The sequence below is a fragment of the Bradysia coprophila genome (assembly GCF_014529535.1).
Source record: "Bradysia coprophila strain Holo2 chromosome X unlocalized genomic scaffold, BU_Bcop_v1 contig_20, whole genome shotgun sequence".
NCBI lineage: Eukaryota > Metazoa > Arthropoda > Insecta > Diptera > Sciaridae > Bradysia > Bradysia coprophila.
In genome coordinates, this window is record NW_023503307.1 from 4,415,074 (window position 1) to 4,487,162 (window position 72,089).

Below are 72,089 nucleotides of genomic sequence, written 5' to 3' on the forward strand. Positions count from 1 at the left end.
CCGCGAAATTACTTAAATACTTAAAATCTATCGTCAAAAACAGGAACGTAAATAACTAATCTGCAACACGGTAAGTCATGCTGTCTGTTCCTAACATTTTACTAAATTAATATATTTTAAATATATTTCTCCGTTATTGTACGCTGTTTACACATCAGACCTAGAAGTACCGTCAAATTGCGAGAGTAGATATTATGCCGACGATACTGCCATTCTCTACTCAGCCAAACAGTCCAACAGGATCATTAAAAACCTGTCGAACGCTCTATCGAAAATTCACAAATACTTCGTAAAATGGAAGATCAAAATCAACTGCGACAAGACGCAAGGGATCCTCTTTAAATTTAATCAATCCAGTAGACGGACGCCTTCGAGGGATTTGTACCTCAATGGATCACCAGTCATCTTTAAAACCGACGTAACCTATCTGGGGATGATAATTGACAACAAGCTAAATTTCACAAGACAAATTGAGTCGTGCAGGACAAAGGCGCTAAACAGCTTTAAAGCACTCTATCCGCTGCGCTAAACAGCTTTAAAGCACTCTATCCGCTCCTCTGGAGGCATTCAATGCTATCAATCGAATCCAAGCTGAAGTCCCAAGATGACGTACGCGTCGCCAGTATGGATATGGATAGGCACATCGCACACGAATCACGGAAAATTGAAGGTGACTAAAAACAAAATTCTGAAATGCATCCAAAATGTACCGAGGACCTTCCCAACGAACGTGCTCTTAAGAATGTCCGGAATTGATCCTGTCGACCGCTTGGTGCAACGCCAACCCGATGAATTTTTTAACAAGTGCGCAGTTTCTGAGTGTGAATTGATCAGGCGTATAACGCGGTGATTATGATTGTTTCCATCCTTTCTTTTTTTTCTATCTTTAATTTGTAGTTTTATTTTTGTTTTTCTCTCATTCTTTGAAAAATTTTAAAGAGGTATTTTAACTGCCAAATTTTTGCCTCGACGATTCTATGATGATGGTGTATATCACTTTTTCGGATATCTAATTTCAATTAAAATGTAGAGACTTGAATAGTCGGTGAAAAATCTAGCGATTAACCACGACGAAGAAATTTAAATTATGTGTAAAATTATATTGAATAAAAGCTGACAATTATTTAAAAAAAAATACAGTGAACGACATCTCAAATGTCTCACTGTCATTTTTTTCAGAGAATGTCATTATGAATTTGCAATGACACAATAAAATTCTCAGAAAAATTTGACAGTGAGACATTTGAGATGTCGTTCACTGTAATAATTTGACTGTTATCAAAGCCCCACGCAACACATTCAAAAATGTGTGTGTAAACTAAGATACTTTTCTTGTCATTAGGGAGATTGTGATTTTCGGTTATAATTAAATAACTTAACGTAGAACGTGGAAATTTATAAGTAATTTCTCAAATACAAACTACAAAGTACATGAGAAACCTATCATTTTCAAGTTTTAGTCAACTTATAACTATAACGGAAAGCTTAAGGCTTGATTTCCACTTACCAAAAAAGTACTTCGTGAGAGGCAATTTTTTTTTTTTAATTTTTGCTTTGTTTACTTGACAACTTGCTCTCTAACGGCTCTCTCACGAAGTACTTTTTGTTGAGAGGAAACCACACATAAAAATCTTGTTCGAGAATTGGATCTAAAATGTGTTATTTTACCCACTCGATTTGTTACACAATTTTGGCTTGCTCCCTTTTGTGTTGCTTACAAAAAAGGGTAATCTTTTGCTTTTCTTTATTTATACTTACTTCCACACTTTCTACATAACAAATAAACGAGCCGGCCACAGGCAATCAAAAACGAACGAAAATATTCATAAATTATTCCAATGACTGTTAGTTTCTTGATATCAAAAAAAAAAATTAATTTATTCTCGATACACTGTGGTGTGTATGTATAAACCACAATTATATTGTTAAATTCATCGATTTTATTCTATTCATCAATTCTGTACTATTCATGCTGCTCTTCCGTCTCTTTCAAACGTTTATTCTTTTATTCTGAAATTTATATTGTTCAAACAATAAAACGAAAATAAAAAAATCATTCAAACAACGTTGTGTTATTTTTCACACACACTTCAGTTTGCGGAATTCATGTAAATCGTACGGTTTAGTTTTCGACGAGTACAATTTTGTTATTTAAAATTATTTCTCGAGACGAGAATTTGTATGGGCGAAAATATAAAAAATAATAATAATTGTCATTGGTTGTGTATATCAGTTGATGTATTCTACGCTTCAGATAATATTGATAAGAAAGCAAATTGACATTCATCAAAAGGCAATTTGAAGAAACAATTATTTTTTTCGGGTAAAACTGTGTTAAAGTGTAACGTGAAAACAAGTTAGAAACTAGTAGCTGCCTAATAATAGTGTGTGTATGTGAATCCCAAAACAACTAACAACTGTTTCAGCTGAAAAATTTGAAATAAAATTAAAAAAAAAAACCGTGACGTCAATACGTTTGCATAAGTTTCGGTTTGCCTGGTTAAATACAACAATTTTTCTTCCGAAAACTTACTCATTTCGGTGGTCAATTTTCTGCGTGTATAAGCAGCTGAATTGAAATTCAAATACCAACTGTATTATTGTATACGTCATCCGTCTACGTAACTCGTGTGGATTACAAATGTGAGTATAAAAACTGAATATCAATACGTTTAATACAAGTCTGTATATTATATTGTTGAGTCACTTTATAAATTCGCCTCAAGCAATTTAAATATCAAATCATGATGATTAGTCACGACTCACGACATAAACTTGAATAGTTGATACTATATACCACTATACGATGTGCTTTAACACATGGTGATGGGTGTGTAGGTGTTTGTGAGAAAGAATATAAAATAATGTGTCCAGTGCCTCTATTTTCATATGGGCCCAATGGGCCATTTATTTGAGGTGCTATTGGCTAGGCTATCTCCTCAAAATAAGTTCCATCGACTCAGTTCAATCAGAAATAGTAACAGAATTAATGGTCTCACTCGTTGAATTTTGCAAAGTTTATATTTATGCACATTTGCTAACTGGATGTGGCACTAAGCCAGTTATTTAGGTAATTTCATCACATCGAATAAAAATAAAGTTTTTACGGTGAGAGACGTCTAAAATTTGAAAATTTACGAGTATCTCTGAATATACGGTGTTTAAGTAGAGCTAGATGGAAAATCAACTTGGGGTCATCGATAATACAAATCTGACAGCAGACCCCGAGATGGAACAGTAGGTTGTTGTCTCGCCATCTCTCTCACTTAAACACTCTATATCGTTGTTTCTAAACGATAAAAGATTTCGACACACTTTGACAGTTGTAACATTGTTGAGGGAAATTGTCAACTGTTGGTTCAAAACCTTAAAATTGGTTGCAAGATCTTTTCGAATCGTAGCCATTCTAGCGCCTAATACAAATTAGCCCCTAACGCCCTCTTTTTGAGAATGTCACTGAACATGCCAACTATTCTAAGCTTATTTTATGCAGAACATTAGGTAAAGTTCACATTTATTACCCTTACTCAACGCCTGCACCTGTTTTTCGTTGTTGGATAATTATTTTTTAGAATTAAAAATGCAGCGTGCTTATAACGTCTGGATAATGTCCAGTGGACATGCGCTGTGCTTGTAATGGATAAAGCTCATTTTTTATTGATATTAAAGGTATTTTGATCAACGGTTATGAAATAAAGCTTGATTTACACAAACAATACGGCAATTTCGTTCGCGTATCGACCTTTAGGGTGGATCATTTTCGACAGTAATGCCGCAATCTCACTGCCTCACTCTATTTAAGTATTATAATTTTAACATTTTTATTTGTTTTAAGTCATATAAATGATTCATGAGACAGATTGGTTGACATCGTTGATATTTTCAAGTTGAAAGAATGTTTCATCTTTCTCTAAGATTATTGAACTTTATCATTAAAAAGCGGATAGTGGGTCTATTACACATATGTCAGGATAGTCACATGGTTCGCTTATTAAATTAACATTTGGTAAAGAGACAGAGTGCATATTAGAAGAGATTGTTAGCATCAGACAATTTGTAGTATGTGTGCCCTGCATGCAGAGGATGCAGAGCTAACTGCTGTGTGGTAAAGACAAATTATATTCGTTTAAACAGATTCTATCTGTCGCATATCCTCGTATGTTTTAGGATAAGTGACCCGACTCCTACATACACCAAGGCAATGCACTTCAAGCAAAAGCTGCCAAATAGTGGTTTGTTACAGTGTTTTACAGTTGTATGACACACTGACACACCGTCAAGTTTCCATACCCTTTTTAGAGTACCATCACTCATGTGAAGGGTTTCGGCCAAGGCCACAGTGGGGCCTGTTGTTCTTTTTTTTAAATTTTAACCGACTATTGAAACTTTTCAGCTGGAATATTTATTATGTCTGTAGATTTGTTGTAGTCGGTTATTGGAGTTTTTCTTGGACTTGTTCTACTTAGTTTTTCCCCCATTGATATCAATAAATGACTTTGTTTCGTTACGCCATGGACCCAAAGTTTCTAATGTCAATACGACGACCATGAAATTTGATGACTTGATTCTTGTGTAATGTTTATGCTTACATTATAAGCGAGTTCACCTGTAGAGCCGGCCTTGTTCAATGATGCGCTTAGATAAGAAGACGCTAAGTGTCAACACACGTGACGTCCCAAACTAAATGTGGTCCTTATGACCAAGGAGCTAGAGTTACACCGTCCGGTCATTTACACCATCATCACGGGAAAGGTCCATCGGTTCGAGTGAGCAGCTGTGATTTGCTTTGAATTGTATCGTTTAATTTCACGTGTTTTCGATAAGAATCCTTGGAGTTTGGGCCACTACGTCCGTGGGTTTCGCTTCCATCCACAAAAGAACAACAAATGCATTTGTGGTCGAAGTCGAAGACGAAGTGCTGCACTTGTTTGCAAATCCTGATTGTTCATTGGTGTACCAATATTATTTGATCGAATATCATGGTGCTAACTTCCCGATTCTGGCTGTTGTAATGATTTGGAACGAGCCACGTCCTTGGAAGAGTTGTATTGAATTTCCGAGAAAATTCTTTCCTTTATGTAGTGCTAGTTTTTCTGAACTGATGGAAGATCTGGCACACTGTCGTTAATTGAGTTCCAGTAATTGTGAGACTCGTTTTAATGGTCTTGAAACAATTTTAGTAATAAATTGAGTGAAAAGGTAACAGACATACAATTTTTGTTTTTATGAAAAGTTAACAGTCGAGACTACGGCTGTACTATCTAAATAGGGTTACTTGTTACAACTAATTTGTAAGTGAACCAGTCGTAAATGAATTAGGCGTGAGAGCCACTCCTCAAGTCGACGCTTGCGTGTTCACACTTAATGAGATTCGAAACCCGACCTGACCCATTTTGTTCATTTTTGAGACCCGACATATGTGAACCCGACAGATTTTCAGTCATGAACCCCAATTATGAAATAATTTACTAAAATTAATCCAAAACGGAAAATCATTTGTTTATGAAATTCCATGAACTTTCAACGCCCTTGGTGCCTCGGATCTACAAAAGTTCAAACGTTGACTTTTCACTCTTCCTCGCTACTTATGTAAATGACAATTATTACCCATAGCGAATTTTTTACAATTCAATTTACATTAGTTAGTAGCCTTTCTGTATGAATCAGAACCGTTTTAAACTAGATAAAACATCATAACAGTTATTTGGAGATTCAAAACATAAAAATCATTATTGGAAAATCTAATCGTCATACAAAGTGGAGCATACAGCAAATTATTATTTCAGCCTTACATCGTAGTAATAAAAACAAATGTACAATTTTAAGGAGGTTTATCCGTTGCTTCATTCATTTATAAATAAAGAGAAAAACAGTCTGCTGACGGTAATTGTATTTCGGGATGATCAGTCAGGCGAGCTTAATACATTTTTCCAATTAATGATTCTATTTTCACAAAAATATTGTCATAGGTTCCATTTGGACGTTTGTATTAGATATAATTATGAAAATAATTATTTGCTCCTACATTCGTTCATTGAAAAAATCACTGACCCGATAATATGCTCTACGTAAAAGCTAATAATTTACCCTAAACATAAATAGCAATCTTTATTGCCCACACAGTTTTGCAATGCAGTACTGGACACCTACAAAAAAAGTATTACATGCGCTTTTCTTCTCTATTAGTATTTTTACTCAAATATTGTTTTGATCCCCTTCTTGCTAAAAATAGTCGCTATTTGTCATACCCATTCATATTTTGCTTCGTCGTTTAGAGATAACAAAGACCAAAGATTAATGTGGGCTTCAATTCATTGCGAATAAGCGCCATTCAATACTTAAGGCTTTTGTTTTTACATCAGATCCGTGCGCCGGCCAAAAGCGCCAACCTTTTTTTAGTTTGTTTGGTAAAAGCAGCTGCATTGGCTGGATAGATAAAATCTTCATTTAAAGATGTTCTGCTTGCTCCTATCGGAGTTGCTATTTACACAGAATACTGTATCATTCAAAACTTATTGAAAATATTCCGATTGATGTTTTTGGTTCTCCAATCACTTCATTAGTTGTATAGATGGTGATGTAAAATTCGCAATGAATATTTAGAATTGAAATTAAAATTTCGTCCAAAGTTTGTTTTTGAATTTTGAAGTGTTTGAAACTTACCATTTAATCTCGTAAACTTTCAAGAAAATATCTTTCTGTTAAATTGCAATTTCGGCTGATAATGTGCAGGGGAGATAAGCTAATGCTACAATTCTCTAAATAGTTACTACTTATAGATTTAAGAAAAACTTGGATTAATTGAAAAAGTAGCTACTCAAAACCTACACAACACATCGATCAAAGTATTTTTAATCTGTTGATTTCAAATCTTGTACTTCAATTTTTTTAACATGCATTTTACAATATAACCCAGTGCGTGTCATTATTTTTGTCGTCGTTATCGATAACAGATGAATAGCCACAGGTTCTCAGCATTGTCTCTGTTCCTGTTTTGTCTTTGTTTTCCGACCTGTCTTTGGAATTGGACAACTCAGTAAAATGAACTAATTTAAATAGCATTTACAATACAGGGCTTTATACGACATAGCTGCCGTTCCCGGCATATCTTAGCTAAACGTTATTTCAGACGACGAAGTCCTCGACACATATACCCGCGCGCAGAGATCTATTTTATGGATCTATTCATAATATGAATAGAAGTCGGGAAGTAACTTTGTCCTTGAGTAATCTCGAATATTCGTTTTTCGAGCCGAAGGCATGAGCTACACCCCACACATCGAAACAGAAAAATTTTCCATCAGCATAGTGCGGTTTCTTTTGCTTGCGGCCAGAAAATTCGATAAAAAGATTATCGAAATTTTGGTTTCAAGTTTGAAGGTCTCAAAAAGTCCATGGAAATAAACTCAGTGAGCCCTGTGCCTCACACTGTGCTGTATCGCGACGCGAGATTTTAAAAATTTTCATTCATAAAAACTCACCGCCACACTGAATTTACGCTACACAATAAATTTACACTCCATCGATAGTGTTCACATCAAATTCTTGTTGTGCTGAAATGTTGCATTTTAAATCCAAATTTTTCGAAGCAAAATTGTCAGTTTATCTGATTTTATGAATACAGGAATACGGGAAACGGCTTATAAGTTTGTTGTTTTGGCAAGTGTGAGCTTTTTTGACAGTTGTGAGCTTTGCGGAACGAGTCGAAGCCAACACAATAACTTACAAGCAAACAGTGACGTAAAGTACACTTTACCGTGCATGTAAAAGAATTTTCTTGTGAATTTCAGTCGCATCTCACAAAGTTAGATCTGTTTAATTGGTAGGCACGATCTCCACTGGTTTGACCGCGTGCATTCTCCATCAAAATTAAGTTGAACGTAGTATCTGATATGGGAATGATTTAGAAGACACGTAAACCAAATAATTTAGATTGATTTTCTGCAATCTATCTTAATCGTAACTTGAAATACCAATCGATAGAACAGACAATAAAAATCCACATGACAAATCCAGGCGGTATGCGAAGTATTCTCTTATCATATAATTTACGAAATGATATCGGATGGCTGAATCTAGGCATAAACAATTGCAGGAAATTACCAATTACTAATCAATTCGCAACGGTTTTTAACTTTCTCTGCATCATAACGTGTCTGTTTAGCTTGAATCAGCCTGTATTGACGTCTGCTATATATATATATATATATATATATATGTTAGTTACGCAATCCATCCATGTATTTTAAATTGATGGCACCCTTTCGGGCACACGATAAACTCGGTAATAAAAATAATAAATGAATGAAAATGACTTGAGCGATCCATCTCAGCGTAATATGCTTTGAATTTTAAAATTACATTTTTATGCATTACTGTTAACAGTGGTAATTTAATTTTTCATATGATTTACACTCGTGTAACAGTAGATGGGTTCAATGGAATGATAGATGATTTATAAATTAATCTACATAATATTCAGCCACAATGCAATGATAATAAATGGGCAATTTAATTTACATTTTGCAAATTTCGAAGGTAAACGGCTGCACACGCACCTCAACCTTGTTCGTTGAATAAAATATAGAAATAGTTTAGTATAACAACGATTGTAAGAACTGCTGAGAAATTAAGACTCAAAATTGTTTGGTAGATCTTTCCTACAACTACACCTACAACTCCTAATTTAGACCGAGAACTAAGGCATGAAACATTAACCATATTGTCACACTACTTAAGTTGAGAAAAATAATGTTTATTTGTCTTGGACCACTTTTGTTACCGATGATGGGCCTCAGTCAGCTTAATACCGAATAGTTTTTGAAAAATTCAGAATTAGATATGAATAACTTTTAATTACAGATTTTTGGCCGAGACATTCTTCATATCGATTTTTTAGTATGAAGCCATGATGGCTAATTTTTGAGCCTCCCAACTTCACGTCATTTTATAGCTATTTTCACTCCTTGAAAAGGTAGTCCATATTAGGATTCTCGAATACTGCGACGAGAACAATCTGCTGCCAAACCACCAATTCGGTTTTAGGGGTGGGCACTCTACAGTACACGCTCTCATAAGATTCTTTGAAGAGGCTATTATGGGTTCCAGCGACCGTAAAGTCACAATAGCAGCATTTCTGGATATAGAAAAGGCCTTTGACACGATGTGGGTCGAAGGAGTTATTAATAAACTAATAAAGATGAAGCTTCCCATTATCTCATTACAGTGAACGACATCTCAAATGTCTCACTGTCATTTTTTTCAGAGAATGTCATTGTGAATTTGCAATGACACAATAAAATTCTCAGAAAAATTTGACAGTGAGACATTTGAGATGTCGTTCACTGTAAGACTATCTTTTCCTACTTTAAAGATAGACATTTCAAAGTAAAGTTGGGAAACCAGCTGTCAGATCCGGTATTGGTGAATTATGGGGTCCCACAAGGTTCAATACTGGGGCCTGCTCTTTATTATATTTTTGATAGACCTTCCAACTCATTTGAACACGATTCTAACGGTCTTCGCAGACGACCCGAGCACCTTCTCGACCAGATTATTGCAAAGTAGAGCAAAGTCTAATGTACAAAGCCACCTCTACAGGTTGCAGCACTACTATCATATGTGGAAAATTAGAGTGAACGTGGAAAAGTCTGAAGCACTCCTTATTCAGAGGTCAAATCTCAAAAGTGCAGAGAGTTGCTAATATGACGACTGGGTCGTTTCGACGGATAGAGGGAATATGTCGAATGACAGTTGGGTTTTTGAGAGAGAATTCAATACATTTTCGCTCAACCAATTTCAAAATCATTCGACATATTCCCTCTATCCGTCGAAACGACCCAGTCATCTACTGTAATGTCATAATCACAATTAAAAACTAATTTAAAAAATCGAACTGAAACATCAACACGCCATGACACCGTCAAATATTCATATTCCCCATAAACAAATCTCAGATCTAGTACACTGTCAAGAATCTGCCAATTTTCAGTGAATAAATGTAAAATTATCGAAGTTAGCCGTGCGCAAATGAAACATTATCGAAATTTTCAGTTCATAAATTGATGTTCTGAGAATGACGTATTTAAATCTAACTCATTTTGATTCTAAAAGTGTCACAAAATTGTGAATATTATGACATTATAGTAGATAAAGTTTTTACCAACGCTTCAGATTAATTTTTATCAATCCCAGCTCTGCCCTGCACTTTACGTTTGTTATCAGAGTCTCATTACACTTTGTAGCAACAATAATTGTTCACGTTTCATAAATTTCAAACGTTGCCTATGAGTGACTGATGATCGCGTTTCCTTTAGCATAGAATATTGCTTACGTCAAATTCAGTAACATTTATACCAACGAACTTTATGATCTTGAAATAGTGTAAAGGTGAAAAATTAGATGGCCGCAATTTATTACTAAATTTGACATTAGCAATGCTCCACCACTATGCTACGTGTTTTGTGATAGTGTAGTTGATAAGGGGGGAAGCCAAACGTTTTTATGCTTGTAAACGTTCGGTTAAAATTGGTCCTTATCAACTACACTATGGGAAATTGTTTAAAATTAATTTGTGACTATGACATGACGCAACTACCAGTCGTATTTTTATTAAAGGTAGTTGTGCCTTTTTCTGCCTAACTGTTCTTAGAAAGCGTTTGGGCATATTGTACTAAAACCACCGTTTACATAGGATAGATTACATCCTCTCTTTTAAATCAGTTTCCCACTTGTTAATAACAAGTTGTTATGTCAGTGGCGTGAACTACTCCGCTCGATTTTAGTATCCTCTTTTTTTGAACTGACCTTTTGTAATTGCTGGTATTGCTAACATGAAGACATTAGTAGAAAGATTCCTTCCAGTTTGACGAAAAAATAGCGACGTCTTCAATATTTCATTGTCTAGTAGCAAAAAATTAAGTTAAAATGTTCAGCCTTATAATTTCATTAGACAGTACCAACTAAATGTTAACAAAAAAAGCGTCTTCAACATTTTAAAATTACAATAGGTAAACGCACTACTATTTCATTAGACAGTACCAATGAAATTATAATGAACTGGGAACAATGTCTTTGATCCAAAAATTCAGACTGTGTGACAAAAAAGCTTCAATACAACCTAAAAACGGAATAATTTGATAGTTAAATTGATCTAAAATTATTCCTTGACTGAAATGGGTCTTACGAATGATAAACACTCTAAAATGTTTGTCACACAATGTTCACTACTATGATTGAAAATACATGGAATGTATGACCAAAAACCTTAAATACAGAAAATGTTTGTCACCGTTTGCTCATTCCTTGTTACAATGATAACTTCAGTAATTCTAAACAGATTTCCAAAAAGTTTCTTTTTTTTAATCGACGAGGAATTAAATCCCTCAGGTTAAGTTCGAAGATGAACTTTAAGAGACTGGTGATCTTAGAGATCTTCTCAAAAGAATTTTTGTCTTGTCGCTTGATTCCACGATAGCTCGAGTAGTTTTCGACAGATTTACAAAAAAAAAATATTTGACGAGAAATTTAATTTCTGAAATTATTATTATTATTAGCGTATGGATTTATACAAAGTTTCAACATTTAAAGTTCAAAATCCAAACGTTGCATCGATAACATTTTGTGTTATATTGATGAAGTCCATTCTATCACCATCGTAAGCACGTAACGGGCATTCGAAGGCAATGTGTTGAATCGTTTGTCGACCGGAGTTGCAATCTGAAGTTAAGTTCGAAGTAAAACAGACGGGTGATCTTAGAGATATTCTTAACAGAATTTTTGAGTTGTCGCTTGATAACACGATAACCCGAGTAATTCTTAACGGATTTCCAAATTATTTTTTTTATTCGAAGGGTAATTAAATTCCTGAGGTTAATTTTGAGGATTAGGACTAGGACTATAACGAACGATTGATCTTAGAAATATTCCCAAAAGAATTTTTGTCTCGTCACTTGATAGCACGATAAGTTGAGTAATCCTCAACAGATTTTAAAAAAAAATTATTCGACTAAGAATGAAATTCGTGAGGGTAACCAGATCATCAGAAATTACTGAAATTACTCGGGCTAAGTTCTTTAATGGAAATACTGGAGTGATAATCCGTGATTTATTCCGGAAAAACTTGCTGTCTATGCTAGGGGAAAAAATGTACGAGTGCGAACTTTGCGGCCAGAGCGAAGCGAGGGCCGTAATCACACGAGTTGCATACCTTATTAATTAGCAAATAGGGCCAATTTTCAGTAGAACATCGAAAATATTTGCAGTTTCATTTGAAACATTCAGCTACGCTATTCGATTGACAACTTTGTCGAACAAAAATATTCCATTAGAATCATTTGCTAAAAAAGTCTTATAATCTAGAAAATTTCAACGAGTGTGAACACGAGTTTAAATTTATTCAAGAGTTGCGCAAGAAATACGTCCTCATTGCAGCGTCTTTCAGCAGACATAGTAATATCGAAGCATCTTTTGTTTGAAAATGTAGAAATAAGTAAGGTTCAGAACCTTGGAAATAAGTTTTCTTTGTTTATTCTGAAATTTGATTTTCAATAAAATAAAAGGAGCGAACAATTTATGACAAAACAAGACAAAGGGCTACTTTGATCAAGATCAATCTATGATATTTTTGTAACAATTACAAAAATCTATTGACAAAATATCAATCAGTCATTCAAGGGGCCTGACCCACTCATAAGGTGGGGCCTAGTTATATTAAACGAATTAATAAGCGATAAGAATGAAGAATAGAGAAAATATAACGTTAGTTCTTTACATTCCTAATACTCTGAATCACGGGCATCGTCACCATATTTCAAAGAATCTCACTAAATCGATCAGAATAGATCCATCGATAAATTAATGATAATCATAATTTATGTAAAAAAGAAACCATAAGCTCTGTATATTACGAGGATTCTAATTAGTCGAACAATATAATTTGTGTAACCTAAATGCCATTTGAAATAAAGAGAACATAATTGATTGCCAATTCGGAATGTTGTTCGATTTGGGAGGGCTTTTTTCTGGTTATGCAATATGGATTCAACAATCAGAGAACATTTGTCGGCGTTTTTTTCTCGTGTGTATTTTTGGTTGAAGAAACGTAATAAAAAAATAATGTAATCAGTTTAGTATGAAATAAAAACTTACTCAGGAGGGAAAAAAATCGACTTGAACATTTATATTGGAAGCGTGATGGTTTTAACATACACTTGGCCACAATTTTACGTATTCAATGGACATAATGCTATTTCATATTTTCTTGAATCAGACGGTAAATATTTTTCGCAAGCTTTAATGTTTTAATGCGGCTAAAATTGCTAATCGATTGAAGATTGAAATTTTTAAGCATAAATTTTCAGATGAATTAAAATAAATCTCTAAAGAGCATTGATATATTGGATCTTTGATTGGACCATGAAACCGCCTTGATATTGGAACATTTAAAAAAGGGCGCCAGCGTTTTTATTAGATATTTTGAAAACACCTCCTTCGGGTGAATGTATTGCAAAAAAATTAAATGAGTAGGGTCCTCGTGCAAAAACGATGACAATAAATTTTAAACAATACTTATGTACTGTGGCACCAAAACAGCCCAATTTATACTATTGGTACCATTCGGTAGATTTTCGACCAGTTCGGGCGCAAATTCCTGTACCGACATCACCCACTTTAAAAATATTTCACTTTATTTTTGATACTATTATCTTTGCGACTGTATGACGATGTATACTTAGGTCATTGTAATCAAATTTGATCAATAAAGAAAGTACAACCCGGAATCCTACTCAACTGCTATCGTCGGGAATATTAGTATTGTACCATTTCCAAAGAATTCTCTCAGTATTGAAATTTCATATTTACCAATTCCATATTTGCTCAATTGAAATCGAGGGAACGGTACTGAGAAAGGATAGGGCTGCTCAGAACAGACCAACAAAAAATTCGGATCAGATGTTCAAAAATAAAATCCAGAGCCGATTAGTTTACTTTCAACTGAATCTGATCTATATCAAAATGTGTATCAAAATTTCAGATTAATCTTAAACTGATCAGATTATTTTAGAGTGAAAAATTCAGACTTTAGTTTGACTTCAGATTGGATTGATATTTTTATATTAAGATGAGACTCAGTTCTGTTGAAAGCTTTACGGGGCTTTACATTAAGTCCGTTCGAAAGCCGAAATGGATCTCTTCCACTTGTACATATTTCCATACAATTCAATTTTAATAAATTTGGCAAGATCAAACTAAAGCAAGTAGTCTTACGTAGCGAGTAATGCTCCGCATAAGCTCGACCAACCGGTATACCGTATACGTGTGCGCATATAAGCTCAATTACAGTGAATAAATTCTTCTATTGTTTTATTTGATTTTAGTTTGCCTACGCCTGTATTCATCTATGCCTATTTGATTCAAAAAATGAAAAAAGGTCTTTGTTGTCGTGAAGAAAAGTCCAAATCTTAAGTAGGGTGTAGCAATCTTTAGTAAATGGCAAGCCGGGTTTCAGTACCTAACTCGTTCAACTCAGCAGGTCCTCTAAAATAATTTCAAGCGTTTTATTTAAATGGTCTAAAACTGTTAGAGCACCAATTACTAGACTTTATCTATTTTCCATTACCCTAAAAAATGAATCTGTCAATTTCTGAAAAACATATTTGCAAATTGCGTATTTCATCGAATCGATGAAATTCTCAGTTTGCAAAGATAAGTGTACGTAGCATACATTCAAATTTAGTCGTCGGTATCTAAATTTGGAATAACAATTATAAACAAATCGGTTAAAGCATTTTTCTATAATAGTATCACTTACATGTGACGTATACACTAATGACGGTAATTTTACTATAAAAATTTTTTTGAATTAAATTCCCCTGCATGATATTCCAAACAAAATACCTCACGTAACCAGTGAAACCACATTCGAAAACCACAAACGATTCAAATAAAATAAATACCCGCGCCCGCCGCCTTGTTCACTAATTATAGCTCAATCAAATCTTAACAACATTTCCGTAATGACAATATTTAAAAGGTGCTAACCGCAAAATGAATTGCCATTTATATCAGATTATACCTTTAATTTAACATCATAACAAAAATATAAATCCCCCTTATACCATATACCATATATCGCTTGTAATATGTTTGCTACTATTAAGTTGTTCGAATCTCCTCTGATAAAAAGACACAGAAATATTTGACATTTATAATTTGATGTGTTTTTAATGGACCTTCAAACGATGTCGTATTTTTAAGCAGAAACATCAAGTAAAGTGTTCCCTGCCCGATTGTCGGTCTATGATACACAATACAAGAAAGTATAACATTATAAAGTCGATAAGATTATAAAAGAGTGGATACATAAATGTGTGATGAAAAAGAAACTGGCGGTTAACGATGGACGATAAACTATATGTATTCGGTGATGATTAAACTACGTCGGTGGTCACCCAGCATCCATTTAATAAGTCGCAAATAGTCACATCAAAAATGCCAACTTTTTTGTGTTCAAATATTTCGATGAAGCGTTACAAGCATCATAAAGAGACATGATAAAACCTTACGTTTTTTTTTATAATGTTTCAGGTTTTTTTGTAAGTTGCGCGGATGGGCAAAGGCATTTTTATCGAAGCATTTATATTGCTAAACTGTATTCATCGACTAATTATTTTCCACTTAAATGTTACACATTATTTTAATTAATTTTATGAGGTACAGAGAGAGGTATTCTATTGGCATGGCTATGAGGAAGGGTATAGTTGATAGTTGCATATTCAACGGAAGACGACACTTACGAAAAAATCGTGTTGGCCTACCTAGTGTTAATATGAGTTTTTAATCATACATGGCCCAATCAGCAACAGTAGTTGGCTCAGTAGCTGATGAAGCAGAAAGACGCAAACATAATCACTACGTAGCACTGAAACGCGATTATTTCTTTACTGCAATTGCATTTGAAACATTTGGTCCGATGGGTGAAGAGATAAGGATTTTTTTAAACAAACTCGGAAATTTATTAAAAGAAAAAACTCGAGAAGAAAGGTCTACCCTGATTCAACAGTTTTCAATTGAAATTCAAAGAAACAATGCCGCTTCAATTTTAAAAACTTTCTAAACAGATGAACCAAACAAAATTTCTAGTATTTTCGATTTGTTGTAATGAAACTACTTAATAAAGAAATTTATATTTAAAAAAAATTATTGCTTACTGACTACAGCATAGGGATTATAAGATAAGAAAAGTATTTATCACAGAAATGACAGACAAAATGTGTTTGGCAGTTACTGTAGGTGTCATTGGTTATTTACGAACACATTGATCTGTGGAGACTATTCCCCACGGCTTACACCAGCGAATCGATCGATAATGTTTGTCACACTTTTCCCTTTTCTTCCTATCTCGATAATTTATTAGTTCTCACGAAAAATACTTTCAAATCACACCTACTGAAAATCTTCTTACTGTCATAATTTCCCTGATCATGATTTTAAAAAAAAATTGAGTTTCGAAGTATGGGAGCATTCAAAAAGGACGTCTGCCACTTAGAGGTAGATCTCAGAATAATGGACGCATCATCTTATAGGTATTGGAAAACCGCAGGCGTCATTTTTGAATGTTCACCGTTGTTTTCTGATGGTTTACGAATAGTGAGAATAGTGAAAATATTTTTTGTAACAATTTTTGATCTGGTCTCATTTTGCGATTGAAAGGTCAATCATAATTTTGAAAACAGAAATTCGTCATGCAAGGACGTGAGACATAAGAAATTTTGAACCTATTGAAATTCAATCTTTTACTTCGTTATCTTTAACATTCGTAAGACCCGATGGACCAGAGGAGCATTGCATTTTTCCGTCTCCTCCGAAAACAGAGATGACATGAAAAGAGTTTGCAATATGTCTTGGCCACTTTCCCATACCTGTCTACGAATATTCGTCTATATCAAATTCATAATCAGTAGCTCGAAATGATTACAAATGACAGCTTAAATGCTGATAGATTTATTAGCAGTTTTTATTTCTTTGGCAAATCATTTCGTCACGGGATCAAAATTTAATATATGTGTTCTCGGCAGCAGGGCTGGGTCGCGCTACTAGCGCTAATTTCGACCGGTTTGTCCTTGACTTTTGTCCTTTCAGATGCTTTTTCAAGAAAACCTATTTCTTAAGAGGTAAAAGGAGAAATGTATAGAATTATAGCTCAAAAATGACCAAAAGTGCGCTAATATTTCAATTGGGCAATACTGTACAATTATGAGCTGTATGATTTGGACCAAAAACCGTAGAAATATTGCCGAAAAACTAAACTAACGCTAGTAGCGCGACCCAACCCTGCTCGGTATTATGCTGCAAGGTGTGTGTGCTTGCCTATGGTCTATGCTTTCAAAATAGATATTTTTCATACAAAAAAAAAATGTTGGCTTCATCTTATTCATACAATGGTAATAACAATATAATCGAAAGATATTGAACAAAAATGCGTTAAGGGATACGCACACACAAAATATCATTGATTTTTATAAATTGAATACAATGGCGAGAAAAATCTCATAAATTTTGAATTTGAATGAATAGCCTATTCAATTAGACGTATACCTTTTATGTGCTTTAAAGGATTTTATTATTTATTTGGCGCCAGTGCCCCAGTGACCATGATTGTAAATTATTGTTAATCGAATGTTGAATGGGAATGTAATGAATTTGTCAAATAATTTTCTTTTCGGTGAAAGTTGGTAGTGTGTTAAGTTGAACAAATTTTTATCTTTATCATGGATCATCGATTAAATTGAATATTTAATTTAGTTTACATCGTCTGATAGAAAACGAAGGGATGTCTGCATGGTTTGGCGGAGGTAAATTCAGTTTTATCACACACATCTCAATGCTTATGTAATTTTTGTATTATCTTAAGTAGACTTTACGGTTTTTTACTGTAAATTATACTGCTTTTCTCAGGTCTATTGCCGAACCAATGAATGGTACCAACTGCCAGAAATATTTGGAGGAGTTTTTAATTTCAGTTATTATTAAAAATTGACCTAACGAATTTACGCGACTGTATTCTAAAATTTCGTACTCTCTATGAATTTGACTCTCTATGACAATAACAAACCACAATCGTTCGCAGAGCTTTCTCATTCAATTTAGCACAAAACAAAGTGGACAAATGTGATACCACATAATTACAGCTACATTAAGACCTAGAAAAAATTGTCAGTCGTCGGTTATTAGTAGATTACAGCAGAGCCTATGTAAATGAATACATGTGTGCGATGTTTGTGGCGTGTGAGCCGAAGGCGAACCGCCTAATTTCGCACACATGTATTACTCATTCACATAGGGTCTTCTGTACTGTTCTTTAATGTGTAGGCATCCTGTACGTTGTATCCTGTTTCTTGGAACCTCGGAAGTAATATACTAATAAAGGCGTTTTAGTAACCAACCCCAACTTTTAATGTTAATACTTATATTACTTTTTAATATCACCTTTTTTTGAGTAGATCACTCTCCATCCAGTTGCACCGACATTAAATAAAAAATTGTGAGAACAGTTTTAGCATTTCGCAGTCGCAGATGGCTATTTCGTATGATGTGAAGCAATATTCTCTATGGTGTATATCAAAAAATGCATGTTAAAATTAGTGAAGTACTAGATTTCCTTTCAAAATATTTAGGTAATCTGTACTGGTTTACACTTTATATCAGCGACGATATAATACCTAAATCATCTGAAGGGCTCACGATATCAATGTTAAGTTGATCAGTATGACACTGGTGCTCAACTTTATAAACTTCCTCCTCAATTTTTTATATATCATTCTACAAAAAGCTTTTGTTGAGAGAAAGCTTGATTTTTTATTTTTTATTACATCGGGAGTTAGATCACGAGGTTATATTTTAACTAAACTTTTTTTTTACAGTAGTCCAAAGGCACAAATATTCGTAGAATTTTAGGTTTGAACAAATTGAGAGATCACCTCGGACTGGATATGACTAATTCAACATAAAATTACTTAATAACATACTTGCTTTAATTGTTCGATCGGTCTGACGTCAAACAATTCATATGAATCACTACAATTTCAGAGGATCGTTAGTGACGTGACGACGTGCACATTTTCTTTATACTCATATCCCTCACATATTCCTTTTTGAAATCATGTTTTTGCAAGTCATGCTGTAGGTATACACTCTACACTGGTTATGTCCTGCTTGTTTTGAAGAACGTGAATTGTGAATGTCTACAATGATATTTCGCTGTAGTAGTTCAAATTGTTACCTTTTTTTGTGGAGAAAGTGTAACCGAAGGACATTTTAGTCGAATTTTATTCGAGTGGTCGATGAAAATAGAATGATCAGCAAAAATATACGACAAATTGGCTATGTGAATTTTATGATTATTTTTAAGAACAGTAAAGCTGTTTAACGCATCAGCAACAATTCAATTCATTTTATTTAAAATCATTTGACTTAGCATAGATTTTCTCAAACTCAAAAAAAAAATCCAACGAACCATCAGCATACCCCAGTCAGTTCTACGAAAATGTAAATACTAAACCTTTAGCAAATCATGAATGAATTTCTAGACGACAATAATTGTTGTTTTATTACCACTATACTGAACTGTATGAACATGAACACCTCAAGTATGAACGAACATAGTACTATACTACATTCAACACATATAATTTCCCGTTGTCGGACTAAATTCCCCCGGACAAAATAACCCCCGACTAAATAACCCCATGGACAAAATAACCCCGGATCAAAAAACCCTGACAAAATAACCCTCGACTAAATAACCCCATGGACAAAATAATTCCGGACAAAATAACTTCAAACGAGGCCAAAGGAAAGTCGTCGCATAAAGCTAGACTTAGCCCCGTACCGTCCCGTATATCTGCTACGTACGTCATCCTGCTTTACCCGTAACTTTCTTGTATACCACAAACCCTAGTGCATCCGTAACCCAAGCACTTATGTAAACCTAAATCGTCTATATTGCGGTGACGAAAAACTGTAAAGCATAGCTGTCGTGTAAATTGCGCATAGCGAAATTCTATAAACCCCGTACGAAGTGTACCTAATGTCGAAACGAAAGCAGCTAACCCCTTTTGTTATCATATGTATCTCGCCGTTCCTTTCATCCCTCTATGTTAATCCGCTTATACTCGACCATATGGGCGAAAAAGAAAAAATCTAATATGGCGTCGGCGGCCATTTTGTTGGGACACTAAAATTAATACCATCGACATACACTCGTCACTACCTTACAAACAAAAAAAAATTCACGAAAATCGGATAAAATTTGCTTGAGATATAGGTAAAAACAGCAAAATCCAAGATGGCGGCGGCGGCTATTTTGGTGGGACTCTAAAACTAATACCATCGACATACACTCGTCACTACCTCTCAAACAAAAAAAAATTCACGAAAATCGGATAAAATTTGCTTGAGATATAGGTAAAAACACTAAAATCCAATATGGCGGCGGCGGCCATTTTGGTGGAACTCTAAAATTATTACCATCGTTTTGCACTCGTCACTACCTTTCAAACAAAAAAAAAATTCACGAAAATCGGATAAAATTTGCTTGAGATATAACCAAAAATGTTCTACGTTCACTGTACGGCCGAGTAGCATCAAAGGCGTTCACTCCAAGAGACCTAGCGTCCGACCCGGTGGACCGAACTTCATGAACTTTTTTTTCTTCGATTAGTATGGTTAATATCTATCTATAAGAGCATTTCTAAGCGCAATTCGTTCATATTCGGCCGAGCTGTTGTCAAAAAACAGTTCCCGTACCCCACCGATTTCACATCGGTGGCTCTAACTCACGATTAGATGATCCGAATTTCATAAACTTTTTTTTCACGGATTGGTATTGTATGCATGTAGCTTTCAAATCGCCCCTTGACATTGAATACCGAAATACAAAAATTTGTGGTCGATTTTATCGTAAGTTTTGTGGAAGGTGTTGGTGTTGAAGCGCCGTAGGCAATCGAAAAGAATGCGGGGGTTCAGGGGGCGGCAGCCCCTTGTCATAAAGTATTGGAATATTAGAAATCGTTGATTTTGTCGCAACTATTTGTTTATAGATTGTTTAGTGTATTTATGAAAAGTGTCAATGCGCCGCAGGCCGAGAAAAATAAAAACGACTAAAAAAGCGGGGGTCAAGGGGGTGCATCCCCCTTGCGGGGTCTAAGGGGCAGAGCCCCTAGCGGGGTTTGGGGCAGAGCCCCGTGCGTGTTAGGCCGTCTGCAGGACGTGCAGCGAAACTCGCCGCAGGTTTTGCAAAGATTTTTCTATTTTTATTTTCAGTGTAGTTATTCGTTATTATTGAAGTTATTTCGATACGTAGACATTTTGCCTGGGGTACTTTGGTTGGAGTTATTTTGATCCTTCGTTATTTTTTCGGGGTTACTTTAACATACAGCCGAAATTTAATTGGGTTTTTTGTCCGGGGTTATTATGTCCGCTCTACTGTCTCCACTCAATAGAAAATTTATTTTGTCCGGGGTTATTATGTCCGGGGTTATTTTGTCCGGGTTATTTTGTCCGGGGATATTAAGTCCTAGAACCATAATTTCCCATCACTGGACCATATTTCTATGTACATTACATTCTATAACATTACGGTAATAAAACTGATGTAGAAAATATTTCTTGAATTGCTAGATCCCACCCAAAATGTAATTCAACAAATTCAGTCATTCTTCCATTGGACAATAAACACTGGTATTATATACATTAATTGACGGCGTTTTTCTAACTTCTCCCACCTGTAGCGTATATATACTTCGCCTGTGCTGGTATGAGTGTTGCAATGTTTATTTTTGACCTGCAGCAATGCGAATCCACCACTTACACTATCATAATACAACTTACGGATATATTCATTGAGATAAGCTCTCCGGAGTTCCAAAACGAACATCGAACTATATATCTACCAAATAATAAATATTAAAAAGAGAGACAATGGTAACGAAAAGCTTGTATTGTGAGCACGTGGTGTTGCCAGTGAGTGAAACTAAGAGGTCAAAATTTCATTCAAGCTATATCGCCAGAGAGTTTAACAAATTTAACACACACACCAACACGCACCGAGAATAATGATTTTGATGAATTGGATTTTAAGATGAATTTTCGTTAACAAGGTGAATTAGATCTGTGGTAGAGACACACTATGATCAATGAATGCCTCGTACAGCTACGGAGATATATAGATGTGTTGATTATTTTTTTCTTCTTCTGAGCTGACGGATATAAGGATAGTTTGTCACAGCAGTAAAGGTGCTCAACGGTGTTGATTATTTCATTATGAAATGTCTGTCAATGTATTCTATTTTTAATATATTTCTTTCGCTCAACATTGTGTGTACAGGTATTGTTCAAATACACAAGTAGACAATGCTTCAAGACATTGTTGAAAAAGAGCATTTGGCTTTTTGGTTTGTTTGAATAAAATTGAGTTTTGCGTTGATTGTTGAAATTAAACTGCTTATTGTGAGCTGTGAGGTAGATATGTCGTGTATTTTGTCATTGTACGTGTAGGAAAGAAAAAGAGGGGAGCTTTAGTAGATACTGAACGGGAGGACGCACTGTAGGTTTTTTTTCTGTTCTTGTATTGTCACTGCCGTGTATTACAATCAAAACCGAAAATAAAAAAATATCGAAACAGAAGACCATTAATAAATTGTTTGTTGTCCGATATCAACGCATTCAATAATATCTCTACACTCGGTCTATTGAGTGTTCAGTGCAATACTGATTTTAGTGATTTGTTTTTATTTTGTTAAACAAAAAATAATTAACAATTTTAATCGAGTCTTTTTATCTGCAAAAGTTAAACAAAAAAAAAATATTTATTTGATTTCGTTAATTCATATCCGGTCAACAAGCTTAATCGAGTGACTTGAATAATAAATTAAAATTCGCGCCCGATAACGATACAAACCATATGATGAAGCTTTAAAAGTGATTTCAATCCATCGTTCAATTGTATACTGATTGCTTATCTGTTAAGTAAAAGCACATACCTCCTCGATTGTATTTTTATTTTAAAGAATGAATTCAATGCAACTTGAATAACGGTCGTGAATGAAACTCTTTGGATACAATTACGTTAACGCGGAAAATTATTGTGAAATACTATACTGAGTCAACAGTAGATCGGAAAAATTCGAGTGTTTGAATTAAGAAAAAAATAAAAGGAATTGTACTATTGAGAAATCAGATTTGTTAAGCAAAAAGAGAAACATAAAAAGCGAGAAAAAAATGCTGCATACGGTCAATAAATTTTCCAGTCATCCGGAAGGGATGCTAGACCGAGATCAGAGAACAATTTTTATTTTAAAAACAAAATCCATTCCATTCAATTGTAATACATGCTGTTGTGATCATTGTAAGATAAAATATTTCGATATTAGGAAAAAATATTTAAATTCAAATGTGAATTGTGACTATTTGCATAGTAATAATTTTCGCAAGAAACGAGTCACACGGTTTTTCCAAAGTAAGTTTCAATATTAATTTTGATTTATTTATTTTTTGATTTATTAATTCAAGTTAGATATGTAAGCCCCCGTTTAAATCATAGAACATTAAATTCAGTCGATTATAACTGATTTTATGTTCGACGAATCTGTAAAATAGGAATTGAGGAAAACCCTCTTCGTGTACTCGAGTCTGAGATCACTGTCAATAAAATAATAAATTGTATTCGCAACTAGAGAATTCTAATTACTCTGTCGGACCAATATTAAAATCATATTTATCTTTTATACGTTTCAATTTTAATTCAAATAAACCATTAAGACATAACATCAACCGATACTCAACCGAAAAATCTATCAAAAACAAAATCAACATAATTTCCAATGTAATTCGAATAACCTGTCTCATCAATGGTAAATAATATTTTCCCGTGTGCATTAAATTGTTTGTTTATTCATTTTGTATAACATGTAATGTACCGACATGCAGTGTCTTTGCATATGAGTTATACACTTCTCACGAAATAAAAACTGCTGTGTCTCGATTCTCTGCACATTTTCGCTCATCTATTTTTTTTGTATTATTGTTGTATGTTGTACGTATGTGGCAGAGTGTGTATGTTACATTGTGTTTAGATTCGTGAGACTCAAAACCACATCGGTTGATGAGAGTGAAATTCATTGATTAAATTGAATGGTCAAATGTTGAGTCGTAGAATTTATCGTTCCAACTTCTTGGAGGGAAGACACAATGCTGTTATAATGGGTGTACGTACGTACATCACTTTTTTGTTCATTTTTATACGTTTATAACCGTACGTGCAATATATTATGGTGTATCACTTGACACAAAATTCTATTATAATTTTCGTCAAAAAATGATTTTCAATCTGAAAATATTTGTTAATTAACAAACGTCTTCAATAAATTGTTGAATTGGAGTTGAACAAACATTTAGACGTGTATTATACTCTTATCTACCTGCTCGGTTCTTTACATGTGACGAAAAAAAGTTTTCCATTTGCGAAATTTGAATGAATTGACTTAATTAATCCGAATGTTTGATGTTAATTGAAATTCAATAATCTTAGTATAAAATACAGTTCTTGATGATGACGTCTCTAAAACGCCAGCAGCTGTATATACATATATATATAGTTAGTTAGCTTTAAAAGAGAAATTGGCTTTTCACTTTCGTTATCAGTAAATTGATTGTTTGATTGAACTGACTCAATATCATTGAACGCATAAAAAATCTCTTGTTTAATGACAATATCCCAATACTGCGATTCATTGAAGAACTCAAGAACAAACAAAATTCTTTAGCATAGCCCCGTGAGAACATTTTTTTTTTGCTGAAATACAAATCATCTCAAATTTGCGTCACAGATTCAGTAAATACGAAAAAAGGCATAAGAATTCGTCATACGTATTTACACTGTATCAACAAGTGTGTGACTAATTATCGAATTTGAGAAAATATAAATATTTTACATTTTCATATTTCGGATGTTGGGTCGCTATATCGTCATTCATATTTCATAATATCGCAATATTCATTCATTCAAATTTGTGCAAATTAGTGGTATATATATATAGTATCTTGATGAAGAAGATTTTGAGCTCAATTTATAAGGAAAGAAGTTTTTAAAAACATTTTGATATTTTGAACGAATCTACATATTAAAACAGTTGACATTTTTTTTCTCGATAATAATTCGTTTGTATTTCTTTATTTAAATGTACCGCCAATGTAGCCAACAATATGTCAAACAAAGCTAGCAAAACCAATAAAAAAAGTCGGTAGTTAATATCCTTCTTTATCATCATCGTTTAATGGAAGATTTATAGTAGAAATTGGTGTTTGATTCGATTGGTAACATTATCCAAATTTTCCAAATATAACTGTACATGAATTCATAAGGTTACGCGTACTATTCCGGGTCAATAGGTTAACACTAAAGAAAGGATTATTTTTAAGAATTTTAATTCTAAAAAATTACAAAAAAAAATCGGAAAAATTCCGAATAAGTTCTGAAGTTTTTTCGGATTTTTCAGAATCCTTCGGAGTTGTCAGAATTGAAATTGCCAAAAAATAGTCTTAGTGAGCTTAACTGAAGCGAAAAACAGCTAGATCAAAATTACCTAAAATTTATTTTATTATAACGTCAAAGGACAAATGAAATATTGGCACTTTTGACTTTTGGTGACCTTAACACACCTAAAGTGAAAGATACATAAAATGTGCCTTGTTCTGTGACACTTTAACGAAATAAATTTTAGGTAATTTTGGTATTTAGCTTCTTGAATTTGAATTTCTCTAAAGTATTGTGATTCAACTTACATGAAAACCTTTCATACAGCGATCCTTTTAAAATATTATTAGAATTAAATATATGCTTCTCGTAATGACGATTGACCAGCGTCTTCTTAGACGTACATTTTCATCCGTATTAGGTGATGCATAATGGGAAAATATCAATAAAATTAGTGAATTTTCTTTAATGCTTATGTCCAAATCATATCTCTTTTACTCTAATTTTAGCAGCCTTACGAAGTTTGTAAATGTTATTTTGGAGTAATTGACAACACCTGCGAATCACTTCAAACTTTTTCCTGTACAAAGTTTGCAAGAAAATCTCTGCAATATAGCCTGTTGTATTGAGAGAGAAGAAAACATAATTCGAACCAGTTGAGGGATGTGTCAAACTATCTATGAAAATATTCAATGACAAGTACCTCAAAGCAAGTTATAATTAATTGATCTTCGACATTCACACTCCAATGATAACAATCTATTGTTCATAAAAAATGAACCCATTCAATCATTTTGTACTGTTTGGAGCCAAGAGCTGCAATGAAAAGAGAAGCCGATTGTGTGAACGAAATATCCACCATCTCACGCACAATTTTGTTTAAACAAAAAAGAAACCGCTTGGCTTAACAGAATAGTGTCTCTGAAATAAAAAACTGCAACTGACCCAACATGCTCTTACTCTTAGTGGTGTACACAGAAATTTCTGCACTCATTAAGTAAAGGATATCGCAATTAAATTGCTCAAGTTTCATTGTATGTCATACATGAACTAGAGGGAACATTGTTACATTGTAAATGTTTGAAACAAAATGCAGTAAGAAGCCACAGATATGAGAAGAAAAAAATATTCTTCGCCGATTCATAGACCTATTTTAATTGGACATTAATTAATTTAATTATTTTACAAAATTTATTTCTTATTTTATTCTATACGTGTTGCTGCGTCCAAGCTCAATATTATACATAGATATGTACATAGATGCGCCATCTCATTAACTAGAATATCAACGCGTAATAAGAAGAAAAAAAAACATTCAGACAATTCGATAATAATCAGTGAAAAAGCAATCGCATATAATCGTCCAGATTGGTTTTTATTTCCTTTAGATAATCATTGTCATATTATATGGTCAACAATAAGCAGACGATTCATACGGTTGCATATTAAAACATTTGAAGGCTCTTTTGTTGAATTGCAACATGTAGTTAAATGTCTTGTATATCGTTAATTCGTGCGACGTTCGTATAAAAATCACTTGAAATGCTGAGAATGTTATTAATAACCGGACAGAAACATATTTTTTTATACGAGTTACATATTGAACCATATGTGAATGGTTGTTTTGACGATGTATATTATGACCGATGCTTTTCGATGGTTTTTGTTAAAAGGTATCGATAACGGCTGTTTGCAAAACTTTACAACGTGTGTGGGTTCGGTTTTTTTTTCTCGATAGTTTGTTGTTTTGGTATGCATGAAAAGAAAGAGAAATAAATCATCCGTTTATGACTAGAATCAAAAATGATTTTCCGGATAATTGTTTCGTACGGTGGATGAGATGCTTTTTCGGTTTCTGTCAGACAGAAGGCTTACTGGATGTTTACGACAATTCGGATGAAGTGGAATGGGTTATCATCATTTTAGTTGTAAATACCAATCATTTTCTAATTATATTGTCCTATATGTCAAGCGTAGAAAGGTGTACTGTTCCCATTAATAGACAATTTTTACGTGTCGTCGTCAAACACCCACGAATTAATATATCTTTATATATACACACACACGCATATATAAAGATATCTCAATCAGATCCTTTGCTTCAATTATTTTCTATCAGTTTTGTAAAGGTCATTCTAATTAGCTGCTCGTCAACACATGGTGAATGGAGAATGCTTTGGAAATAAAAATGTAGACGAAAGACAATAATAGGCAAATCCTTAATTGAGATCGAGGAAAATTTATCCTGAATATTATTGGTTAGTAAACACCGTGGGTGGATCGAATTTTTTTTTTTTCATTTTTGGTCAAAAGCTCGACTCTAGAGTTATGTGCAGAATTTCTTTAATAAATTTCTTTATAACTAAAACAATTTCCTCATATATATTCATTTACGAGAAAAAGGACATTTTAGAACAGTCGAACAGACAATTTGTAAAAAAAATCAAATTTTCAAATTTCAAAAATATAAAAAAAACATCATCTAAACCTTAAATCTTAAGGTGATATCTAGTAGTTATAACCCATGATTACGGTTCGTCAATGAACCGAATGCAAGGGATGAACAATAAACTAGTCACACTGAATTGAGTAGTTTTTTCATTTTGGGCGAAAGCAAGCGATACAAGGATAAGCCATTACATGAATTTGAAAGAATTTCAGTGAATTTTCAAGAATTTAATTTCCTAGGGAAATCATTTACCTATTTACCCGTTCTGGACGTCAATTTGCAAGTTGTTACATTTATTTTAGATTTACAGGAGAAAGCATCTACCCAGCCGTTTCCACCTCGTATCAGCTAGCAATTCTTTGTTTATCCTTCAGTTTTCTATTTAAAACCTTTATTATTGCCTCTGCGATCCAATGCCATTTCTTTTACCGGTAGTGTATGTATGATGATAATCTGTAATTAGTTAGTTGTGAATATTGGCTCGACGTACATAATTTACAATTCACTGAAAACAATTGGAGCTGTATGTTGAATCTATATTTGCGTGCCATAGATACGAAATTTGACTAACTGCTCGTGCACATAGCAACATACGAAATATTTCGTCGCAGGATCACCAAAATCACATCTTTTCTCTTACGACAACACTAAATTCTCATAATTTACTTTGTGTGTTACCAACGCACTTCAAGCTCGTTGGTGTTAATGTATGTACGATGTTGTGGTTTTCCTGACTCGCATAAACATAATTATTTAGATGTAAAATTGCCAATTTAAAATTGGTAATAATGAAATATTTTTAGTTTGAGTGGACGAGGTTGCAATTTTCGAAATGAAGAATATTACGAATTCCAAAATGTCCTTTAGATCCAATGTATAGACTGTGAGGCTGCTTGCTGTTTGAAATAATTTTCCCAAAGTTTTCTATATAACAAGATGCTGCCGGTTAACTAGCTAAATTCATGTTCCGACTATTTACGTTGAATTGAATTAACAATTTCAGTTAATTAGTTTTTTGATAATAATACAAAATTCATGGAATGTCCAACACTCAAGAGACGAAGCAAAAAACATAAAAAGAGCTTTCATCTGTCACTTTCTTCCAACTCAGCAAGTGTCAAACTCACGTATACGTCGCGTAGTTTTTATAAAGTTTTACTGCTGATTTAGATAACAATGCAAATTAACCAAAAATTTCTCTTTTCGCCTGGTCAACAAATGTCAAACTTGCATTTGCTGCTAAATCTTCTGTATGGCATAAAAGTGTATTACCTCCTTTTGTGATTAAATCAAATCCAAGTTTCATGACAAAATGCAAACTAGCTGAAATATAAATCAAGTTCCGTTTGTTAGAGCTCGTCCAAAGAAACTATTTTTCGTCGCAAAGTGAACGCATTGAGTTGATGAAACTAAATTCTGTCAATGACGATGCAAACCAAATTTATTTTATTTCATTTCACTATTTTTACACAATTTGTCGATCGAAATCTAATTATTTTCGATAAATATTAAAATCTAAACTAATTGACATCTTCAATGACAACTTCCACTAACAAGTTAATTATTCTCGATCAAAATGGGCCGTGAAGAATGAAACCTCAAAGTTAACTTTGACAGGACAATAGTTAACGTCAGTGATAAAAAAGAATTCTTGTACAAGCACTTGAACTTATATTTAATTGAAAATTCATAGATTGAGAATTTTCAATTACATCCTCGACTCTTGACTTCCATCAACTTTTCAATGAAGATGGCGAAAAACGGTCGACCTTGTGAAGTTCGAAAAATTGACAACAGAGTTCGTTAAAAAGTTTCGTTAAGTTTAGTCAAAGTAAGCGTGCTGGAAAGACGACGTAATAAGATTTTGACTGAGGTAGTCGCATTATTATCAAGGTTGTCGTGTCGATCAGACAGAGCTTTGTGATCTAATCAATTTTAAAAATCTTTTTTCTTTAAAGATGTTTTCTGAATTAAATTTCAACCTTTAATTAATTTGAGCGTTTGTTTGCCGAAGAGTTTTTTATTTCGCGAATATGTGTTTTAAATGATACGCGAGACTTTTAAGATTTTTTTAAAGCTTTGTTTTCGTCCTAATGTCCTCTTCATAGTTAACTGAAGATCTTGGCGTTTAGGAAATATTCAATCAATATCGATACGCGCGTCGTTTTAAGATTTCTTCATTAAGAAAAAGTGTTTTACAAAAAGTTTTAATATAAACGACCTTCTAAGCTGATTTTATTCAACTAATTTTAGAAACAAGAAACTGTATCGTTTGCAAAAAAATTTAATAATTTCATGCTCTTAATTGAAACAGACTTTGTTTTGTCTTACTTCACGATCTGCGCTTTTTTATTTATTTATTACGAAAGTCGAATATATGAGGAAATCGAATCTTACAAATTAAACGAAGATCATCACTGTCTCAGCGCAAAAAACAACAACAACAAAGTTTTACCAAAATGACTAATTTCAATTTTTTTCCAGAACTCAACAAATATCTCCTAGCATTTTTCTGCATTTGGATCTTAACATCGCATCATTTTCAACCTACAGCGATAATGGCGATGCCAGTTCACACATCATCGGAACACAACAAACATCCCAGGTCGCTAGGCACGTTGAAGTTGTTTCTCAGTAATCCGTGCGGATTCGAATCACAGCTTTCGGGATCGGATCCATCCGATAGTCGACCACAGTACGCATTGGAGAACAAAGATGTAAAGTTCTATCTGGGAAAGATTGAAAGTTCGGCGAGAACGGGACTGTCCGACTTTAAAACAGGATATTTGAAGAATTTCGTAAGTGAAAATTTTATTTCCATTTTATTTCGCTTACCTTAAGACTTCCGTAAAAATTATGAAGAACTTGTAGAAAATTGCCTCTGTATCCTGACATTGAATGGTTGTATTTTCAGCCATATTTGTATTTTCTAACCTCAAAATAGAGGATTTTTTCACGATTAATGCCTATTTCACTGTATACAAGGAATCCTCCACGCCAGCAGAGCGTCTTCAGCTCATGTCAATGTTAAATTGAAATTCAAAATGAAATGCGTTAAGTATCAATAAAATTTAATAATCACTCGATATAAATCTCATCATAGAAATTAACTCTAGTTTGACAGTAGCCGATGACTCACTTCGTATGACGTGTACCTACTCTCGCAGCGAGCACTGTCAAAAAACTTAAATAAAAACAAAAACTTTTAACTTTATCTGTAGTGGCAGCACTTTTCATTTGTTAAACAAACAATGACTGAAAATACTTTCTGTCAATTCTAAGCGTCAAATCCTTCGAATTTCAGGAATTATAAATCTTCATCAAATCAAATTATCAAAATTAAAATCAAGTTTTAATATCCGAAAATTTAGTTGACCTACTAAAGCACAGTGACTGAACGATCATTTGGTAGTATTTGCTAGTACCAGGGCCGAACTGGCTCCAAAAGGCGTACTTGTACGATGAGGCAAAAAGCGCAAAAAACGAAAACTTATTATTTAGAAAGAATATAAGCATATGCTCTCTTTCAGCTGTTACTTGCACAAATCCTATATATTATTTCGGATATAGTTTGTTGTGCTACAGTTTGAATTGATAAAAGTAGTAAAATGTTAAGTATACTGCGCGACCAGAGCGAGCGATTTTTTTTATTAATCGTTCAAAGCTGAAATTCTATTGAAAACTTGCTTAGGATTAAAATAAAAATTATTAGAAAATGACCAAATACGTCAAAAGTGAAAAACGCTAATGAACCGATTTCCCTGATATTTTTTAGTATTTCTGTGATGAATCGCCAATATCAAATCGCCAAAAAAAGAAATTGCCAAGAAAAATCGACAAAGTGTAAAGAAACGTCAGAAAAAGGAAGAAAAGCTAAGAAATGTGAAAAAACGCCACGAATAGAAAATTTGTCTTTCTAGTGTTTCTTACAATTTGGCGATTTTTTCTGGTGATGTAACAAATAAATAAAAAATGGTCAATCGACAAGAGGAATCACCAAACGCAAAAAAAAAATCGTCGAGGTATGAAAAAACACCAAAATGATTTGTTTATATCTTCAAGTCTCATCACACTTTAGCGAATTTTATCCATTAACGAAACGTAAGCGTTTAGTGCGATCCTTGCAATTTTATCCTTCTACGAAATGTAATATAAAGGCACATCGCGAGATCATACTGATTTTCACCTTTTACAAAATGTAACATAGACGCGCTTTGTAAGGTCCTAGCCATTTTACCCTTCTACGAAATAACGTTTCTTGTGTGCTTCTTTAAACTTTAGAGATTTTTCTTGGAGTTTTATCATATTTTGTGGATTTGCTGAATCACCAGAAAAAACCCCAAAAAGTGAAGAGACACCAAGAAAAATCGACGAAGAAACGTCAAGAATGGAAATCGGTCGTTCCTCACATTTTTTGGTGTTTCTTCACAATTTGTCGATTTTTCTTGGCGTTTCTTCACGCATTGCCGTTTTTTCTTGTGATTTAACAAATTAACAAAAACGATGAAACGCCAAGAAAAATCGCCAAAGTGTGAAGAAACGCCGAAGTCTAAAGTATCGCCAAGGAAAATTTTTTGGCGATTTTACTTTGGCAATTCTTCTTGACTGTTTTTTTTTTATTTTAGTCGAATTTAATCATGTGAAAATCGACCAACCGAATTTTCCGTTTAAAAATCCCAAAGTTTCACCAACAACACTAAAAACATTTGGAACAATTCTGAAAATTAAACTAACTTATTAACATCGTTAGATTATTCTGTTGCAAGGAAAGATCGTTTGTTTAGTTCGAAGATGGACTATGACGGACTGATAATCTCCGAGTTATTCCCGACAGAATATTTGCCGCGTCGCTTGATAGCACGATAACTTGAGAAATTCGCAACATATTTCCAACTTTTTTATTCGACGAGGAAAACATCGGAGTAATAATCTAGGAAATATTCCGAAAAAAATTTCGAACTGATTTCTTGGTGTTTCTCTGTATGGAATAAAAATGGATTGTTCAACGAGTTTCATTTTCAGTTAAGGTAACCAAAATCGAAATTCAGACAGTCATTCGAAGAATCTGACCCGTCAAGCAACTAAAGAAAACTCATTTCCTTCGACAGAAATCGAAGGTGAAACTGTATTCCGTTGAAGGCTTATCGATTTCTTTCGTTAGCGCCGCCGGCGAAAATTTTCGCGTTTTTGAACGACAAAATATAAAAATTGCAATCAGCGCCTTTTACGTTTCATAATATCATCTAGACCAGCGACACAATAGTACATTTTATTTCTGAAAAGGCGCAAAATCCAAAAGGCGCACTTGTGCTTTGTCTAGTTGCCATATATGGCCAGTCCGGGCCTGGCTAGTTCTGATAGAAAGCGTGTAATTTCATTGGTACTGTCCAATGAAATTTCGGCGTCGCAGTAGGTACTTTTTTCTCATTGGACTGATTGGTAAAACCGTATGTGTCCACCTTAATTGAATAAATTAGTTTTAGAATATCAGCTTCAGTTTGATATAAACAATTTCCTTTCCCCTTACTCGGTGCACGCTATGAATTCCTGCAAATAATTTCACGTATATATCATTCTATCTCGCTGTATTTCCTTTCGGAAATCAACCAGACGCCGGATAAGAATAATGCTAATTTATGATTGAATAAAAAATAACTAAACTTTTCATCATTGGACAATATTGCACTAAGGTGATTCACAAATAGATAAAACAAAACCGAAATGTTCGATAAATGACAATTAACATACTATTTACTACGATGGGTCGTGGATAATCAGTATTTATATTGTATACATCTCATGGTGTGTTTTTGCCACCAGTATTCGAAACATTATAACTTTAGTAACAAACATCGCACTTCTATCCACTGGATAGATCCCTAATAGTCGAGTTTTGCGTCTTGCAACGTTTCAGACCGTTTCAAAAAGTTTACGGATCATTTTCTTTCTGCTGTAAGATCGTGTGAATCTTTTGTAAAGGTCATTTGGTTGACTTTGGCATTTGCTTCCCCTATGATTTGGTGGTTTCGCTTTTCAGCGTTCATGACAACACTTACGTTTTTAGTTCACCGCTACTGTTTCTTCGTTTAGCTTTTGATATTCGTAGAGCAGTTGAGCAGGTGATCAATAGGATTTTGGCAATGTTAGAAATGGCGCACCATTTTCTAGATATCTTTTCATTCTCTGACGTTTCTATCGGACTCGGTATTCTAGTCCTTCATATAATTTGCTTCGTTGAATTTCTGAGAAACTCTTTACTGAATACGGTTTTTCGTTCCAAAACTTCTCTAAGATATATTCGAGACTGTAGTCTCTGACTTCGTTGATATATACGACTAAATTATTTTCTTCCGGAATTCTTCGAATTCTAAAATTCCGCTGATTTCACATGTAGCCTGGGGTCGGGCGTTTCAAACAAAACAAAAATCATAAGTAAAATACGACCCACCCTATACTCAATTCAACACGACATGTTTGAATTATAGATACTGGTTTCACATGACATAATAATCCTTATATTCAGCGGCCATTTACTAGGTCAGACTGTACATAGCAAACAGTTCCACCTAACGCTTATCTTTCAAAAATTTTGTTTCATTGCTACTGCACAATGAAATACCGAAGGTGTTAGTTCTTTGATTTTTTCTCACTGTTTGGTCTGGACCTGTTTTCTGAGTCAATTAATGAATGTTACTCCTTCACACTTTCGCTCAATATCTTAATAAAAAGAACAACATGTCAACTATTCGTACAAGTTCCCAGCTCCTGATATTTCCTTTGTCTAAAATGTTTTTGGTAGCACCACTTATTTTACAGCAGCCGCTAACAAAAATAAAATTGAAATGTCTCTTTGATTAAGTCACTCTCAGCTCGTGCACAGCAAATTGCACACAACAAATATTTATATCGCGTGAACATTTCCATCGCGAAATGTTAATAAACACTCGATAATTGTTTGATGACAGCCGACATATAAGCAAACTAGTGAATTTGCATTCTAAACATTGCAACCGGAAATAATAAATTCGAAGTTTCAATACGTTGTTTGTTGTTGTTGGTTTTTTTCGTGTGTATGTCATTTCCATCGTGAGCCACGACAGTTTCTTCTTAAGAAGAAAATCCCCCAAACATAAGTGTGTTTGAACAGCACGTTGATGATGAATCCGATCATCAAAACGTACAATGAACATTCATGAAATATCTCAACATTTATATTACCGCTCATTGTGAAATTCCAAACACACGAAACAATCCCATCGTATCCACAAAACTATACAAACCAAGACAATATACCACTACGACCATCATTATGAAGCAGTGAAAAAAAAATGTTTAAAACGTTATTTGGTTGTGAATTTCTGATCGCAAGTTTTGTTTTATATAAAAATTATGCTTTGCGAAGGTCAATCATAACATTGATTGACGAAAGCAAAATGAAAAGAGTTTTTTTTATGAATGAAACTATGTACTATGAATGAATGGATGATAAAGTGGAATTTTTACACCTTCTTCAGTTTCGAAAAAAAATACACACTTCATCGTCATTCAGTTATGTTAATCATTTCGAATTTATTAGTCGTTAGTCATAATTCGTGCAATTAATCACAGCGAGACGTTCGGTATTTAACAATTGAAATTATTTTGTTTTTGTGTGTTTAGTGTGTTATTGTGCCTCGAACAATGTAACGCCAAAAATGCATTTTAGATTTTTTGTTTTGAAATCGCAATGGAATGTTACGTTATCAACAATCATTTATTATATTGCATTTGCACATGATAAGAAGTCATCATGTGGAGGCTAGGTCTCATCGGGGCCTTTTTTTGGAAAAGTGATTTGCTAATTTTGCACAAAAATTTCCGAAATTTTCAAAAACAAATTTTTAATATTCGAAAAAGTAAGTCCAGAATCTGCTAAGATTTTCAAAAGAAAATGTAGAAAATCTTAGCAAGTTTAGCAAATTAATTTTCCAAAAAATCGTCCTGAGTTTTATCGTTATTGTCATTCATTTAGCGATATGTTCATCAATTAATGCGTTTTAAAGTGCCGATGAGATAGTAGGACAAAGGATTGAAGAATCTATTGTTATGTCTCAACAGAAATTACATTGTCCATTCCAAATAAAGAGCTCATTCAACCTACAAATTAACTCTTTTCCCCGATTGTCTAATTAAGCCCCGAACGAATGTCTTAAAAATAATTTTTTTTCTTTTGTTTATTTTAGCTGCTGACTGACTTCAACATACCTCATTCGATGGAGGATCAAATTATCGTTAGCCATCATGAGGCATGGAAGCATCAATCCAATCCGAATTTACTGCCGAACGGGAAGCATTTGGATATTGAGTTTTTGAAAGATTTATCCGATGACACGAAACTTTTGGCCGAAGAATCTGCTCGAAAGTTTGATATTGCTAGTGATGATGATGTAAGTGTGAATCAATGGGGGAACGTCGCTTTCGAAGATGAAAAATTAACTGACCGAAATTCAATTGCAGAAACAACAATTGCTAACAATCCTAGAAGATTGCGATGAACGTTTACAACGGCTGCTGGTGGTTTTCTATCAAATGCACCAAAATTTGGACAACTTTAAGATTAACTTCCGTCAGGACGACTTCGCCACCGAAAACATTCGCAAAGTGTATGCCAAGGCTATGGACATTATCCGGAACGGTTTGTGTGACGTTCGTACGGCCATGCATAAGTTGTATCAGATGAGCGGTATGAAGAATCAACCAGCACGCATTGTTGATGTTGAGAATATTTTGAACAATCCATTTAAAACCGATTCGATTGGTGACTGGGTAAATGTGCGTCAGTTGCACGATCAATTGGAATATATGACACGGTTCTTCGGTATTTGGGTGAATGAAATTCAAGAAACGAAATAAACAAAATTGTTTTGGGAATTTCGTTTTTTTGGGATGAGTCAATGAGTCAACGGATAACTTTTTTTTAATTTGTCAAAAATGACTTTTTTTTCTTCTTACTGTGCATTTTTCTTTTGTAGTGAATGACGTGACTGTAGAGTTTAAGTAATATTTTTCGTGCATAAAACAAAAAATTATTGTGACACTAAAGCTGCACTCCCTTTGTAAATTATTCGTTTCATTGATAATATCAGCTGTCTCTTCGCGGAATGCAAATATTCCAGGTATACTCTAGGCATCACGATATTTCCTAATATTAAAGGAACGAAAGAAACGCGAACCAGACTATGGGTAGCATTTACGAATAACCGTTTTTTTTACTCGTTTCGGCTATATATATTTACGCAATCAAGGTGGATTGGCCGGTGAATTGATCGATCTGATATTATCAATGTTTTAGTTTCGGTCAGTTAGTGAATAAAGTGATTTCAATGAGTGAAAAAATTAATCGTCGACCATTTATTACCTGCGATACATTTGCACTAAAACCGCCGACAACATGCAAATTCTATCGTATTTAAAACTCACTGTTTGGTGTATGTCTTGAAATCATTTTATTTATGTACCACCTCGAGACGATCACCTTTAAGATCAAAAGAAACGTCAAGTTAAATCAGATAAGAATCATTTTGTGCACGCGAAATCGTAACATTTAAGTTAAAAACAAATTTGCCTATTGAAAAGTTAAAAAAAAACACCGCGTCCTCGCATAATGTTCGACTGTAAGCCGATTTTAAAATTTAATTCATTTTAGTGAATGGAAATATTTTAAGCTTTTTAAGCAGGTAAAAATATTGAACTGCAGTCTGTGTATTAGGTGATTCGATTGCAGAGTGGATTAAGTATTATTAACATATTATTATAGCTCAAGTTTTCGGTATAGAGTGTGTGAGAGAGATATAAAGATAGAGAAAGTGCTAAGACCTCTCAATTTAAAATACAGGGATTGAACTTTTAGATTCAACAATTTCAATGTAAACAATTCAATTCCATATTGCATTAGTTCTTTAAAATTCCATAAAAATTCCAAAATATCTTAATTTACAAATTTTGGAATTTTGTAAGAATTTTATGGAGCTTTCAAGAACTTAATTCCTAAAAATAGGCTTTGGTATAACACTATAATGCTTGTGACACATTGTTTATGGTAAACTGACTATATTGAGAGGCACGGAAACTAGAAAATCCTATTAAAAATCCATCCAAAAAAATCCTCCTAAAATTATTGAAAATCTTCAGAGGATTTTGTCTTTCAAAATCCTTTGTCAATGATTTTTACAAATATTCGCCCCTCGACTGATATCGCATGTGATATTTGAATAGCATGAATTGAATTGAAATTGTTGGATCTTATAAAAATTCAACGGTTGCGGCTGTAAATAGACACTTTCGGTAATGTTTTGTATGTTATGATAATTTGTCGTGTATCCTTCCTCAAACCTATTTTCTCTGAAGATTTTCTTCCATTTTTTTAAACTTTGGTTAACTTTCACGAATTTTTTGCCAGAATAATAGTAAAAAAAAATCACGCTCCGAATTTGTAGATAGGGCTGATGGACTAACGAACAAGAGCAATGAGAAAATATTGATGCAAAAGTCTCTGTATAATTTGGCAGCTTTGCCCATAGCAAATTTTCGATTCTCTTGTTCCTCTGATCACATTTTGAATAAATTTAATTGATTAAACAAAGCAAAACAAAAATGTAGTAATCAAATGTGGACCAGTAATTGAGTATAATTTTCATAAAAAAAAAATAATAAAAAAACATTTCGCTTATCCAACCATCCAGTTTCAAAATACTAGATAAAAAGATTGATGTGAAAAAGAAGAAGATTTTATCATTAAAATATAGATGGGATAAGCTGTGATATAATATATTGCCGGGGATATTGAAAATATGAATTTAATGAAGAACAAATAGAAAAAAAAAATAATTGCACGAATGATGAGTGGTCAAATTGAATGTATCCAGATGTTTGGAGTTGGGAGTTATTTCGAACACATGTAATATTCTTAAAAAATTTTGACGTTCAAATGTTTCAATTTTCATAGATCAACTGAATGGACAAAAAACATGTTTGCCGTCCGATCGAGAATATTTTTTATATTTTCTAAACCAAGAATTCATCGAATCTAACCTGATGGGTAGTAAATTCCATTAACAAAAATTTTTAACAATCAGCAACCACCTCGGAGACATTAGAATTGACAATACAATTCGGGATTTATTACTTCCATCCAACGTTGTAAAGCATCGACAATACAATTTATCGTACTCATTCTATCAACTTCACATGAGCCTATTGATATTTCATGTGCAATGAATTGAAATTGAATCGCATACAACGTTAGAAGTTATAATTTTATGAGATCAGACCATGCTTACCACTCTTTTCCTTAAATTTAATTGTTGAAATTCTTTAAGTAAAATGTAGTGGACCCTGAGGTACGACTCAATTTTCTTCTCGGATCAGATCCATTCCAACACATATTGAGCAGACTAAAGCCAGCTTAATGTCAAATGTCAGAAAAGCCTTAAACTACTACCACCACCAGGCAATCTCTTCGAAGGAATTCAAAAATGTGAAATATTTGAACGTCAAAGTATATGAATATTTGATGAAAAAGAAAATCTTTTATTTCTCTTCAAGTCGTGCAGGAAAAGCGCTCCAACGATGTAAAACACTGAAACTTTTCGATTGAAGAAAGAAAAATTGATTGTTATGAATGGATGATTTTTTTTGAAATGAAGTCATTTAAACTTAAACATATTGCATATTGATGGAAATTGTTGAAAAAAAATACCGCCAGCATTGTAGGAAATATGAAAATATAAATTTTTCGATTGGTAATTGGTGGAGCTTTTTGTTCTGCCACCGTAGCTTCATTATATTCTGATACTTTTCCATTTTTTCACTTTTTTTAAAGATATTGTTGACCACCTATTTTGATTGTATGAGTTCCTGATGTTGTAAATATTTATTAAAAAAACGCAAAAAACACTTTTAAACTATCTGAAAGAAAGAAAAAATATTAAAAAGATTTTTTGTTTGTAAATTAAATTATTTTTGTCATTTAAAAGAAGCTCATTATAATTACTGCTGTTTTTCACTCCTTCAAATTAATTTATTTTCTATTTTTAATTATTAAGAATTATTTATATGTTACATGAATCTATATTATATTATACGTAAGAATTTTATTAATTTAGCAAATTGTCGTTATTTATTATTTACATGATTATAAAATTCGCGTAATTATTTAAGTCGAACTGATGACAAGATCAAATATATTTAAAATTAAAATGATAGAAACTAAACAAACAAACAGTTGTAATATAAAAGTAACATTGTACTTGGTCTGATTGTAATGAAAATGTTGCACAATTTAAATTAATGTAGACAAATAAAATATCTATAAACCAAAGAAAAAAGAAAAAGCAGCGTTTTTAATGCACAGGCGACCGACACCCTACAAAAAAACTCAGGCTGATTCAGCTCGATGCAAGTCCTCTATCCCAGTCGAGCTAGTTGCTATATATCAACAAACTCTTCTGGCTAACCGATAGTTTGTCGTGGTATTTTATTTCACGCAGGTTTGTCACTAGCTACCTTAACCGCTCCTTTGAGAGACTTGGCACTCCATATACGAATTGAACACCGAAAATATCCAGTATTTATTACACTGACTTGCCCAAACGATTCATTCATGCGAAATTCAAACCTGTTGAGGTTATCCACTAGTTGAAATCGTAATCACAACTTCGATACCACGAGATCACACAGCGGTCTCATATAACTTATCGAACTCCACTAGTCCCCAACACAGTTGCTCGGGTTGCAATTCGATTTTCATATCTCTACACGTTGGCATTCCAGATAAAAATATGGGATTATAATTTTAAGGTTAGTTTTCTTATAATAATTCTTTCGGAATTAGATTTTTAACATGTTTGTGTTAATTTAGTTCGAACACGATTTACGAACAAGGTATTGTTTTATGAGAAAAATTTATTGAAACACACATTGATTTGGTTTGAAAAATTTTCAATGGGACTACCTTATCTACATTGTCTCTATATACGTTACGATTTAGTTTTTTTCTTCTAAACGTAGGAACGGTTCTAATTTTTTTCTTTTTATTTTACTAGAATTAACATTTTGATCTTATTTAAATTAAGATTTTAGTTATAAACTAGGTCTCACCTGTTGGGTGGGTCAGGGTCAGATACCTTGGCTGTCTGAACCTGAGCTTCTTAATAGATTTTTTATTGGTAATGATTTATTGGTTGATTAAGAAGAACTATACTAGAACGATCTAAATTTCTCATTTATAATTTAATTCTGTTTAGTTTTTCTGAAAATCTTCGTGAAGTTACAAAACGATATTAATTTTTGATTCACAACTTTATTTTCTGTTACTGGTCTGGTTTTATGCTCATATTAGACCGTTATTGTCTATAAAATGTTGAATGTCTTCAATATTTTATTTTTTCCAATGAATTCAAAATAACAATTTACAAGTATTTTTACAAGTTCGTCGTTTCATTCTATAAATCAACTCAAGTGGGCTTAGTAAACTGGCTAGAAAATCCAGCGGTCAATGTCTTCAATAAAAATTAAACTCGTGTGAACAGTCACAGTCACAGAGAACGGTCGTGTTTATGCGTTGCTCTCTAAAAGTGTTTCTTTTATGTGGCTGTGTGTGAATTCATTTTCGATTTTATCCGATTTTTGTGACAACTTTTGCAGCTTTAGTGTTTTTATTTTGCTGTAATGGTTAAATGGTGAAATTATTTTAAAGATTTTATTGACAAAGTTAAAGTATTGTGCTCGTAGCTCATTTTCTCTTTGATCGATGAAGTGGTTCTCGCCTCGTTGTGCGATATCAGCAATTGTATTGTTTCCTTTGTTATTTAACATGTGCTTCGTGGCGTCGGTGTACGGATTAACAATCGACACTACCAGAAGCTAATGCTAAATTACGTGCTGGATTAATGTACGAAAATGTCACATTGCCGTATGGCATCTGGCAGTCACTTTTAATGCAGGTAAGGTAAAAACGCCTCGGGTTCTCATTTGACACCCCAAAATCACATAGCAAATTTTCACAAATTTGCTGTGGTACAATCCCAAGATACAGAAACTATCTTGTACTCCAAAATGACCGCGAGGTTTAACAGATCTATTGATTGATACGTTGTATGGGTGTCAAGGGATATGACGAACTACGACTTGTACAAAGAGACAACTCATGGCCTATAGTGATTAGACATTTGCTACTACTTAAAACTAATAGCCGTAACCGTAACAAAGTCGGAAATATCAAGAAACCCAACATTCGCTCTCTCCGTAAAAGAAACCGCATCGACATAAGGCCAATAGTAGAAAGAGCTACAACATGACAATGTTGATAGCGCCATCTTCGGGAAAATGTACAGGTCAATTAGTGATGGTTGTGGTCTTCGCATACCACCCCACGGCTTGGAGAATTCACAACGTATGGGACGTTAACACACGGTCGATTTGTGAACTATCTAAGTCGGGAGAGATATGATGTAAAATCACAGTCCATATGATCAAGAGACTTGTACAATAGCACAACAGGCCCATCTGAGGCTTAGGTGCTGGGCTTACACCCTCCCATCTAATCTAATCTAATCTAATCTAAACTCGTGTGAATTCACACTCGTTAGTTTTTTGTAGTTTAATCGCATTTGTTAACAACACAAAATAAAATAACAAGAAACAATTATTGAAAATTCGTTTAGCAACAGCAACTACATCGTTAGACCAATATAGTGTATTCTGAAACCTAACCTCAGGAATTCTGTACTTTTTTTTAAATCAGTTCAAAATAACCCCAAAGAGCAGATAAGGCTTTTTCTGAGTACTCCTTCCAGATGGTTGAACCAATACCACCCATTTTCGAACTTGACCTGAGGATTTCAATGCTTCATCGATTAATTTTATTTTTTTTTGAAAATCCGTTGAGATTTACTCAAGTTATCGTGTTAACAAAGAGCACAAAATTGTTACATTTACCTTTTTTCATCACATTTCCATACATTTTTAATCATAGTGAACGTGTTACCTACGGTGTATTTGTATCTGTAAAACCCATGACTTACAGTCAAGGGAATAAACGTCAAAAGTTAGGGCCCGAAAGATTAAAATTTAATTCCTCTGGTCATTACTTAATTTCAAAATCTCCCTGATAGAATTAAATTTTCATTCTGAAAAATTTTTGGCGTGTACTGTTAATCCTAAAAAGATCTGTGTACTTCAGTACTTATTGCTAATTATTGCAATTGCACTTTATTGCTAGAGTTTCGAGTTTCTACTCGAAAACGACGCTATATGCTTTATTAAAAATGAGTACTGATTCATCAGTCCGTAATAATTGCAGATCATGAGTTGTCTAGTTCATATGACGATTCATACTAGCAGATTCATTAACCCTAGCATTAAGTAGATCTTTGATATAGCTGATTATTGGTTGTTGGCTAATTGTTTGAAGAAGAAGCTCATGTGCAATCAGCATAGCCTATTTTTGGAATGAAACACTTGAAAGTTCTTTAAAAATTCTCGATTTTATTTCAAGAAAGATTTGAAAGAATTTTAGTGAATTCTCAAGAATTTAATTCAAAAAATAGGCTAGGGAAATCAGTTACCTATTTACCCGTTCTGGACGTCAATTTGCAAGTTGTTACATTTATTTTCGATTTACAGGAGAAAGCATCTACCCAGCCGTTTTCTCCTCGTATCAGCTAGCGATTCTTTGTTTATCCTTCAGTTTTCTATTTAAAACCTTTATTATTGCTGGCCTCTGCGATCCAATGCCATTACTTTTACCGGTAGTGTATGTATGATGATAATCTGTAATTAGTTAGTTGTGAATATTGGCTCAACGTACATAATTTACAATTCATTGAAAACAATTAGAGCTGTATGTTGAATCTATATTTGCGTGCCATAGATACAAAATTTGACTAACTGCTCGTACACATAGCAACATACGAAATATTTCGTCGCAGGATCACCAAAGTTAAATCTTTTCTCTTACGACAACACTAAATACTCATAATTTACTTTGTGTGTTAACAACGCACTTCAAGCTCGTTGGTGTTAATGTATGTACGATGTTGTGGTTTTCCTGACTCGCATAAACATAATTATTTAGATGTAAAATTGCCAATTTCAAATTGGTAATAATGAAATATTTTTAATTTGAGTGGACAAGGTTGCAATTTTCGAAATGAAGAATATTACGAATTCCAAAATGTCCTTTAGATCCAATGTATCGACCGCGTATCTGTATCTGCTTGACCTCCCCAAAGTATACAGCCTTGATAAAAGTGTACTACCTCCTTTTGTGAAAATCAAATCCAAGTTTCATGACAATAGTTTTGTTCCAAGGCTGTATGAATTGTCAAATTTGATCCATAGAACCATAACCTCAATAATATTTGTGTGTAAATCACGTAGGCGACGTTGCCATATTTGTATGAAACATCTCGTAGGCGACGTTGCTATGGATCAAATCATCGTGGTTTGGGTTGTCAAAGTTCGTCTTTACAGCTATTTGGAACAAACCTATGCAAACTAGTTGAAATATAAATCAAGCTCCGTTTGTTAGAGCTCGTCCAAAGAAATAGGCATGGGCGATAATGATAATGTTTATCGATAATTATCGATTATCAATAATCGATAATTATCGTCTTTTTTTATCGAAAATTATCAAAAAAATATCGATAATCGATAATTATTGATATTTTGATAATTATCAAGATATCGATAATTCGATATATCGATATTTCGGTCCGAAAATCCGATATTTCTCGATACATCGGTATATTGTCATGGATTTTCAGATGAATATCAAAATATCGATATTTTGATATTTATCGAATTTCGATATTTTGATAATTATCGATAGTTATTAAATTATCGATAACGATATGATTAATCGAATATCGATAATTTCTTTCGATTGATATTATCGATAATTTTGAACGTCTCCCATCCCTACAAAGAAACTATTTTTCGTCGCAAAGTGAACGCATTGAGTTAATGAAACTAAATTCTGTCAATGGCGATCCAAACCAAATTCATTTTATTTCATTTCACTATTTATACACGATTTGTCGTTCGAAATCTAACTATTTTTGATAAATACTAAAATCCAAACTAATTCATATCTTTAATGACAACTTTCACGAACAAGTTAATTATTTTCGATCAAAATGGGCCGTGAAGAATGAAACCTCAAAGTTAACTTTGACAGGATTAGCTTGTACGAGCTCTTGAACTTATATTTAATTCAAAATTCGTATATTGAGAATTTTCAATTACATCCTCGACCCTTGACTTTAATCAACTTTTCAATGAAGATGGCGAAAAACGGTCGACATTGTGAAGTACGAAAAATTGCCAACAGAGTTCGTTAAAAAGTTTCGTTAAGTTTAGTCAAAGTAAGCGTGCTGGAAAGACGACATGATAAGATTTTGACTGAGGTAGTCGCATTATTATCTAGGTTGTCGTGTCGATCAGACAGAGCTTAGCGATCTAATCAATTTTAAAAATCTTTTTTCTTTAAAGAAGTTTTCTGAATTAAATTTCAACCTTTAATTAATTTGAGCGTTTGTTTGCCGAAGAGTTTTTGATTTCGCGAATATGTGTTTTAAATGACACGCGAGACTTTTAAGATTTTTTTAAAGCTTTGTTTTCGCCGCCGCTAGTTAGACTGTTAATTTAGAGGGAACGTATTTTGGATGATACGTGCGTCCTCTTAGGACTCTTTTATAGTCAAGCTATTGGCGTTTAGGAAATATTCAATCAATATCGATACGCGCGTTGTTTTAAGATTTCTTCATTAAGAAAAGTGTTAGTTTTAATATCAACGACCTTCTGAGCTGATTTTATTCAACTAATTTTAGAAACAAGAAACTGTATCTTTTGCAAAAAAAATTAATAATTTCATGCTCTTAATTGAAACAGACTTTGTTTTGTCTTACTTCACGATCTGCGCTTTTTTATTTATTTATTACGAAAGTCGAATATATGAGGAAATCGAATCTTACAAATTAAACGAAGATCATCACTGTCTCAGCGCAAAAAACAACAACAACAAAGTTTTACCAACATGACTAATTTCAATTTTTTTCCAGAACGCAACAAATATCTCCTAGCATTTTTCTGCATTTGGATCATAACATCGCATCATTTTCAACCTACAGCGATAATGGCGATGCCAGTTCACACATCATCGGAACACAACAAACATCCCAAGTCGCTAGGCACGTTGAAGCTGTTTCTCAGCAATCCGTGCGGATTCGAATCACAGCTTTCGGGATCAGATCCAACCAACAGTCGACTACAGTATGCATTGGAGAACATCAGAGATGTAAAGTTCTATCCGGGAAAGATTGAAAGTTCGGCGAGAACGGGACTGTCCGATTTTAAAACAGGATATTTGAAGAATTTCGTAAGTAAAAATTTTATTTCCATTTTATTTCGCTTATTACAGCCTTAAGACTTCCGTAAAAATTATGAAGAACTTGTAGAAAATTGCCTTTGTATCCTGACATTGAATGTTCGGATTTGATCAATGGTTGTATTTTCAGTCATATTTGTATTTCCTAACCTCAAAATAGAGGTTTTTTTTTCACGATTAATGCTTATTTCACGCCAGTAGAGCGTCTTCAGCTCATGTCAATGTTAAATTGAAATTCAAGATGAAATGCGTTAAATATCAATAAAATTTAATGATCACTCGATATAGTTTGACAGTAGCCGATGACTCACTTCGTATGACGTGTACTTACACTCGCAGCAAGCACTGTCAAAAAACTTAACTAAAAATAAAAACTTTTAACTTTATCCGTAGTGGCAGCACTTGTCATTTGTCGAACAAACAATGACTGAAAATACAATCTGTCAGTTCTAAGCGTCAAATCCCTCGAATCGACCTCTACTTCATTTCAAGATTAATAAAACTTCCTCAAATCAAATTATCAAAATTAAAATCAAGTTTTCATATCCGAAAATCTAGTTGACATACGAAGGCTCAGTGACTGAACGATTTTTTAAAATTTCAATTTATTTGCTAGTACTGATAGGAAGCGTGTAATTTCATTGGTACTGTCCAATGAAATTTCGGCGTCGCAGTAGGTACTTTTTTCCCGTTGGACTTATTGGTTGACATTGATTGACGAAAGCAAAATGAAAAGAGTTTTTTTATGAATGAAACTATGTACTATGAATGTTTAATGATAAAGTTGAATTTTTACACCTTCTTCAGTTTCAAAAAAAAAATATTTTGCACACTTCATCGTCATTCAGTTATGTTAATCATTTCGAATTTATTAGTCGTTAGTCGGTATTTAACAATTGAAATTATTTCGTTTTCATTTATTATATTGCATTTGCACATGATAAGAAGTCATCATGTGGAGGCTAGGTCTTATCGGGGCCTTTTTTTGGAAAATTGATTTGCTAACTTTGCAGAAAATTTTCCGAAATTTTCAAAAATAAATTTCCAAAATTCGAAAAAGTAAATCCAGAATATGCTAAGATTTTCCGAAGAAAATGTGAAAAATCTTAGCAAGTGTAGCAAATTAATTTTCCAAAATTTATCATTTTTTTAGCGATATGTTCATTAATTAATGCGTTATAAAGTGCCGATGAGATAGTAGGACAAAGGATTGTCGAATCTGTTGTTATGTCTCACCAGAAATTACATTGTCCATTCCAAATAAAGAGCTCATCCAACCTACAAAATAACTCTTTTCCCCGATTGTCTAATTAAGCCCCGAACGAATGTCTTAAAAATAATTCTTTTCTTTTGTTTATTTTAGCTGCTGACTGACTTCAACATACCTCATTCGATGGAGGATCAAATTATCGTTAGCCATCATGAGGCATGGAAGCATCAATCCAATCCGAATTTACTGCCGAACGGGAAGCATTTGGATATTGAGTTTTTGAAAGATTTATCCGATGACACGAAACGTTTGGCCGAAGAATCTGCTCGAAAGTTTGATATTGCTAGTGATGATGATGTAAGTGTGAATCAATGGGAGAATGTCGCTTTCGAAGATGAAAAATTAACTGACTGAAATTCAATTGCAGAAACAACAATTGCTAACAATCCTGGAAGATTGCGATGAACGTTTACAACGGTTGCTGGTGGTTTTCTATCAAATGCACCAAAATCTGGACAACTTTAAGATTAACTTCCGTCAGGACGACTTCGCCACCGAAAACATTCGCAAAGTGTATGCCAAGGCTATGGACATTATCCAGAACGGTTTGTGTGACGTTCGTACGGCCATGCATAAGTTGTATCAGATGAGCGGTATGAAGAATCAACCAGCACGCATTGTTGATGTTGAGAAGATTTTGAACAATCCATTTAAAACCGATTCGATTGGTGACTGGGTAAATGTGCGTCAATTGCACGATCAATTGAAATATATGACACGGTTCTTCGGTATTTGGGTGAATGAAATTCAAGAAACGAAATAAATAAAATTGTTTTGGGAATTTAATTTTTTTTTTGATGAGTCAATAAGTCAACGGATAACTTTTTTTTTATTTGTCAAAAATGATTTTCTTCTTCTTTTTACTGGGCATTTTTCTTTTTTAGTGAATGTGAAAGAAACGTCAAATTAAATCAGATAAAAAACATTTTGTGCACACGAAATCGTAACATTTAAGTTAAAAACAAATTTGCCTGTTAAACAGTAAAAAAAAGAAAAAAGCACCGCGTCCTAGCATAATGTTCGACTCTAAGCTCATCTGAGTTCATCTTACGTTTTAAGCTTTTTAAGCAAGTAAAAATATTAAACTACAGTCTGTGTATCAGGTGATTCGATTGCAGAGTGGATTAAGTACTATTAACATATTATTATAGCTCAAGTTTTCGGTATCTAATAGAGTGTGTGAGTGAGAAATAAAGATAGAGAAAGTGCTAAGACTTCCCAATTTAAAATACAGGGAATGAACTTTTAGATTCAACAATTTCAATGCAATACACTATAATGCTTTAATGCTTGTGACACATTGTGTATGGTATACTGACTATATTGAGAGGCACGGAAACTAGAAAATCCTATTACAACTAAAAATAATCCTTTGAAACATGTGTTTTGATAATTTGTCCTCTATCGTTCCTCAAACCTGTTTTTTCTGAAGATTTTCTTCAATTTTTTTTTTTTAACTTTGGTTAATTTTCACGAATTTTTTGCCAGCTTTTCTGATGGAATAACGAACAAGAGTAATGAAAATGCAAAAGCCTCTGTATAATTTGGCAGCTTTGCCCATAGAAAATTTTCGATTCTTTGTTCCTCTGGTCAAATTTTGAATAATTTTAATCGATTGAACAAAGCAAAACAAAAATGTAGTTGTCACATGTGAACCAGTAATTGAGTATAATTTTCATTAAAAAAATTAAATTCTAAAATAAAAAAAAACATTTTGCTTATCCAACCATCTAGTTTCGAAAAACAAGATAAAAAGTGTGATGTTAAAAAGAAGTAGATTTTATCATTGAAATATATATGGGATAAGCTGTGATATTGCCGGGGATATTGAAAATATGAATTTAAAGAAGAACAAACAAATAGAAAAAAAATTAATTAATCGCACGAATGATAAGTGGTCGAATTGAATGTATCCAGATGTTTGGAGTTGGGAGTTATTTCGAAAACATGAAAGTCAAATTTTTGATTTTTAGAAATTTATTTGGAGATATTCCTCGACTCCCTTAGCACTTTCCGGTGTGCCTAAAGTTGACAAGTCACAATAACCGGCAACGTGTTAACAAAATATTTTAACAATCAGCAACCACCTCGGAGACATTAGAATTGACAATACAATTCGGGATTTATTACTTCCATCCAAACGTTGTAAAGCAACGACAATCCAATTTATCGTACTCATTCTATCAACCTCACATGAGCCTATTGATATTTCATGTGTAATGAATTGAAATTAAATCGCATACAACGTTAGAAGTTATAATTTTATGAGATCAGACCATGCTTACCACTCTTTTCCTTAAATTTAATTGTTTAAATTCTTTAAGTAAAATGTGGTGGACCCTCCTGAGGTACGACTCAATTTTCTTTTCCGATCAGATCAGCGCAATTCCAACACATATTGAGCAGACTAAAGCCAGCTTAATGTGAAATGGAATATGTTCCAGATTATGCCAGGATCCACAAAATTCTCGCTAAGGACTCTAAGCTACTGCCAAGCTCGTTACGGAGGCCTGATGGCAGCTTTACTGGTAGTGGTGAAGAAACGGCCAAGCACTTGCTAGAGGCTCACTTTCCTGGCTGTGGAGGCGATAAAGCCGAAGTTGAAACACCAGATATCTTCCCTCCAACGGAGGAGGACTGGGCCTTGACTAGGCGAATTGTCACTATGGAAGGACTAAGATGGGCTATAGGCAAGTTCAAACCGTTCAAGTCGGCGGGTGATGACGGCATCTTTCCGGCTCTTTTAAAAGAAAGTGGAGAGATACTGTTGAAACCGCTATGTGAGGTATTACGAAGCTCCTTAGCCCTTGGTCACATACCGACCAAATGGGAAAAGGTGAAAGTAACTTTCATCCCGAAACCGGGAAAACCATCTCACTGCACGGCTAAGGATTTCAGACCGATCAGCCTTTCGTCGTTTGTTATGAAGACTTTGGAAAGGCTGATAGATTTCTACATCAGGGATGAAATTCTGGCGGAGTTTCCGCTTCATTTCAACCAACATGCGTACCAAGCAGGCAAGTCCACTGATTCAGCCCTGCATAAGCTGGTAGCGAAGGTGGAGCAATCACTGCTGGTGGGAGAAGTGGCCTTGGGATGTTTTATGGACATCGAAGGGGCCTTTGACAACACCAGTTTTGATGTCATTCGCCAAGCGTTGGTTGAGAGAGGAGCGGGAAGGGTGATAGTGAGATGGGTGAGCGCTATGCTCAGAGACAGAACCGTTGAATCACACGTGTGTGGTCATAAGACCAATCTCTGGGTAGCGAAAGGATGCCCTCAAGGAGGCATACTATCACCAATACTCTGGTGTCTTGTAATAGACTCCCTCATCAAAAAGTTGAATGATGAGGGAATCTACGCTCAAGGGTACTCGGATGACCTGACGATTTTGATCAGGGGAAAGTTTGAGAGTACATTGGGAGACCGTGTGAGGGCTGCGTTGAAGATTGTGGAAAAGTGGTGCCACGAGAAGGGCCTGAGAGTGAATCCTAGAAAGACCGACCTGGTGCTCTTCAGCAGAAGACGCACTGGATCGGAACTTGTGGGTAGGATCAGGCTATTCGACGTCAACGTGGAACTCTCGCCCCAGGTTAAATACCTGGGAGTGACGCTTGATAGCAAACTTAACTGGATTGCTCACGTCAAGGACAAAACGCAGAAGGCTTTGACGGCTTTTTGGATCTGTAAGAACTCCTTCGGGAGGAATTGGGGTCTGCCGTCGAAGGCTATTCTGTGGCTCTATGAGGCCGTCATCAGACCCATGATATGTCATGGGTCGGTGGTGTGGTGGCCGAGACTAGACATAGAGAGAGCGCGGAAAGAGCTAGGGGAAATTCAAAGGCTAGTGTGCATTTGCATAACTGGAGCTATGAAGACCACAGCTACCGCGGCCATGGAGACACTGCTGAATGTACCACCGCTCGACCTGATAATTCAGGCTAGAGCCTTCGCCACGGCGGATCGGTTGGTGCAAAATGGCTTGTGGACTTCTAACTTCCGGGCAGGGCATGGGAAAATATGTGGCGTGGTAGAAAGCCCAGTTTTCGGTATGCCCAGAGACCGGATGACACCGGTGATTGACTTCACGAAGCGATTCGACGCTACCTTCTTAGGCAGAGCAGACTGGCTTAACGGCTGGCCTACTGGCCTATCAAGGGGAAGTAAAGTCAGATTCACTGACGGTTCGAAAACTCCAAATGGAACAGGAGCTGGAGTGTATGCCCCGAAACGGGGCTAGGCAATTCCTTCCACCTGGGAGAGATCGCCAGCGTACCTCAGGCGGAGCTTTATGCGGCACTCATGGGAGCACATGAAACTCTGCCTATAGGGACGCAAGGCGAAGAGGTCCTTATATGTCTTGACAATATAGGAATGATCAAGGCACTCGTATCGCCCGTAGTCACCTCCAAGCTGGTGAAGGAATGTAAGGAATACCTGAACCTTCTTGGTCTGAGCAATCGGATCAATTTGGTCTGGGTACCAGGACATTCCGGCGTGGAGGGAAATGAGGAAGCAGATAAGCTGGCCAAAGAAGGCTCGGCGACTCAGGCAAACGGGCCAGAACCGTACCTTCCGATTCCCCAGTCAGAGTGTAAAAGAGCACTGGAAGACTGGGTTAAGCGTAAACACGCAGAACGCTGGGAAGCGTATAACGGAGGCGTTCATACGAAATGCTTCTTCCCTAAGCCTAACAAAAAATGGGCCAAAGATTTGCTCAAAATGGACCGAAATCGCATCAGAAGAGTAGTAGGAGCGATTACGGGACATTGCGGGCTGAATCGGCACATGAATAAGTTGAGGCTTTCGGACACTCCGAGATGTTCCTGCGACCTAGAAGAAGAAACGGGTGCACACTTGATATGTGACTGCCCCAAATTTCTTCAACTAAGACGCAGGATGCTCGGAGACTACGAGGTGGTTCCTTCGGAAATTGCTGCAATAGGACCTGACATCTTAGACAGGTTCCTATCGGCAACAGGAAGGCTACCATGATTTACATGATGACCGGGAATGGAAACAAAGGATCAACAGATCTGTGTTTCGAGATCTTAAATGATCGTCCCAAACTGATAAATCTAATGTGAAATGTCAGAAAAGCCTTAAACTACTACCACCACCAGGCAATCTCTTCTAATGAATTCAAAAATGTGAAATATTTGAACGTCAAAGTATATGAATATTTGATGAAATCTTTTATTTCTCTTCAAGTCGTGCAGTAAAAGCGCTCCAAAGCTGTAAAACATTGAGACTTTTCGATTGAAGAAAGAAAAATTGATTGTTATGAATGAATGCATTTTTTTGAAATGCAGTCATTTAAACTTAAACATATTGCATATTGATGGAAATTATTGAAAAAAAATTCCGCCAGCATTGTAGGAAATACGAAAATATAATTTTTTAAAGATATTGTGGACCTCCTATTTTGATTGTATGACCTCCTGATATTGTAAATATTTATTTAAAAAAAACGCAAAAAACACTTTTAAACTATCTGAAAGAAAGAAAAAATATTAAAAAGATTTTTTGTTTGTAAATTAAATTATATTTGTCATTTAAAAGAAGCTCATTCTGTCATTATAATTGTCGCCGTTTTTCACGTCTTCAAATTATTTATTTTCTATTTTTAATTATTAAGAATTATTTATGTGTTAAACACATGAATCTATATTATAGAAAACGAAAGAATTTTATTAATTTAGCAAATTGTTACAAACCGGAAAACTGTTGCAACAAAAAACTGGAGGAAAGCGCTCGACAAATATCTTGATACAACAATATTCAATAGAAATTCAGAGAGGAAATTGCGCATCATATTTGAAAACGTTTGAAAATGACGATGCTAATACCGTTTCAAACATTTCGACATTTCGACACATAACAACGTCGTTATTTATTATTTACATGATTATAAAATTCGCGTAATTATTTAAGTCGAACTGATGACAAGATCAAATATATTTAAAATTAAAATGATAGAAACTAAACAAACAAACAGTTGTAATATAAAAGTAACATTGTACTTGGTCTGATTGTAATGAAAATGTTGCACAATTTAAATTAATGTAGACAAATAAAATATCTATAAACCAAAGAAAAAAGATAAAGCAGCAGTTTTAATGCACAGGCGACCGACACCCTACAATAAAACTCAGGCTGTATCAGCTCGATGCAAGTCCTCTATCCCAATCGAGCTAGTTGCTATATATCAACAAACTCTTCTGGCTAGCCGATAGTTTGTCGAGGTATTTTAGTTCATGCAGGTTCGTCACTAGCTACCTTAACCGCTCTTTTGAGAGACTTGGCACTCCATATACGAATTGAACACCGAAAGTATCCAGTATATATTACACTGACTTGCCCAAACGATTCATTCATGCGAAATTCAAACCTGTTGAGGTTATCCACTAGTTGAAATCGAAATCACAACCTCGATACCTCGAGATCTCTACACGTTAGTATACCAGATAAAAATATGTATCGAGTATGGTCACGTTGTTCAGTACCACAATGTCAATTATCCGTGCATGACTAACGGTCTAATCGCAGGGCTGTGGTCCCAGGAAAAACTTAAAAAACTTGATGATATGTACGTACGTCAGCAAATATCGTTTTATTGCTAATTATTGCAATTGCAATTTATTGCTAGAGTTTCGAGTTTCTACTCGAAATCGACGCTCTGCGATTTATTAAAAATGAGTACTGATTCATCAGTCCGTAATAATTCCAGATCATGAGTTGTCTAGTTCATATCACGATTCACATTAGCAGATTCATAAACCCTAGTATTAAGTAGATCTTTGACATAGCTGATTGTTAGTATTGGCTAATTGTTTGAAGAAGAAACTCGTGTGCAATCAGTTTAGCCTATTTTTGGAATGAAACTCTTGAAAATTCTTTATAATATTCTTTAAAAAGTGTTGATTTCATTACATGTATTTTCAAGAATTTAATTCCAAAAATAGGCTAGGGAAATCAGTTACCTATTTACCCGTTTTGGACGTCAATTTGCAAGTTGTTACATTTATTGATTTACAGGAGGAAGCATCTACCCAGCCGTTTTCTCCTCGTATCGGCTAGCAATTCTTTGTTTATCCTTCAGTTTTCTATTTACAACTATTGCTGGCCTCTGCGATCCAATACCATTTCTTTTACCGTTATTGTATGTATGATGATAATAAGTAATTAGTTAGTTGTGAATATTGGCTCAACGTACATAATTTACAATTCATTGAAAACAATTAGAGCTGTATGTTGAATCTATATTTGCGTGCCATAGATACGAAATTTGACTAACTGCTCGTGCACATAGCAACATACGAAATATTTCGTCGCAGGATCACCAAAATCACATCTTTTCTCTTACGACAACACTAAATTCTCATAATTTACTTTGTGTGTTAACAACGCACTTCAAGCTCGTTGGTGTTAATGTATGTACGATGTTGTGGTTTTCCTGACTCGCATAAACATAATTATTTAGATGTAAAATTGCCAATTTCAAATTGGTAATAATGAAATATTTTTAATTTGAGTGGACAAGGTTGCAATTTTCGAAATGAAGAATATTACGAATTCCAAAATGTCCTTTAGATCCAATGTATCGACTGTGCCGCTGCTTGCCTTTTGAAATAATTTTCCCTAATTTTTCTACATCAACAAGATGCTGCCGGTTAACTAGCTAAATTCATGTTCCGACTATTTACGTTGAATTGAATTAACAATTTCAGTTAATTAGTTTTTTGATAATAATACAAAATTCATGGAATGTCCAACTCTCAAGAGACGAAGCAAAAAACATAAAAAGAGCTTTCATCTGTCACTTTCTTCCAACTCAGCAAGTGTCAAACTCACGTATACGTCGCGTAGTTTTTATAAAGTTTTACTGCTGATTTAGATAACAATGCAAATTAACCAAAAATTTCTCCTTTCGCATGGTCAACAAATGTCAAACTTGCATTTGCTGCTAAATCTTCTGTATGGCGTACATGGCGTACCAGCGGCATAAAAGTGAACTACCTCCCTTTGTGATTAAATCAAATCCAAGTTTCATGACAATGCAAACTAGCTGAAATATAAATTAAGTTCCGTTTGTTAGAGCTCGTTCAAAAAAACTATTTTTCGTCGCAAAGTGAACGCATTGAGTTAATGAAACTAAATTATGTCAATGGCGATGCAAACCAAATTTATTTTATTTCATTTCACTATTTATACACGATTTGTCGTACGAAATCTAACTATTTTTGATAAATACTAAAATCCAAACTAATTCATATCTTTAATGACAACTTTCACTAACAAGTTAATTATTCTCGATCAAGATGGGCCGTGAAGAATGAAACCTCAAAGTTAACTTTGACAGGATTAACTGAGCCACAATAGTTAATGTCAATGATAAAATAGAGTTCTTGTACGAGCTCTTGAACTTATATTTAATTCAAAATTCATAAATTCAGAATTTTCAATTACATCCTCGACTCTTGACTTTGATCAACTTTTCAATGAAGATGGCGAAAAACGGTCGACATTGTGAAGTACGAAAAATTGCCAACAGAGTTCGTTAAAAAGTTTCGTTAAGTTTAGTCAAAGTAAGCGTGCTGGAAAGACGACATGATAAGATTTTGACTGAGGTAGTCGCATTATTATCTAGGTTGTCGTGTCGATCAGACAGAGCTTAGCGATCTAATCAATTTTAAAAATCTTTTTTCTTTAAAGAAGTTTTCTGAATTAAATTTCAACCTTTAATTAATTTGAGCGTTTGTTTGCCGAAGAGTTTTTTATTTCGCGAATATGTGTTTTAAATGACACGCGAGACTTTTAAGATTTTTTTAAAGCTTTGTTTTCGACGCCGCTAGTTAGACTATTAATTTCGAGGGAACGTATTTTGGATGATACGTGCGTCCTCTTAGGACTCTTTTATAGTCAAGCTATTGGCGTTTAGGAAATATTCAATCAATATCGATACGCGCGTCGTTTTAAGATTTCTTCATTAAGAAAAAGTGTTAGTTTTAATATCAACGACCTTCTGAGCTGATTTTATTCAACTAATTCTAGAAACAAGAAACTGTATCTTTTGCAAAAAAAATTAATAATTTCATGCTCTTAATTGAAACAGACTTTGTATTGTCTTGCTTCACGATCTGCGCTTTTTTATTTATTTATTACGAAAGTCGAATATATGAGGAAATCGAATCTTACAAGTTAAACGAAGATCATCACTGTCTCAGCGCAAAAAACAACAACAACAAAGTTTTACCAAAATGACTAATTTCAATTTTTTTCCAGAACGCGACAAACATCTCCTAGCATTTTTCTGCATTTGGATCTTAACATCGCATCATTTTCAACCTACAGCGATAATGGCGATGCCAGTCCACACATCATCGGAACACAACAAACATCCCAGGTTGCTAGGCACGTTGAAGCTGTTTCTCAGCAATCCGTGCGGATTCGAATCACAGCTTTCGGGATCAGATCCAACCAACAGTCGACTACAGTATGCATTGGAGAACATCAGAGATGTAAAGTTCTATCCGGGAAAGATTGAAAGTTCGGCGAGAACGGGACTGTCCGATTTTAAAACAGGATATTTGAAGAATTTCGTAAGTAAAAATTTTATTTCCATTTTATTTCGCTTATTACAGCCTTAAGACTTCCGTAAAAATTATGAAGAACTTGTAGAAAATTGCCTTTGTATCCTGACATTGAATGTTCGGATTTGATCAATGGTTGTATTTTCAGTCATATTTGTATTTCCTAACCTCAAAATAGAGGGTTTTTTTTCACGATTAATGCTTATTTCACGCCAGTAGAGCGTCTTCAGCTCATGTCAATGTTAAATTGAAATTCAAGATGAAATGCGTTAAATATCAATAAAATTTAATGATCACTCGATATAGTTTGACAGTAGCCGATGACTCACTTCGTATGACGTGTACTTACACTCGCAGCAAGCACTGTCAAAAAACTTAACTAAAAATAAAAACTTTTAACTTTATCCGTAGTGGCAGCACTTGTCATTTGTCGAACAAACAATGACTGAAAATACAATCTGTCAGTTCTAAGCGTCAAATCCCTCGAATCGACCTCTACTTCATTTCAAGATTAATAAAACTTCCTCAAATCAAATTATCAAAATTAAAATCAAGTTTTCATATCCGAAAATCTAGTTGACATACGAAGGCTCAGTGACTGAACGATTTTTTAAAATTTCAATTTATTTGCTAGTACTGATAGGAAGCGTGTAATTTCATTGGTACTGTCCAATGAAATTTCGGCGTCGCAGTAGGTACTTTTTTCCCGTTGGACTTATTGGTTGACATTGATTGACGAAAGCAAAATGAAAAGAGTTTTTTTATGAATGAAACTATGTACTATGAATGTTTAATGATAAAGTTGAATTTTTACACCTTCTTCAGTTTCAAAAAAAAAAATATTTTGCACACTTCATCGTCATTCAGTTATGTTAATCATTTCGAATTTATTAGTCGTTAGTCGGTATTTAACAATTGAAATTATTTCGTTTTCATTTATTATATTGCATTTGCACATGATAAGAAGTCATCATGTGGAGGCTAGGTCTTATCGGGGCCTTTTTTTGGAAAATTGATTTGCTAACTTTGCAGAAAATTTTCCGAAATTTTCAAAAATAAATTTCCAAAATTCGAAAAAGTAAATCCAGAATATGCTAAGATTTTCCGAAGAAAATGTGAAAAATCTTAGCAAGTTTAGCAAATTAATTTTCCAAAATGTATAATTTTTTTAGCGATATGTTCATTAATTAATGCGTTATAAAGTGCCGATGAGATAGTAGGACAAAGGATTGTCGAATCTGTTGTTATGTCTCACCAGAAATTACATTGTCCATTCCAAATAAAGAGCTCATCCAACCTACAAAATAACTCTTTTCCCCGATTGTCTAATTAAGCCCCGAACGAATGTCTTAAAAATAATTCTTTTCTTTTGTTTATTTTAGCTGCTGACTGACTTCAACATACCTCATTCGATGGAGGATCAAATTATCGTTAGCCATCATGAGGCATGGAAGCATCAATCCAATCCGAATTTACTGCCGAACGGGAAGCATTTGGATATTGAGTTTTTGAAAGATTTATCCGATGACACGAAACGTTTGGCCGAAGAATCTGCTCGAAAGTTTGATATTGCTAGTGATGATGATGTAAGTGTGAATCAATGGGAGAATGTCGCTTTCGAAGATGAAAAATTAACTGACTGAAATTCAATTGCAGAAACAACAATTGCTAACAATCCTGGAAGATTGCGATGAACGTTTACAACGGTTGCTGGTGGTTTTCTATCAAATGCACCAAAATCTGGACAACTTTAAGATTAACTTCCGTCAGGACGACTTCGCCACCGAAAACATTCGCAAAGTGTATGCCAAGGCTATGGACATTATCCAGAACGGTTTGTGTGACGTTCGTACGGCCATGCATAAGTTGTATCAGATGAGCGGTATGAAGAATCAACCAGCACGCATTGTTGATGTTGAGAAGATTTTGAACAATCCATTTAAAACCGATTCGATTGGTGACTGGGTAAATGTGCGTCAATTGCACGATCAATTGAAATATATGACACGGTTCTTCGGTATTTGGGTGAATGAAATTCAAGAAACGAAATAAATAAAATTGTTTTGGGAATTTAATTTTTTTTTTGATGAGTCAATGAGTCAACGGATAACTTTTTTTTTATTTGTCAAAAATGATTTTCTTCTTCTTTTTACTGGGCATTTTTCTTTTTTAGTGAATGTGAAAGAAACGTCAAATTAAATCAGATAAAAAACATTTTGTGCACACGAAATCGTAACATTTAAGTTAAAAACAAATTTGCCTATTAAACAGTAAAAAAAAGAAAAAAGCACCGCGTCCTAGCATAATGTTCGACTCTAAGCCGAGTTTTGAGTTCATCTTACGTTTTAAGCTTTTTAAGCAAGTAAAAATATTAAACTACAGTCTGTGTATCAGGTGATTCGATTGCAGAGTGGATTAAGTACTATTAACATATTATTATAGCTCAAGTTTTCGGTATCTAATAGAGTGTGTGAGTGAGAAATAAAGATAGAGAAAGTGCTAAGACTTCCCAATTTAAAATACAGGGAATGAACTTTTAGATTCAACAATTTCAATGCAAACAATTCAATTCCATATTGCATTAGTTCTTTATAATTCCATAAAAATTCCAAAATATCTTAATTTACAAATTTTGGAATTTTGTAAGAATTTTATGGAGCTTTTAAGAACTTAATTCCTAAAAATAGGCTTTGGTATAACACTATAATGCTTGTGACACATTGTGTATGGTATACTGACTATATTGAGAGGCACGGAAACTAGAAAATCCTATTACAACTAAAAATAATCCTTTGAAACATGTGTTTTGATAATTTGTCCTCTATCGTTCCTCAAACCTGTTTTTTCTGAAGATTTTCTTCAAATTTTTTTTTTTTAAACTTTGGTTAATTTTCACGAATTTTTTGCCAGCTTTTCTGATGGAATAACGAACAAGAGTAATGAAAATGCAAAAGCCTCTGTATAATTTGGCAGCTTTGCCCATAGAACATTTTCGATTCTCTAGTTCCTCTGGTCAAATTTTGAATAATTTTAATCGATTGAACAAAGCAAAACAAAAATGTAGTTGTCACATGTGAACCAGTAATTGAGTATAATTTTCATTAAAAAAATTAAATTCTAAAATAAAAAAAAACATTTTGCTTATCCAACCATCTAGTTTCGAAAAACTAGATAAAAAGTGTGATGTTAAAAAGAAGTAGATTTTATCATTGAAATATATATGGGATAAGCTGTGATATTGCCGGGGATATTGAAAATATGAATTTAAAGAAGAACAAACAAATAGAAAAAAAATTAATTAATCGCACGAATGATAAGTGGTCGAATTGAATGTATCCAGATGTTTGGAGTTGGGAGTTATTTCGAAAACATGAAAGTCAAATTTTTGATTTTTAGAAATTTATTTGGAGATATTCCTCGACTCCCTTAGCACTTTCCGGTGTGCCTAAAGTTGACAAGTCACAATAACCGGCAACGTGTTAACAAAATATTCCAAAATATCTTAATTTACAAATTTATGAATTTTGTAAGAATTTTATTGAGCTCTTAAGAACTTAATTCCTAAAAATAGGCTTTGGTATAACACTATAATGCTTGTGACACATTGTTTATGGTATACTAACTATATTGAGGGGCAGGGAAACTAGGAAATTCTATTAAGGTCGAAGCATTATAATTTGATCGATTCTATTCATTTTTAAATAATTGTAGTTTTTCAAGAAATCATTTCGAAAACAGTATAAAAGCTTACACATTCGCATTAGAGCTGTTTACTCGCGGTATACCTGCGGGTAATCCGTTCAAATGCACGCTTCTAAGCTTTTATACTGTAATGTTTTCGAAATGATTTCTTCGAAAACTACAATTATTTAAAAATGAATTAAATGAGTAGAATCGATCAAATTATAATGCTCCGACTTTACAACTAAAATAATCCTTTTAAAATTAGAAAACCCTTACTAAATCTCAAAACATCCTTGGAAATCATAAGAAAATCCTTAAATATCTATCCAAAAAAAATCCAGATTAAATTATTGAAAATCGTCAGAGATTTTGTCTTTCAAAATCCTTTGTCAATGATATTCACAAATATTCGCCCCTCGACTTATATCGCATGTGATATTTGAATAGCATGAATTGAATTGAAATTGTTGGATCTTTTAAAAATTCAACGGTTGTGGCTGTAAAGGGTATGGGAAATATCAAATTCAAATTTTATTACAAACAATCGAAAAGTACATCATTTTACATGGGAATTATAAGTTATAAATTTCGTTAAGCTTTTCTTTTTTCGGTTGTGTTCCAAGAATGCTACGCGCATTCCCTAGTTGAATGGCCAAAGAAATTCTTTCGTATAGAAACTTGCTGTAAATAGACACTTTTGGTAATATTTTTCTGTATGTTACTTCGTCGTGTATCCTTCTTCAAACCTATTTTCTTCTGAAGATTTTTTTCTATTTTTTTAAACTTTGGTTAATGTTCACTTTTTGAACTTTTTGTCAGCTCTATAGTCCGTGATATCTCTTGTTACTCTGTTCACATTTTGAAAATTTTTAATCGATTCAACAAAGCAAAACAAAAATGTAGTTGTCAAATGTGGACCAATAATTGAGTATAATTTTCATGAAAAATAAATTAAATAAAAAAATAAACATTTTGCTTATTCAACTATCCAGTTTCGAAAACTAGATAAAAAGTTTGATGGTAAAAAAAGATTAGTTAAGAAAAATTTATTGTTCAAGAGGAACAGACTCCCTATATGTGGCTGATATTACAAAATACTTTAGAAATTATCAAGTCTTCTTAAAATAGGCTTTGAGCTTTTGTTGAAATACATCTTCGGAGATTTGATGCGATGATTAAATGTAGTCTTGATCTATAAGAAATGGAATTGTCATCTTTCAACTAGATTTACTATTTTTCCTTCAACAGATCGCAATCATTTCGCTCCATGATCGAAGAATTTTCAACAGAATGAAGAAAATCTATTACTTCATTACTCCGTCCCAAAAAAATTACATTTGTAGTTATGGAGGTTGTGGAATAGCTATATAATGTGGGTAGCAATATCACATATTTGCCCTGTGTAGCAAATTCAACTGGATTAATAGGAATTATATATTGGTAGTGCGTTTCTAATAGGATCGTTAACTATCATTTTGTGAAAATTCAAGTTCAGATGTTTACCAGCCTCCTCTCTATAATTAGAGAGGAGGCTGGTAAAAAAATTGGTAAAGATTAGCTGATGTGGCAGGCGGTTTTGGAAGTGAATTGATCCCAGATAATTTAGTGCAAATAAAATATTCTGTGGTAGAATTTGTCGCTCTTCGTTACACCTCGTATCCAATCGGATTCATATTTGAGAGTGTGTCGTTAGTATTTTGCTTCTGTGTTAGAATTCGTCACTCTTCGTTAAAATTCGAATCAAATTGGATTCGTATTTGAGAATGTGTTGAGAGTCTCTGCTGAAGTTTGTCAAAAGATTTGCGTTCAATTGCAAAGCACTAAAAGCTTTTGTCCAACCCTTCGAATATAACATTCGTTTAAGTAGGGATATCGTTTAGCAAAGCATAAACGAAGTGGGGATATCGTTTACGCTCTGCTAAACGAAAGGAATCATTCGATCGGCCTTTCCGATTTTGGACGTGAACTGGTGAGGATCATAAAATAATTTTTAACTTTTTTTCTTTCACAGGTGATCGCTTGGCACAATCCATTTTGCAATAGAATCAACGTTGTTTTCAGTTTCCATTTGCAACAAATTTTTCGCCGCAAACTTTCGAATTTCATTGAGTTTCAATTCAAATTATTCCACTAGATGTGGAAGACAACCCCTGTAACTATAAGAAACAAAAATTATGGAAACGGAAATAGTTACAGGGAAAGAATGCGCCCGACATTATGACGACCATGCCATCGGTGCCTTAGTGCCAAACTTGCCCCAAAATTAAATTGAAAAATGGAAATGAAGGTCACTTGGACCTTTGTAAGACGCAATTTATGCTTGCATAAATACAGAAAAAATTGACAATCAGCGTTCAAGTTTACGGAAAATCCAGCAAGAGAAAGTTCAAAAACGGAACTTATTTTTTCTTCGATGTTTTTGATTTAACAGGTGAAATCCGTGTGCACGCAAATAATGGCATTGCGGAAAAATGTTTCAATGTAATTCAAGTAAGCTTAGGTTATGTTCATCTCTGATCACAGTGAAATTTCGACCAAAAATGTTGTTTCAACATCTAGCCAAGACTAGATGAAATTACTTTTTTGAATTTTTTTTGGTTGAAATTTGACTGTCGTTGTCGTTTTTGTTGTCGAAGTTCGAGTTTACTGTTATTTATTTGGAACAAACTTATACGTCTATAGGAAGGCGATGTCATCCAGTTATCGCATTGTGCGATCAATGAGTCGAACAAGAAATTTACAACCGTCCGGCATGAATACCAATTAAATATGACAGATGCAACTGTCGTGAATGTTGTTGGTGAGTGGATTTATCCGAACATTGTGGACCATGATATTGTGCCGTTGGCTGAAGTACATAATTTGCCCATAGAATCATGCATTGACATTGAAGGCGTTTGTTGTAACGTTGGTGACATTGTAAATACTGACGTGAACCGATATCGTAGAAGTGTTGTTCTTATCGACAGCAATCAGTTTAAGGTAATTATCATTCTTTTGCTATTGTCAGTAATCAATAGTCAATAAACACACGAAAATGAGATTTGTCATGTTTTTAACCCGAGTTATGTATTGGACCGGTTGAGACGTCTCATTTTCAGAAAATATTTTTTTCCGTTTCTGAGACCGGTAGAGACGTCTCTTTGCTAGAATAATTTTTGTTGGACTTGTGAGACCGGTTGAGACGTCTCATTTTCAGAAAATATTTTTTTCCGTCTCTGAGACCAGTAGAGACGTCTCTTTACTAGAAAATTTTTTGTTGGACTTGTGAGACCGGTTGAGACGTCTGATTTTACTTTGGTCGAAACTAGTGCTTGAAACATGAAAAGTACGGTTACGCATGTAGCATAATCTAGTATCATAGTCTGGTATCATAATCTATTATTAAGTTAGATCAACGCACGTCAAGCAAAAGTGCTATTAATGACAGTTGCCAAATACAGTACTATTTTGTATGAAATTTTATCGCCACTATTTTTAAAGTGTAAAATTTTGTATCACTGTCAAGTTTTAGTATCTTATTTAGAGTACCACTTTTGCTTGAATTGCGTTGGTTAGAAAGAAGAGTCTATGAATAACTTAGAACTTCAAGTGAAAATATTCACTGTGAATACATTAAGTAACATTGACTGACTAAGATATTACGATTAATTTAAATGCTAGATTAACGTTCAACTATGGGATGAGGATGCGTTGACGCCAATAACACAAAATTCAACAGTGTTCGTACGCTCCGGTCGGATTAAGGAATACGATGGACGAAAATTTGTTTCTGTTGGTGGCGGATCTTATATTAAATTAATGAACGGAAGTGCAAGGTAATTGCTAAAGCGAATGTTGGAAGACAGCGTTTGGTCGATTACAGCGACACAGATTCGGAGGCTGAGACAGGTACTGAATTTACCGATTTTGTGTTTTTTGTTAGGAGTTATGTTATTTACAGATGAGTCCAGTGCCTTTTATAAAGATTTTTCACTGGGGTGCACAACTTTCCGAAGGGCCCAATTTTTTTCTCGAAAGGGCCCTCACAAAAAAGCCGACGTTTATCATAAAATTTACATTTTTTGTTTTCCGTTTCCGGCACCTCTTCAGCGCCCTGGGCTTCGTATTACAGCTACCATTTCCAGCGCCCCATTTCTTATTCCCAGCGCCCTGGGCTTAGCACATAGGCTAAGCCGGCACTGTCGTTAACAGCTGTGAAGGTAGGTCAGACCTCCCACTGAACTTTTCGGACAATTTTCATTAAAATTTCAGACATTTTCTACGAAGATTTCGGACTAATAGTGCGCATGGGTATGGGTAATTGGTGGGCATAATTTGATAATCGATAGCAAATTCAATCGGACGCGATGATTTTTATTTGAGTCGTTGTTTCTAACGTGATTTGAAGGGTCGCATCATTGGTTTTACCGCCCTAGGCTACTGAAATCTTTAGACAGAGAAAAACCACGAGCGATCAAATTTTTGATTTTTGCACAGAGAACTGCTATTTTGCTTTGTATATTCAAAACGTTTCGACCAAGAGCCTCGCCAGGAGCATTTGCCGTGGAAGTCAGAAAAGATTTGATATATTTTCTGTTGTTCAGGCACGACTGAATTCAATCTTAAAACCGCCTCATTTCGATACTCATCGTAATATTGATTAAATTTCTTCAACTGTAATGAAACATTTATTTCGATAATTGGTTCGGAACAAACCATACGGAATTACATTTTGATTTGTATGTATCGTATCTTGAAATACGTTTTTCTAGGTTTCACAAAACTAAACTAAAACTAAAACTAAAATGATGTAATTTGATTCTTTGATTAAGCAAAAAAAAAATATTTTTTGGTACCAAACCAGAAAACTCAAACTTCAGATAGAGCTCTCTGTTCGAAAGAACTTTTTAACAAAATCCCTATTTTGGTATATTTCAAAATCTGAACTTCGAAATCGTCGGTCTTTTGCCTGTAAAAATCTGATAACCGCTGGTCGAGGATCGTAATTAGCAGTTCCGACACCGTTCATAGCAATCACTAACCTCTTCGTCATAGTCTCCTCAGAAGTATTCTCCCGATGAATCGTTTTGATCTGATTATAATGGGATACAACACGTTCAGTTCCCATGTTATGCGGTGCTGCAACCATAAACACACCCAGCAGCCATTTGAATCTACCTTTACTCTTCACAAACATTTGTCGAAGACGTAGCGAGTATCTGCATCCTTCACCTTCATCCGAAGTGTCAACATTTGGGAGATAACTTAACGCATGCCAAGACTCACAAACGTCGTTGACCATTTCCTGAACTTTCATATTATTTTCTTCATTGGGAAAATCAAGATCCAAAAAAAGCTTCAAAGCAGCCACGGAAGCTTTCACCAATTCGTTGCAAGTTGTAGCTGTAACCACTTTTCTGATGGTTTCAATGGACTTGTTTTCGTCGTCCTCCACATTCAGACGCCGGGATAATAATTCCTTCGTGGTTGAAATGATTCTCTTTCTGAGCTCAGCATAATTTTCATTCTCATTGCATTGAAAATGACTACGTATCGTATTATCTTTCTTTCTTTCAGTCTGGAGACATTTTTCTTCTTCGCCCCCAGGTGTTGTCATGGTGGCTATAACATCCAATTTTCTGATGGCAGCATCACGTAAAGTTAACACGTCTGGCAAGATTAAGTACGACTTTTGTAAACTTTTTTGTAACGACGTGAATATCGATGTAATGTCACACATAAGTCCAGTAAGAATATACTGTAACGAATCAGAACGCCAAGTGGTCAAAAAATTGGAAGCTTCGGTTCGATCGGCGGGAGTGTAATCCTTCGATTCAACAATTGCCATCCACACTTTTTTACACGCTGGCAAATTCCGAATAACAGCTTTCAACAGGGCATTTAAATGCTCGGCGAATCGCACCTCGAAATGTTTAGCTTTTTCATTCTTATGAGACTCATTCTTATGAGACTTTCTATTTCTGACATTCGATATAACTGTAAATCGAATCGTCGATGTATGCGCCGAGGTGCGCTTTGTGAATTCGAATAATGAAACTTTTGGATTACAGCGAATGAAAATTTTGAATCGCAGCGCAAAGTTTTAAGAAACGATGTGGCAGTGACAATGAAGTTCACTGGACGGATTTATAAAAAGTGGGGTGCACTGGGGTGCATTTATCAAAAGTGTGGTGCACTGATAGGGGACTGGGGTGCACTTTTCCTCCGACTTTGTATGTTAAAAAAGGCTCTGGATGAGTCGATGTCGTCGTCTACAATATTGACCCGTTCAATTCAACCGAATATTACGACAACAGCCAACGATTGCGGACAAAATTCTGCACCATTACAACCGAAGATGACTGAGATAGGTAAGAATTTGAAAAAGTTGTTAAAAGCTTGAAGTGAAATCGGTGTTATACACAGATGATTGTATATGGTTATCGGATGAAGACGATGCATTTTGGAGTGAACGTGCTTGGACAATAACAAAAAAAAACTTCAGATTTCGCGACATTAGATACCAATTGCGTGGTTAAGTCTGATATTGGTTTGGGACAAAATTCTGCACCATTGCAACCGAATGACTGTGAGAGGTAAGAAAATGAAACAGCTTAAAGTCATTGACGATTTGATAAATTTGTGTGATTAACAGATGAGTCGATGTCGTCGTCAAAAATGTTGGACCGTTCAATTCGATCGAATATTTCGGCAACAGCCAGCGATTGCGGACAAAATTCTGCACCATTACATCCGAAGATGACTGAGAGAGGTAAAAATATGAAAAAGTAGTTAAAAGCTTAATGTCATTGACGAAGTGAAATTAATTCTAGTTCCTGAATGAGTCCAAGCGGAAAGGAAATTGTTTCGTCAGCTGTCGTGCCTATGTGATGGCAGTCGGAAAGCATGTCTATCCCGTTTTTCAAGTCCAGACCGGGCGTAATGAAATATGAAATGAGGGGTTGCATTGTGAACTTTTTCATAAAGTGTCCGTATTGCAAGAAATTGGATAACAAGCCGACGAATTTAAATGGCTTCAACAAACACATGAAGAATCATCTCGTTGAATATCTTGAACAATCGGGACCGATGCCTGACTTGGTGGTTCAATTTGACGGTGCTCCCGAAGTATTCTCTCAGTGTGGCTCATGCCCCTCATATGTTAGCCATAAAAACATTGGACATTTCTCGAATAAGATAAAAGAGAAAGGTTGGATAAAGCATAAATGGATACACCCTGCATTTATGCTCTATTGCCAACGTCTTTTGTGAATTTGTGAATTTGTTCGGCGAAAATGTTTGGCGAAAAGTAACGGAGGCGTTAATGTCAAATTTAAAGTCTCAATGGAAGACAAAATTTGTGGCATTTGACGTGAAATGTGAACCCAAGGTAGGGGACGTTCGATTTTATTTAATTGTCGATGACGTGAAAAAGGAATTCTACTTTGGGTCTACTGTTTATTATCTGTGTGTGCGAATTGCGCAACATTCACATCAGCAGACGGTTTGTGCTCCGTTAATTTTATCCGAAGGCTGCAAAATGTCCGTCGTAACTGGAATTGAGGGAAGTGGCGAAATGACTTTGTCCGAAAGAGAAATCTGCGAAGTTGCAGCAATGAGAGTGCTGAGTGGAAGAGGTTTTAAGTGCGTGAATGTTCGGAAATAAAAATTTAAATGTCATGGAATTTGATTTAATTTTAGATTGTACTGACGATGCAATAACATTCTTATTATTTGTTATGTTTTTCTGAATTTTTATTTAACATGTAAAGTTGTTAATAAAGAATTGTTATAATTGAAGTAATATTGTTTGTTAATTTATTATTGAGAAAATTAAGTGAAAAATTAGGGAAATTGCAATTTTCCATGTTATTATAATGATTATTATTGTCCGCTGTGTGCGCTGTGTGCAATTTATAATGATAAATTTATTAATAATAATGAGTATTTATAGATTAAAGATTGCAGATTGCATTTATCACAAATTTGCATTTTAAATCATTTCAACCACTTAACATTCGGTGATGATTCATTTGCTTTTCAATCATCTATTTAATTATAATTTTCTGTTGTAAAAGAAACAAGCCGACAAAACGCATGTCCAGCCCCGTATATATAATTATCATGATTCCTTTTTAACACACTAAGCTGAACAGCTAACAAATGAAGAACAAAAAATGTGTGAACAATCTTGTTGTTTTTATAGCAAACATTTAATGTAACAAAAATGTGTGGATGTGTTTTCGTTTTTTTAAATATTTTTTTATCTTCTTTCTTATTATTTCCATATACACTCAGGTATTATACTCCACACACTGTAGAGTGTATTTGATTTTGTATGCTTCAGTAAAGTGGGTTGATTTTGTGGTACATTTTATAAATGGTAATGATGTGCGGTTGATCTTTCATGGATGTTCATATCTTACGCGGCGCTTAATATGCGCCCATTTTGTTTTTGTTTGTTCAAAAACTACGTAAGAATTGAAAACAGGATAAAAAACAATTTTCAGGTTGTAGCATTTTATTATATTGTAGTGTTTGAATACCACTCAGTTGACTGAACAAATAATTCAACAACAAAAAAATATTAAGACATGAAGCTGAAGAGAACTAAACTGATGTATTGTCTAGTTGAAGGTTCTTTTTTTATTATTTATACAGAAGAAGGAAGAATAACAAGCGCCGATATATTATAACACGAACATGTTAAAAAAACTAACTGTTTCGGTTATTTTATTTTTTTCGGACTCAATTCAAATTATCTACCACACTTTGATAAATTATGGTATTTTCCTGAGCTCGTCTTTTCGTAAGGTATTCAGTTAAATGTGAAGAGAAACTTTGTTCTGTCAATGTCAGCCGAATGATTTAGCTCGAATGTTAAGACGAATAAATGGAATCACCGAGAGCAAGAGTTGGGATGCGAAAAAAAAGAGAATCGCTCGTTGCGCTTTAAGAGTCATATCGCCAAGACTTCAGGTGATTGGGGAACAAGCCGTCTCCGATTTTAATGAGTGATAGCTCGTTGGATTCGTCTTTCAATTCTAGGAAACACGTATCTTTCACTTTTTCTAAAAAAAATTTGTTTTCTGTGAAAAGTGTTTGAAAGTGATCACATGTCAGAGGGTACCGAAAACAGTTTTTCGACAATAACTCAAGAAAAAATTATTTTAAATTATTGTAATGTTGTACGAATGTCGGCCTTGGAAAGACCTACAGATAGAGTATACGCACTGCTTGGTGCGTGTTTATCCACGAGAGTTATGACTAAAAATATAGTGAATGTTCGGAGAGTACTCCTACTCTGCAGCTTCGTTGTTCCGTAGCAAAAAAATTATGTTCAAAAGATTAAGTAAAAGATTGAGTAATAGATCCGATATTAAAACTGCTGCTGATAATTTTACCTTCTGTGAATCATAAATTAATAGTGCATTACGTCCGTTGGTCCATATATTGACTTACAAATGAGTTACACTGCTATAAAAAAAGTTGCAAATGACTTGCTCGGCGCGAAGACTTACACGACGAAAAGAGGTTTACATTCGAAAAAATGAGTTTCAATCGATTTTCCCACTCGATCCATCGTATTTAAAATGCATGGAATGAAGATGACGTATTAAAGGCTTTTTTCAAAAGATCTTTTTACCGTTTAACGTGCCGTGGTTTCGTTTCGCCATCACCCTCATCTTTTAAAATCAATAATAAATCGTCATTTTATTTATACAGGCTAACACCTAACAGATTTAAATCAATGATTAGTATTAATAACAGTTTCCCCAGACAACTTTCAAGCGTTAGCGGAGTTACGATTCATATTTTGCCGAAAAAAACGTGCATCAAACTTAAATACGTTACTCGCCGGACAGTTCCCTATCACTTTAATATTTATTTTATTATTTTTTTTTCATCGCAACTAAAGCATATACAGCAGGTACCAATTTGTATTAATTTTTTTCGCAATTCCGGTCCATAATCATCACCTTTCCATGCATCCATTTAATGTCGTTTTGAAGGTATTTATTTCACAGTGCGTTTTTGATTATTTTTTTCGCACTTGGGCTTTTTCACATTTCTTTCGCACGCTACATAGCTCAGTACCTTTAAGAAAGACTAAATTTTATAAATAAAAACTTTGCACAGACCAGGATTTGAACATACAACACCAAAATTCTTCCAAACACCAAGCAACGACCATAGCCATTCGGCTACAGAGTCACACAATTATACAGAACGTATTGTTGAAGCGTACATACTAAGCATTGACTACTTGATTTTATTTAGCGCGTCTCTATACATCACATTGCAATGTGTATATAGTGCAGGTTGCTTGATCGTTCAAATGAATTCATGTTTGCATGTGAATGTTTGGTAGACATTTTGGTAATATTTTGCATTGGAAAGGTGATTATGGCCCGAAATTGCGAAAAACGTTGTATCTACCACGGTAGGTATGCCGGTATTTTTTCGCACACGACGTCTTGTCGACCTCGGCTTCGCCTCGGATCGACAATCAACATCTAGTGCGAAAAAATACCTTCATACCTACCTTGGTAGATAAATAACTATTATTTACCCACAAAATATTTGCATTTATGCATTTTGCGATAAATTAACAGAATAAAAAAAAATAGGACCACTAAAACCCAGCCACTAAAAAAAAGAAAGGTAAAAAAGATGACCATGGATTATATGTATAATTATAATTATAAGCTCGGCGGTTTCGGACGTTTCGAAACTAAAAACTAAATACAATGATTTGGGTAACTGAATCGTTTAATTTTAAATTGGATCAGATAATCTATAATTTTAATCTTTTTTTTAGGTCATTTCTTCAAGTTGGTTCGAAAAGAGTTCCTTTTATGGCGGTTGAAAGATTTACACGTGTGGTGGATTGATGAATATAACATCTAAATAGTTCGATTGAAACGTTTCTGCAAATAAATTTGCCTTCTCCTAGACAAAGTTTTAGTGAATTACATCAGGACAATTCATCAAAAAAAAAATGGTCAGAAAACTATTGTGACACAAAAATCTCATCATATGGGATCAACTGCAAATCTGATAATCTTTTCATGTTCATCAACAAACAAAAAAAAAATGTTCGTCAGTCCGTTTTCATATAAATTATTTTTTTTTTTAAATTATAAATG

The 72,089-nt window shown here is 34.2% G+C and overlaps 3 protein-coding genes across 5 annotated transcripts; all 3 read left to right on the top strand.

Moving 5' to 3' along the window:
- The first annotated feature begins 2,080 nt into the window (after nucleotides 1-2,080).
- On the top strand, nucleotides 2,081-48,551 carry LOC119068590. Of its 3 annotated transcripts, XR_005086183.1 has the most exons (5): nucleotides 2,081-2,643; nucleotides 30,468-30,781; nucleotides 36,206-36,409; nucleotides 36,480-36,943; nucleotides 48,504-48,551. XR_005086183.1 is itself a non-coding variant. In XM_037172243.1 (4 exons), exons 2-4 carry the CDS (start codon nucleotides 30,542-30,544, stop codon nucleotides 36,873-36,875), a joined length of 840 nt encoding a protein of 279 aa, XP_037028138.1. In that variant the 5' UTR covers nucleotides 2,081-2,643; nucleotides 30,468-30,541; the 3' UTR covers nucleotides 36,876-37,538. The 3 variants fall into 3 exon arrangements, 2 of the variants coding, with proteins under 2 accessions (XP_037028138.1, XP_037028139.1); XM_037172243.1 differs by lacking the exon at nucleotides 48,504-48,551 and having other exon boundaries at nucleotides 36,480-37,538; XM_037172244.1 differs by lacking the exon at nucleotides 48,504-48,551 and having other exon boundaries at nucleotides 30,537-30,781; nucleotides 36,480-37,538.
- LOC119068943 lies at nucleotides 46,096-48,443 on the top strand. Its single transcript, XM_037172808.1, has 3 exons — nucleotides 46,096-46,401; nucleotides 47,774-47,977; nucleotides 48,048-48,443. Exons 1-3 carry the CDS (start codon nucleotides 46,159-46,161, stop codon nucleotides 48,441-48,443), a joined length of 843 nt encoding a protein of 280 aa, XP_037028703.1. The 5' UTR covers nucleotides 46,096-46,158.
- An 8,432-nt stretch (nucleotides 48,552-56,983) lies between the features above and the next one.
- LOC119068944 lies at nucleotides 56,984-59,325 on the top strand. The gene is made up of 3 exons (XM_037172809.1): nucleotides 56,984-57,282; nucleotides 58,656-58,859; nucleotides 58,930-59,325. The coding sequence occupies exons 1-3, from the start codon at nucleotides 57,040-57,042 to the stop codon at nucleotides 59,323-59,325; spliced, it is 843 nt and encodes a 280-aa protein (XP_037028704.1). The 5' UTR covers nucleotides 56,984-57,039.
- Nucleotides 59,326-72,089: the final 12,764 nt, after the last annotated feature.

Coding starts and splice junctions, on each gene's coding strand:
- LOC119068943 (XM_037172808.1), top strand. CDS start 46,159: ATGGCGATGCCAGTTCACACATCATCGGAACACAACAAACATCCCAAG. Junction 46,402..47,773: donor CAGGATATTTGAAGAATTTC/GTAAGTAAAAAT, acceptor TGTTTATTTTAG/CTGCTGACTGACTTCAACAT. Junction 47,978..48,047: donor ATATTGCTAGTGATGATGAT/GTAAGTGTGAAT, acceptor ATTCAATTGCAG/AAACAACAATTGCTAACAAT.
- LOC119068944 (XM_037172809.1), top strand. CDS start 57,040: ATGGCGATGCCAGTCCACACATCATCGGAACACAACAAACATCCCAGG. Junction 57,283..58,655: donor CAGGATATTTGAAGAATTTC/GTAAGTAAAAAT, acceptor TGTTTATTTTAG/CTGCTGACTGACTTCAACAT. Junction 58,860..58,929: donor ATATTGCTAGTGATGATGAT/GTAAGTGTGAAT, acceptor ATTCAATTGCAG/AAACAACAATTGCTAACAAT.
- LOC119068590 (XM_037172243.1), top strand. CDS start 30,542: ATGGCGATGCCAGTTCACACATCATCGGAACACAACAAACATCCCAGG. Junction 30,782..36,205: donor CAGGATATTTGAAGAATTTC/GTAAGTGAAAAT, acceptor TGTTTATTTTAG/CTGCTGACTGACTTCAACAT. Junction 36,410..36,479: donor ATATTGCTAGTGATGATGAT/GTAAGTGTGAAT, acceptor ATTCAATTGCAG/AAACAACAATTGCTAACAAT.